Source organism: Lichenostomus cassidix, chromosome 5 (genome assembly GCF_008360975.1).
Source record: "Lichenostomus cassidix isolate B80296 chromosome 5, HeHo_3.0, whole genome shotgun sequence".
NCBI lineage: Eukaryota > Metazoa > Chordata > Aves > Passeriformes > Meliphagidae > Lichenostomus > Lichenostomus cassidix.
The window spans coordinates 59745574-59815005 of record NC_139486.1 but is presented as its reverse complement, the minus strand read 5'-3'; the positions used below and the strand labels follow the sequence as shown (position 1 = coordinate 59815005).

The window sequence follows — 69432 nt, the reverse complement described above, 5'->3', positions numbered from 1 at the left end:
TCCTCATTGTGCTCTTCACACTCCTCCTCACCCTCTGGAACTTCCTGCAGCAGCTCGGCTACATTGTTGTGTCCTCCCAGGTTTTTTTCCTGCTCAACTCCATCAACAGCACCAGCAAACCCTTCATCTACTTCCTGGTGGGGAGGTGTTGGAGGAACTTCTCCGTGGGGTCCCTAAGGGAATCTCTCCAGAGGGTTTTTGAGGAGCAGGAAGACAACTCTGCCCGCAAAAAAGACACCACCACAGACACAGCAGTCTGAGCCTGTTGATCCCTTCAACTGCACTGCTGAAAGACCCCAACACAGTGGCTGAGGGTTTCCTTGAGACACCTGATTAATAAATATCCACAGGATCTCCCTCCCACTCTGTATTCCTGCAGGAGAAGCAAGCAGGGGCAGGTGGGAGGGATGCTCTGCAGGGAGCACATTGGAGCATGGCTTTCCTCCTCCCTCCCAGGTCCTAGAACACTATTCCCCCAAAGGGATATTTCCCAACACAGCTGTGATCCCAGAAATCCCCCTGGCACCATGTTCCTGCATCCCACTGCAGTCTGATATCAATAAACAGCATCCTGAACCCTGAGCTGCCTTCACCCCATCTGCCAGCGCTTGCTGCCTTCCTCTGGCTCCTGCTGCCAGCCGGGAATGGGGGTGGAGGGAGGGAGGGAGGGAGGGAGGGGACACAGGCATGGCTTGTGCTCCCTGCAGCAAACATGATCCCGAGTGCCCAGAGCTGGGATGGCAGCGGCACAGCCGGCATGGGCAGGATGGCCCAGGGGCTCAGCATTCCCTTCCCAGCTGCTCTCTGAGTGGCACAGCAAAGATCTCCCTGGTCCCGGCTGGAGCAGGGCAGGAGTGGGGCTGTCAGGGGGGAAGGTGGCCCTGGGGGGAGTCTGGGTGTGTCGGAGGGGTCAGGAGGGGTCAGGAAGGGTGTGGATGCTGCCGATCCCAAATGTCCTCACTGGGGAGCAGCAGAGCTACAGGTTGTGCTCAGAGCCAGGGAGAGGCCAGGAAAGCTGCTGGATGGGATGGAATGGGATGGGATGGGATGGGATGGGATGGGATGGGTGGGACGGGAGTAGGGTGGAAATAGGAATGGGGAGCGATACCAAAAGGGGCTGGAATAAACTTTCTAACACCATGGGAAGCATTACGAAGCAGGAATTCTTTACCTGCACAGGACACACAGAAGGATCTCTCATGGTTCTGTGTCTGAGGTGAGACTTTACAGCAGGGGTTTTATCCATTATAACCATATATAGTCATTAAAACTTATCTAATACCTAAACATCACTTTCCTCAGACTAATTTCTGTGCATCCACATCCTCCTGAGTGTCTGCCGTGGTTTCAGCCTCAGCCAACACCAGGCACCTATGGCAGCTGCTTGCTTGTTCTCTCCCCTGCCACATCCGGGAAGAGGGGAGGAAAAAAGAAATTAGTTAAGCGTTCATGAGTCGAGATAAGGACAGTGAGAAAACACTTCAAGGGAAAAACAGGCTCCACTTAAAGTTGCAAAGTGAATTTATTACTAACAGAGTCAAAGGAGGATAATGAGAAGTAAAAGAAACCCTTAAAGACACTGTTTTTCCTCTCACCCCCTCCCTCCTTCCCACCAACAGTGCAGGGAGGGCAGGGTGTGGGGCTTTGGGTCAGCTCATCCCCAGGATCTTCCACTGCTCAGGGAGAGAGGTCCTTCCCTGCATTGCCATGGTTTCCCTTCCACAGGAGACAGTTCTCTGGGAACTCCTCCAGTGCAGCTCCAAACTCAGGAGCAGCAGCAGCACAGACAATCCTGCTGCAATGTGAGCTCCTCCCACGGGCAGTCAGTCCTCCCAAACTGCTGTGCTTGGCTCCCTCATCCACGGGCTGCACTCCTCCAAGCACAGGCTGCTCCAGCCTGGAATCAAGGGCTCTCTATCTCCACTGGGACTTCCACTGGATCACAGCCTCCTCCAGGCACCCACCCACTTTGGCATGGGGCACTTCCTCCATGGGCTGTGGGTGGATTTCTGCATCCCTGTTGGACCCCATGGGCTGCAGGGGCACAGCTGCTTCACCATGGTCTTCACCACAGCCTACAGAGGAAACTTGCCTCTGGTGCCTGGAGCACCTCCTCCCTCACCTTCTGCACTGCCCTTGGTGTCTCCATGTTGTTTCCCTCACATGTTGTCACCTCCTCTTCCTCCTTCCCTGGCTAGAAACAACTGCATGCACATTTGCTTTGATTTCTTCTCCAATATGTTATCACAGAGGAGTACCCACCATCTCTAACTGGCACAGGCTTGGCCAGCAGCATATATGTCATCTTCAGAGCATTAGAGATTGGCTCTGCTGGGCAGAGTGAAAGCTTCCAGAAGCTTCTCACAGGAGCCATCTTTGTGGCACCCCTACTAACAAAAACTGGGCCAAGCAAAACCAACACAGAGGGTCATTGCATGGGGAGTACAGCCAGAGAACAGGGCTGAGCCAGGCTGCTCTGGCTCAGAGCCATGTGGCCTCATGTCCCCATACTTCTGGCTGTCTCTGACACATCTCCAGGTGCCACATGTCCAGCAGTGCCTCACAGAGCTGTCACCTCCACCACAGCAGTGTCCCCAGGGCTGTGGCTCCCCTGCTCACTCCTGCTTTTCCCCTCAAACACTGTCTGCAGAGCGACTTTGATGGAGCACAGAAGGTGCTGCTGGCAGCTCCCCACCAGCACATAAATCACAGGGTTGAGGGTGCTGTTCAGCAATGCCAGCAGCAAGGAGGAGTTTTCTGGGAATAACTGGACAGAATCAGAAAGGTTGAGGAGAACCTCCAAGCAGAAAGGGATGCTGAAGGCAAAGAAGAGCAGGACGTTGAGCAGGATGGTGACACAGGGCTTCCCTGGCTGCCACCTCTGGGAGCCAAGGGCTACACCTGCAAGGACTGTCTCTGAGTCTCCAGTAAAGGTGAGGTAGAGGGAGGACACCAAAACCCCAGTGAGAACCCAGAGGGACCCACTGATGACACCCGAGAGGTGCTGGGGGCGGTGGCTTTGTACCAGATGGGGCAGAGGATGGAGACACAGCGCTCCAGGCTGAGAGCTGTCAGCAGCCCCAGGCTGCTCAGGTCAAACAGGTGGCACAGAAGTTCCACTGCAAATACAAAATCTGTGTAGAGAGGAGCAAGATAAATCAAAGATGTGCCAAATGCTGCTAAGGTCAGAAAAGCCAAGATAAGCAGGGAGAACAGGAGGAGCAGGGAGAAGTCACCTACAGCCAGATTTAGGGTGTAGACAGTGAAAGGGTTCTGCTTCATGTGGAAGCCCAGGAACCACACAACCATCCCATTCCCCACCATCCCACAGAGGGAAATCCCCAGACAGACCCCTGCAAGAGCAATCAGTGTGTAGGGAAAGCTCGAGCATTGATCTGGGAGATATTCCTCCAAGTCCACAGATTCATTCAGGGTGAGGTTTGTTGTGCTGTTCTCCTCCATGGTGAATGATCCTGTTCCCAGTGGTTGTCTTCTCTTTTTCCCACCACTTCCTAGGGAGAGATGGGGAACCAGAGGGAAATAAGGGCCATCAGCATTCCCAGCACTTCCCATCTGCTCACACAGCCCCACACCAGCCCCAGGAAGAACCTCCACCCCTGCAGTGCCCAGGCCCAGGGCAGGAAAAATCTGCCACTACTCCATCCCCGGACTCTTACCTCCTGTAGGAACAGTGCTGTCACAGGAGCCCCAGGAGAAAGGATTTGGGGATGGCTGCTGGGACCACTGGCTCTGCTTCAGCCTCATCCCTCGTGCCTGGTGTGCAGCCCTTAGCCCAGAGATCACATCCCATGGTCAGAGCCTCCCCTCACAATCTCACCACATCAGTGACAGCTTCCCCTCACATGTCCCAGGGACAGAGATCTTGTCAGGAGGAGGTGGCTTCATCACCCCCTTCCTCTCCTCCCCCCAGTTCTTCATGAGGAGCTGCTGATCTGCTATGATCCTATTAAGTCAGACACTCAAATTCTATAATTTTAAACATCATTTACTGGGTCTAAAACAATGAAGAAGGAGAGTACGGCACAGATAATATTATGTCCCTTCAGATGCTGTGAACCTTGAGGCAAAATACTCCTCTGGTGAGGGAAGATCCTGTCCATGGAAAGCCTGCTCCACTATGGTCCTTTCAGCTTTTACAGGGTTTTGTGAACCCCTCAGAAATTCCAGCCCTCATTGTGAACCCAATCCCTGCCCCTTGGGTGCCAACAGAGCCCCTGAGCAGCAGCCATGAGGACAAGCACTGGCCTTGTGTCCACTTGCTGTGGGAAATCACCAGTGCCCAGACACAGGAGTGCACGAGGGCTTTGCCCACAGCCTCTCGTCACATCCCATCTAACCACAATCAGCAGCCCAATTACCCCTGCTGAGCATGTGTCTCCTCTGAGATTAGGTTTGTGGGGTACATGGTGCTGCCAGTGTGCTCTTATCTCCAAGTGGTTCCTTGGTTCCACAACCTCAGCCTTTCACAGCACAGGGACTGGGATTTTGGTGCTTGTTTTCTGCACTTCTTTCATGCATTTTCCATCTCCTCTGGAGCTGTATCCTGTGCTTGTCATCCCCCAGACTGATGTGCTCCAAAGATACCCTTGTTAATGCACGAGGTCCATGGTCTCTCCAGGGTGTCCAGCCGGGAGCTGCAGGATTTGGAGCTAGAGGAAGACTTGAAACAAGGAGAGAACACAAGTTCAAGGTCCATCCCTGAGAGGGAGATGGAGAAAGGTGCAACTCCTGGAAGTGTGTCCCAGAAGGAAGTTGGGAGAAGTGTTTGAGCGCCAGATACATGTCACTAGAAGCACCGAGCAACTTGTGCTGTTGCAGGTCTGCACATCAGGGATTTCTCACTCTTGGAGGTCTCTGGCTCATCTCTCTCACCTCTCTGCCATCCTGGGAAGGATTTATGTCCCTTCCTGTGTTGATGGATACCCACCATCCACCACCACACAGGGAAAGCCAGAAGCCCCTCACTTGGTAGGACAACAGCAGAGAATGGCAGGAAGAGAGGAAGGGGGTGACATGGCCACCTCCTCCTGACAAGATCTCTGTCCCTGGGACATGTGAGGGGAAGCTGTCACTGATGTGGTGAGATTGTGAGGGGAGGCTCTGACCATGGGATGTGATCTCTGGGCTAAGGGCTGCACACCAGGCACGAGGGATGAGGCTGAAGCAGAGCCTGTGGTCCCAGCAGCCACCACCAGATCCTTTTCCCCTGGGGCTCCTGTGACAGAGCTGTTCCTACAGGAGGTAGGAGTCCAGGGATGGAGTAGTGGGTGATGCCTCCTTTCTAGGGACAGGACTGGACAGGGTGGGAGTTTGTCCTGGGCACTGCAGGGGTGTGGGGTCTTCCTGGGGCTGGTGTGGGGCTGTGTGAGCAGAGGAGAAGTGCTGGGAATGCTGATGGCCCTTATTTCCCTCTGGTTCCCCATCTCTCCCTAGAAGGTGGTGGAAGAAGGAGAAGGCAGCCACTGGGAACAGGATCATTCACCATGGAGGAGAGCAGCACAACAAACTTCACCTTGAATGATACCACCTCTGGAGCTCTGGACTGGGAGGAATTTGTGACACGTGTATGCTTGGGCATTCCATATACAATGATTGCCTTTTTTGGGGTCTGTCTGGGGATTTCCCTCTGTGGGCTGGTGGGGAATGGGATGGTCGTGTGGTTCCTGGGCTTCCACATGAAACAGAACCCTTTCACAGTCTACACCCTAAATCTGGCTGTAGCTGACTTCTCCCTGCTCCTCCTGTTCTCCCTGATTTTTCTCGCTTTTCTGACCATGGCAATATTTTGCACGTCTTTGTTACATTCTATTGCACACTATTGGTATTTTGTGTATATTCTTGGGTTTGCATGCCACCTGTTTTACCTGAGCAGCCTGGGGCTGCTGACAGCCCTCAGCGTGGAGCGCTGTGTCTCCATCCTCTGCCCCATCTGGTATCGCTGCCACCGCCCCCGGCACCTCTCGGGTATCGTCAGTGGGTCCCTCTGGGTTCTCATCGGGGCTTTTGTGTCCTCCCTCTATGTCACCCACACCTTTACTAAAGACTCTGTGACCATCCTTGCAGGTGTAGCCCTCACCATTTCCGTTGTTTTTTCCCTCATGATGTTGGTTTCCAACCTGCTCCTGTTCCTCAAACTCTGCTGTGGCTCCCAGAGGAGACACCCAGGGAGGCTCTTTGTCGCCATCCTGCTCAATGTCCTGCTCTTCTTCGCCTGTGGCATCCCTTTCTGTGTCGTGGTTTTCCTCAATCTTCCTAATTCTAGCCCTTTATTCCCCGGAAACACCTCCTTGCTGCTGGCATTGCTGAACAGCAGCCTCAACCCTGTGATTTATGTGCTGGTGGGGAGCTGCCGGCAGCGTCGCTTCCAGCGCTCCGTCAAAGTCGCCCTGCGGAGGGTGTTTGAGGAGAAAGCCAGGAGTGAGGAGAGCAGCCATGACCCTGGGGACACTGCTGTGGTGGAGGCGACAGCTCTGTGAGGCACTGCTGGACGTGAGGCACCTGGAGATGTGTCACCTCAAAGACACCCACAAATATGGGACCATGGGGGCACATGGCTCTGAGCTCAGTCCTGTTCCTGTATTCCCTATGAATGACCCTCATTGCCTCAGCCTCAGGGAATAAACTCCATCTCCTTTGGCTCAGCAGATGAGTTTCATGGGGTTTTGGGGGATCTCTTGCCTGGGCAGAGTGTGACGGGTTAATTCCTGGGGACACATCCAGCATGGGATGGGAGTGATTTCCCAAATCTCTGTGGGGCTGGGGCCTCTAGATGGCAGGAGAAAGGTAAGGATCTCACAGAGCATCCTTCCCTTTCTGTCTGACAGAGCCAGCCCTGCACTCCCAGCTGATGGGAAGAGACCAAACTGACCCCAGGTAGGGCTGCAGAGCTGGGGGAGGGACAGCAACATTCCCTTGCCCATTAAGTGGGAATTTGTCACATTCTTTCATTCCAGAATTAAATCATTCTGAGTAAAGTGCAGGGATGATGGTGAATTCCACAGAATTCTGGTGCCTGTGACCAAAAAAGAGCTTGAAATAAGGAAATTCACATCACCAGGTGCTTGGACCATTTTATTGTGCAGAAATCAGGGGGTTTTGCTGCTGTTCTGCAGAATGGGGCCATCCTCTGGTTTCCCAGCATCAATGTCCAAGGAAGCCCTTCAGCATCTCCATCCTGAACCTGGCCATTCTCAGGAGGAGCTGAACAGCAACTCTGCACAGCAGCTTGAGCCAAAATCCAGGTTGTACTGATCTTTTTCCCATTGTTACTACCCCATAATTAGATCTGGCTTTATTCGTTTTGTTTGTTTCCAACATGGTAACTCTGACCCCAAAATGTGTTGAATAAACAACATCCATTTGCTGCAGAGCTCATCCCTGGTGAACAGTGTCCAAAAATTGCTCATTTCCTTAGTTTTTCCCACTCTAAAGCCTCTGTCTTGTGTGAGGAGGGCAGGTACCTGTCTCACACCAGAGCTCTTCCTAAGGCACATTCCTGCAATGCTTGGGATGATGTTGACAGTGCCAAGAGCTCCTCATTCCTCCTGGGAGAGATCTGGGCAGCAGACACATCTTGCTCAGGGGAAGTTGTCCCTCCTTTTCCCACTGCCTTAAATCCAGGGGAAGACAACGTGCCACTGCTTCTGGAAAGGGAAGTGAGAGTGAAAGCCTTGGGTGGTGAGTCATGCTTTGGAGATTGTCAAGGTTTAGCCCTGACTAAACGCCAGGCACCTCGACTCTCTCTTGCTACAAAAAGCAAACTATAAAAAATACACACCAATCTCATGGGTCAAATGAGATAGGACACTGGTTGGCAGGAGGATGCACAGAAAAAGGGCAAGCAGGCTCCAAGCTTAAAGTTGCAAAGAGTGATTTAATTACCTAACAGAGTTGGAGGATAAATGCAAGGCAAAAATAAACTTTTCATACAGTTTTTGTTCACCCCCCCCCAAAGAATCTATAGTATTCACCCCCTTTCCTCTTTTATAACCACCAAACCTGGGTAGGGAGGCAGGGAGTGGGGGGGTATTTTTTTCAGTCCACAGAGCAGGTCCATACATCTATTCATCACCACAATTCTTCTACTACGAATACTCTTTATCTATATTTATCTCTCTTTCTCATCAGGAAGTTTTTCTGCTCTCACCCCCACCCTCTTAAGAAGCAGTCTCTCTGCTCACCTCCCTTTCCCTCTTTCCAAGCCCACAACACAGACAGGGCGCAGGGTGAGAGGGGTTTGTTCTCTGGTCAGTTCAATCAGGGAGAGGGGTTCTCTACTTAGCCAGGGGTCCCTCCCACAAGAGACAGTGCTCTAGGAACTTCTTTGGCGTGGGTCCAATCTCATGAGCAACATCCTGACCGAATTCTGCTGCAACAGGAGTCTTTTTCTCCATAAGGTGCTGTGCAGACTCTGCCGAGCCGAGGCCAGGCTGCTTCCATGCCAGGAGCAAGGCCTTTCTCTTCCTTGAAAAGGCCTCTGTAGCTTTAACTCTTTTGAGACTCCAAACTGGATCACTGCCCTGTCCAGGCATCCACCTGCTCCTCTGGCATGGGCTGTGGGTGGATTTCTGCACTCCTGTGGACTCCATGGGCTGCAGGGGAACCTCCTGCCCCCCCATGGCCTTCAGCACAGCTAGCAGAGAGTTTTCAGCTCCAGCAGCGGGAACACCTCCTCCTCCACCTTCTTCACTGACCTTCACATTTCCATGCTGTTCTCCCTCACATATTTTCACCTCCACCTCCTCCTCCTCCAACTACAAAGAACTGAAAAAAGTGTGTGCCTGCTTTGTTTTGATTTCTTCTTAAATATGTTTTAACAGAGGCATAACCAGCACCCCAATTGGCCCAAACTTGGCCAGCAGCATGTCCATCACCTTCAGAGCCATCAGAGATTGGCTCTGCTGGACTTGATGTAAAAACTTCCAGAACTTGCACTCAGGACACACAGGAGCCATCTTTGTGCCACTCCCCACCCCTCAGACACCTCCCCAGGCCTACCACAACAGCTTCTGAGGGGTCCAAATTTCTCCTAGATGTTAAAAATACTTTACTGATGTTTTGGGCCAATTGAAACCACCACATTGACACACGTGAGGTTAAACATCTAAGAAGCATCGATTAACAGAGTTGTTAGTGATTAATAGAACAGAGCAACTTCCACAGCTGAGAGGGATTTTCTCTTCCTGTCTCCCATTTTCATGTCCATTGGAAAGTAGAAACTTTCTGAGGTAAAACCTCTTGTCCAGGAAAGGACTCCCATCAGCCAGGGAGTTTCTCCCAAGGCAAGTGCAGAAGGATCATGATCCTTCCATGTATTTTTCTAGCTCCAAGCACCTTCCTTGTCTCCAGTGTCACCCAGGCCACTCTCTACCTGAGCTTCTTGTTTTCCATGGAAATATAGAATGGTTTGGGTTGGAAGGGACTTTAAACACCATCCTCTTCTGACCCCCTGCCACAGGAAGGGACTAGAGTACATTGCTATTCCACTAAAGTATGTTGCTCCGAGCTCCATCCAACATGTCCTGGAAAACTTCCAGGGATCGAGGGGCAGCCACAGCTTCCCTCAGATGCACCTCAAGTGGAGCCAAACCTCAAGTCACAGTTGCAACATGAGCGGAGCTAAAACCATCCAGACAGCCCAGAGAAAATGGGAGGATCCAGCAGAGGCAGTTCCAGCTCCAACCCCTTGTGCTGACAGCCCACAAGACAGCCCACAGCCCCAAACTCAGTGTGCATTTTGGGGAAAAGCCTTCCAGAGGCAATCCCAACACCTTTTTGGGCAAAAACCTCAATGTAAATTTTCCACACCTCAGTCTTCCCGTGTGTCAGGACCTGCTGGAGATGGACAGGAGTCACTCAGGAATTGTTCTGCACTGCTGTGTCAAGATTTGTTATCCACCTGCATGCTGGTTTTAAGCAAACACACAAAAAAAATCCTTGTGCAGAATGTCTGATTCTTGGTGACTCAATTTTAATATTCCACATGGTAGGGAAGCTCATTTCTGAGGCCGAGAAAGCTCAGACCTGTTGAATAGGAAAGATTCAAAGCAAAGACTTGAAAACAAAAGCTTTCAAAGGTGTCCCTGTCCATGGAGAAAGGGTCAGAATGTGATGATCTGTAAGGTTCCTTCCGACCCAAACCTTCCCATAATGATTCCTCACATCATCCAGAATCCACCCCAGGCAGGAGTTCCCCTGCTGCACACAGCACCAGCCTGACTGTCCTAGGTTGCAATATTGATGTAGTTAAGTATTCTATTACCACCAGCTGTGGGCCATTAGCTGCTATCACCCACTCCGGATGACAGGCAATGGGCCATCCTTAGCTATTATCACTTGCTAACGACCCACCCCGCATGACAGGCAATGGGCCATCAGGGACCCACCGTGTGACTCATGGACTTATCTCATCCCATTGTGAGATGCTCTGCGGAGGAGGGAGGAGCCAGGTGTTCCCACCTGGATATAACCTGGCCTTGGAACTGCCTGAGCTAGCCCTGTCTACTGGGTTCCCAGAGGACAAGAGCCACCACTGGATCTTCAGCTGGAGACTAGACCTTCACAGGATCACCGCTTCAACTGGACTACTTCAGTTGGACTGCTACTACCACCCTAACAGGGTGTTAGGTTGTATCTGACTTTGTCAGTGTTTTTCCTTGTATTATTTCACTTATTTTTAATTTTAATCTTGACTTGTGATCTCCCACTGGTTTGTTTTCAAACCAACACATATTTTGGCGCCCAACGTGTGGCACGACCTGGGGAAACTCAGAAAATCCTATCACCATCCTATCACGGCTATCACCATGATGCTCAGCCTGTCTATGTGGGTAATGTATCTTACCCTTTATATTTTCCCTCAAATGGGAAACTATCTACCCGTTGTATTGCTCCTGTTGCGACCAGGGAATGGCATGAGAATTGCTGTATTGGTTTATTATGCCTATTGCATGGTAACCTGTGAGGCAATGAATACCATTCGGAATATATACTCGACTTTGTCTGCCTGGCCTAACCTGAGCTGCTTCGTCTGGGACCTCCTCAGCAATCGCACCCACCCTCTGGGGCTAGGAGGAGAGAGTGGTTTCTTCCAGCATTTCAGGCCAGGCACAGCCATTTTTGACAACATTGAGTTCTCTCTGGATGCTAGGGATGGCATAATGTTTTTGTCAGTTCTGTTCTCTTTGACCTGCACTGTGTACCTCATGCTGAAGAACAGAACAATACTTTGTCTTCTTGAGGAGGAGAAACGAAGCAAATCAGCAGGCAAGAGGAAAAGAACCAAAGGAGCAGTCGACGTCTCAACACAGACCATCACCAAATCAGAACAGCCAAAGCCAGTAGCAGTTGCCCCCGTCCAGAAAAAGAAATCCAAGAGCAAATCAGTCCGCATAGCGACTGACGAGGATGCGGCAGGACCATCCCACCAAGCAGAAGAGACAGAGCCGGAGATCATCACTCGCTCTCTATCCCTGGGGGAGCTGTGGGACCTACGGAGGGAATTCACCCGGCAGGCAAATGAGTCCATCTTAACCTGGCTGCTCCGCATCTGGGATGCTGCCGCTAATGACACCATTCTGGACGGAAGTGAGGCCAGGCAACTGGGATCCCTGTCCCAGGATGTGGTTATTGACCAGGGGATTGGGAAAACCCAGGAAACTCTCAGCCTCTGGCGGCGATTGCTGGCAAGTGTACGGGACAGATATCTCTGCAAAGAAGACCTCCAGATGCACCAAAGAAAATGGAACACAATAGAACAAGGTATCCGATGCCTGAGGGAATTGGCCGTGCTAGAGATCATTTTCTCAGACAACGAGAGATTCCCCAAGAGCCCAGATAATGTCCGGTGCACTTCACAAATGTGGCTAAGATTCGCGCGGCTCGGACCAGAGATATACTCTCGCTACCTGGCAACATTGCAGTGGAGGGAAGGCGAAGACCAGGTGGGCGTGTTAACAAACAAACTGAGAATTTACGAGGACACTGTCACCGCTCCACTACGCACCCAGGTCTCATCAGTGGAAACAAACCTGGCCGAGCAAGTCCGGAGCTTGATTGAAGAGAGCCACCAGAAACTAAGGAAAGAGCTCAAAGAAGGATTTTTTCATGCCACACCGAAACCAACCAGAGTCTCTGCCATCAGGAGCAGACGTACTCCAGCCAGGGAAAGAAAACAAACTCCACGACGTGACCTCTGGTTTTTCCTTCAAGAGCATGGGGAAGACATGAGGAAGTGGGATAGGAAACCCACCTCCTCCTTAGCAGCCCGGGTACGTGAATTGAAAACAGAAACATCCACTTCAAGAAGCTCATCTAGGTACAACACTGCCCCAGTCTCTTGTGGACAGAACCCCCAACAGAATGGAAATGATAATATGACTGATCCTCTTGAAGGAACCTCAGGAACACATTTACAGAAGAACATCGTGCACCAAAAACAGGATTAGAGGAGCCCTGCCTCTAGCCAGGTAGAGGAAAGGGATAATCGGATCTATTGGACTGTGTGGATCCGATGGCCTGGCACGTCTGACCCACAAAGATACACAGCTTTGGTTGACACCGGCGCTCAGTGCACCCTGATGCCATCCAGGTATGTGGGGACCGAATCCATTTCTATTTCTGGGGTGACAGGAGGATCCCAGCAGCTGACTGTACTGGAAGCTGAAGTGAGTTTAACTGGGAATGAGTTGCAGAAACACCCCATTGTGACTGGTCCAGACGCCCCATGCATCCTCGGCATAGATTATCTCAGGAGTGGATATTTCAAGGACCCGAAGGGACATCGCTGGGCTTTTGGGATAGCAGCTGTAGAGACAGAAGACATAAGACAACTGAATACCCTGCCCGGTCTCTCAGATAACCCGTCTGCTGTAGGACTACTGAGAATTGAAGAACAGCGGGTACCACTTGCTACAGCAACAGTGCATCGCCGGCAATACCGCACTGACAGAGACTCTGTGGCCCCCATCCATAAGATGATTCGGGAACTGGAGAGCCAAGGGGTGGTCAGCAAGGCTCACTCACCCTTTAACAGCCCTATATGGCCGGTGCGTAAGTCCAGTGAAGAATGGAGGCTGACGGTGGATTACCGTGGCCTGAATGAAGTCACACCACCACTGAGTGCTGCTGTACCGGACATGTTGGAACTTCAGTATGAGCTAGAATCCAAGGCAGCAAAGTGGTATGCGACCATTGATATTGCCAATGCCTTTTTCTCCATTCCTCTGGCAGCAGAGTGCAGGCCTCAGTTTGCTTTCACCTAGAGAGGTGTGCAGTACACATGGAACCGACTGCCCCAGGGGTGGAAGCACAGTCCCACCATCTGCCATGGACTGATCCAGGCTGCTCTGGAAAAGGGTGAGGCTCCAGAACATCTGCAGTATATTGATGACATCATTGTGTGGGGGGACACAGCAATGGAAGTATTTGGGAAAGGAGAGAAAATCATCAGAATTCTCCTGGAAGCCGGTTTGCCATCAAGAAGAGTAAAGTCAAGGGACCTGCCCGAGAGATCCAGTTCCTGGGAGTAAAGTGGCAAGATGGACGGCGTCAGATTCCTTCTGAGGTCATCAATAAGATCATCGCGATGTCTCCACCAACCAACAAGAAGGAGACACAAGCCTTCCTAGGCGCCATAGGCTTTTGGAGAATGCACATCCCTGAGTACAGCCAGATCGTGAGTCCTCTCTACCTCATAACCCGCAAGAAGAACGATTTCCCCTGGGGCCCTGAACAGCAGCAAGCCTTCACCCAGATCAAACAGGAGATCGCTCATGCGGTAGCCCTGGGACCAGTCAGGACAGGACCAGAGGTAAAGAATGTGCTTTACTCTGCAGCCGGGGGCCATGGTCTGTCCTGGAGCCTTTGGCAGAAGGTGCCTGGCGAGACCCGAGGTCGACCACTGGGATTCTGGAGTCGAAGTTACAGAGGGTCTGAAGTCAACTACACTCCCACCGAGAAAGAAATCTTGGCAGCTTACGAAAGAGTCCAAGCCGCCTCAGAGGTGATCGGCACAGAAACACAACTTCTCCTTGCACCCCGACTGCCAGTGCTGGGGTGGATGTTCAAGGGAAGGGTTCCCTCTACTCACCATGCCACTGATGCCACATGGAGCAAATGGATTGCCCTCATCACACAGCGCGCCCGTATTGGAAACCCGAATCGCCCTGGGATTCTGGAAATCATAACAAACTGGCCTGAAGGTGAGACTTTTAAATTATCTTCAGAAGAAGCAGAGGAGCAAGTAGCACGTGCCAAGGAAGCACCCCCATACAACGAGCTGCCGGAGAGTGAAAGACGCTATGCCCTCTTCACTGATGGTTCCTGCCGAATTGTAGGCGCAGATCGGAAATGGAAAGCTGCAGTATGGAGCCCCACACGACAAGCTGTACAGGCTACCGAGGGACAAGGTGGATCGAGTCAGGTCGCAGAGCTTAAAGCCATCCAACTGGCTTTGGATATTGCTGAACGAGAGAAATGGCCGAGGCTCTATCTCTACACCGACTCCTGGATGGTAGCCAATGCACTGTGGGGATGGTTAGATCGCTGGAGAAAGGCTAACTGGCAGCGCAGAGGAAAACCCATCTGGGCCGCTGAGATTTGGCAGGACATCGCCACCCGGGCAGAAAAGCTGACTGTGAAAGTTCGACACGTGGATGCACATGTTCCTAAGAGTCGGGCTAATGAAGAGCATCGTAACAACGAGCAGGTGGACCGTGCTGCCAAGGTGGAAGTGTCACAGGTGGATCTGGACTGGCAGCACAAAGGAGAATTATTTCTAGCTCGTTGGGCCCATGATGCCTCTGGTCATCAAGGGAGAGATGCGACATACAGGTGGGCTCGTGACCGAGGGGTGGACTTGACCATGGACAACATCTCACAGGTCATCCACAGCTGTGAGACTTGCGCTGCAATCAAACAGGCCATGCGGGTGAAGCCTCTGTGGTATGGTGGACGATGGTCAAAGTACAGGTATGGGGAAGTATGGCAAGTTGACTACATCACACTTCCCCAAACCCGCCAAGGAAAGCGCTACGTGTTGACCATGGGGGAAGCAACCACGGGATGGTTAGAGACCTACCCTGTGCCTCATGCTACTGCCCGGAACACCATCTTGGGTCTGGAAAAGCAAGTCCTGTGGAGACATGGTACCCCTGTGAGAATCGAGTCTGACAATGGAACCCATTTCAAGAATGGCCTCATAAGCACCTGGGCTAGAGAACACGGAATTGAATGGATATACCACATCCCCTATCATGCACCAGCTGCCGGGAAAGTTGAACGGTGCAACGGACTACTTAAGACAACTTTGAAGGCACTTGGCGGGGGAACCTTCCAAAATTGGGAACTGAACTTAGCAAAGGCCACCTGGATGGTTAACACAAGGGGTTCTATCAATCGAGCCGGTCCTGCCGAGTCCGCACCTTTGCACACAGTGGATGGAGATAAAGTCCCTGTGGTACACGTAAGAGGTTTTTTAGGAAAGACTGTTTGGATTAGTCCCACCTCAGGCAAAGGCAAACCCATCCATGGAGTGGTTTTTGCCCAAGGACCTGGTTATACTTGGTGGGTGATGAAGGCAGATGGGGAAACCCATTGTGTACCACAAGGAGACCTTATCTTAAGTGAGAACTCTGTAGATGGTAATAGAATAAGGGGTGGATAATGTCCTAGGTTGCAATATAGATGTAGTTAAGTATTCTATTACCACCAGCTGTGGGCCGTTAGCTGCCATCACCTGCTAATGACCCACTCCGGATGACAGACAATGGGCCATCCGTTAGCTGTTATCAGCCACTAATGACCCACCCCGCATGACAGGCAATGGACCATCAGGGACCCACCGTGTGACTCATGGACTTATCTCATCCCATTGTGAGATGCTCTGCCGAGGAGGGAGGAGCCAGGTGTTCCCACCTGGATATAACCTGGCCCTGGAACTGCCTGAGCTAGCCCCTGTCTACTGGGTTCCCAGAGGACCAGAGCTACTACTGGATCTTCAGCTGGAGACTAGACCTTCACAGGATCACTGCTTCAACTGGACTACTTCAGTCGGACTGCTACTACCACCCTAACAGGGTGTTAGGTTGTATCTGACTTTGTCAGTGTTTTTCCTTGTATTATTTCACTTATTTTTAATTTCAATCTTGACTTGTGATCTCCCACTGGTTTGTTTTCAAACCAAGACAGCAACACCCAAAGCTCAGCAACCTCCTCCTGAAAATAGTATTTTGGGAAAAATATTTCAAAAATCACCTTTTGGATGTGCCTTATATCAGCAATGGTAAGATCCACAAGGGTTCCTTACAGGAAATATTCCAGTCCTCATCCAGGAGCCCTTTGTGGTCAGTGAGGAGAAGTTTCCAGAGCAAGCATTCCAACAGGGTGTCCTCCCCACCCACCTGCTGTGCATCACCTGCATTTGGTGCTAAACCCGGAGTATGATGAGGAACTGGAGCCCAGGAGCCTCCAGGTAGGACATGAGATGAAAACTGAAGGTGTTTCTTCTTGGCAAGAGAAAACAAGAGGAGATGGGTGGCTCAGCATGCGCTGTCCTGGCTCATGGTTCTCCAGGATGATCTTCTCCTACATCTCTGCACTCTCTGCTTTCCTCCTGATGCTCTTGGAGGTGAATGTTAGGTGCACCTGCCTGGAACTTCGGAAAGGAGTCTGAAAATATATCCTTTGTCAGCAAACACCTTTGTTATTCCATGCAATTTGGGGATTTGGGGACTCTTGGAGCCCCAGGAGAGTAACAAAGCCCAAAGTGGGTTGTTATCTCTTCTCTGAGATTCTGAATTTCGAGGCAATTGCCCAGAGGAGATGATCTCACCTTGAGGTAGCCACAGGGCTTTGGGGTTTCCCCACAGCAACCACAGAGCAACACTGCACCTGTTGTGTCCAATTTTTGTGCACTTTTGGAGATTTTTCAGCTCCACAAATGCCATGTTTGGCCTTGTAACACTAGGGAGCTGGGGGGGACTTCACTGGTGGGGCACAATCCCATGGGAGCTGGTAGCCATCAGCAGTTCCAGGCACCAGCAGTGATGAACCACCTTCCTACCCATTCTAAATTCCTTATGCCCAAACCACAGCTCACCTGTCCCATCTCTGGAAGTGTTCAAGGCCAGGCTGGAGCAACTTGATCTAGTGGGAGGTGTCCCTGCCCATGGCAGGGCTGTGGAACAAGATGAGCTTTCAGGTCTCTTCCAAACCAAACCATTCCAGGATTCTATGAAGACTGGCTGCAAGAATCCAGGAGAATCACAGAATATGCTGAGTTGGAAGGGATTCACAAGGATCACAGAGTCCATCTCTCAGCCCCACACAGCACCATCCCCAAGAGTCACACCATGTGCCCAAGAGCATTGTTCAAATCACTCCTTTGAGCTCTGCCAGGCTTGGTGCAGTGCCCACTGCCCTGGGGATCCTGTTCCAGTGCCCAACCACCCTCTGGGGGAAAAACCTTTTTCTAATATCCACCCTAAGCCTCCCCCGACTCAACTTCAGGCCATTCCTCTTCTAAGCATGCTTCCCTGTAAAAATAGCCAATTTCATCCCTTCCTCCTTTATTCCTTGTATACAATCTCACAAAGCACACTACTGACCTTTGGGTCGTGGCCAATCATTTTCTGTAGGATATTCAGTGTCACATCCCTGAGCAGCCCAAGCAGACATATCAGGGTTGTGAACAGTATTTCACAACCCTTGTCGCAGCCAAGCACTGGAGAGCCCCTGCCAGAACTGGGAATTCCTGCAGGTTAATCCACCCACAGGCAAAGAGGCTTCTGACTGTGCTGGGACAGAGCCCAGCTTGGGCAGTGTGCAATAAACCAGATCACACAACTTCCAGTGTGGGAACATCAGGCTTTAGCCTCCTTCTGGGTTTCTCCCAAAGCCTGGCCAGGGCTCAGGAAGCATCCCCGGGAGTTGCCTTAGACCATGGACCTCCCAGCAAGGCCCCAGGGTTGATTTCAGGGCCTTGTGGAGCTTCTCAGTACAGAAAGGTCAATACAACTTTTTTTAATGAGAAGATACCGAGATCCTTGCAGTAATGATCCTGTACATTTCATTAATGAGAGAACACACATACACCACCTAGTTTGAAGGTTCACCCAGAGCTCAACTTCAGCTCAAGGCTGTTGCTCAGGCCTCAGTATTTCAGTAAGTCACTAGCTGTTTGAACCTCTGCAGAAAGCTTGCTCACATCTGCTGTGGAACCACACTTCAGGCAGCATTTCCTCTGCCCATTCCAGAGGATAATTAGCTGCCATTACAGAGTAATGACTGATCCTGGAATTACAGAAAGCAGGGAGACAAAGGATGCTTGTACTTCCACCCAGAAAGTCAAAGGATAGAAAAAAACCATTCGGTGTACACCTGAGAAATTTCCTAAGCAGAACCAGGACATAAGATCCAAGGGACATGAATCCAGGCTTCTGCTGCTTCTTCAAGGAGCTACCAAACAGCACTATTCTGGCTGAATACAGCAGCAAAACCAGCACGCCCTTCCTTGGGCAAAACTCAAGCTGCTGTAAAGCTAGGAACACAAGACAACCTTCCCTTTCCACTGAAGGATATTGATCCAGCTCTACTGACATGTGGACATTTGAGACAGCAACCTGTAACACCTTGTGAAATCAAATCACATGTCCAGATGTTTTCCAGCTTGTGTCATTCAGCTCCTCACTTACCCTTCATAGTCTTCTGACAAGTGTATGCAGATGCTTTGCTTCTATCAAAAGTATTAACATCAGCATATTTCTAGGCTTCAGCAAATCTCTCATCAAATCATTTTGTTTCTTGACACAAAAACCTCATGTGCAAAATGTTACCATGTTTTCCTATTCAGACTTATTTGGAAGTTTTTAAGAAAACCATGATCTCACAGGAACTCAGAGAAACTCTCCCAACTCCATTTGCTGCTTCTCCTTCTGCCTGGGCCCAAAGATATTCTGGGTCTACCTTTGCCAGAAACCTCAGGACAAAAAAGGGCAGTTATTGCCATGAATTATTGCCACAGGCTTTGGGTTCACTGCTGGGTTACATTTCTATTATATTCTGTACATATAAGGACAGAACTGTCACCCTGCTGGAGCTGATTTGTCCATTCTCTGCTCTGCTCTCACAAACCTGTCGCTTTTTTGAGACACACATAATGAGACACACACTTGTAATCCAGAGCCATAAGAAGTAAAGGTTTTTTATTATTCTCTGCTGCTGCTCTTATACCTCTTCACAGTTACCATGCTTATTAAGATTGGCTGCTAGCAAACAATGACAAGGCAGTCAAACAAACAATGACCATCCAGGCAACAATACATTTAGCCATACAAGCAAAAATATAGTTGGCTACGTATTATATGCAAGTTCCTTGTACACACTTCATGTTCCATAAAAAGAACATCTTCTCCTTGTGTCCAGAATATTTTCTTTCATTGATTATCATCTTGGCTTTCACTGTGGGTTTCATTGCAGATGCAAAATCTCACAGGCAAATTCTGACTGGTGTGAGGCAGGGCTGCGATTTCACAGGGCTCTGCTGGCCCACGGCACTGTGAGGTCACAAAGCCGTGCCTCAGCTATATAAGAGGGGCCAGCAGGCGCAGCTGCCAGTGCAGTCGCGATGCTACGCCCTGGAGCCATGAGCGCCGTCGGTGTCGTCATGTCTGCACTTTTCCTGCTGCTGGCTGCTGTGGCTATCTGGTGGGCTGTTGGCCACTGGATGCCACGGAGGCAGCATGGAAGTATCATAAAGAATCGTAAGCATGCTGGGGTTCTGCCCAGAGGCTCATGGAGGAGCCGAGGAGCCCTTGTGGCTCCCAGGTGCTCCAGGCCTCGGGCGACCCCTGGCAAGCGGCCACGTGCTCCCACCAGCCCCCTGGACAGCCCCTGCAGCTGTGGCCCCTGCCTGGCTGTGGCCCAGGAGCTGCAGGAAATGATGCTGTTGCTATGGGCATGCCATGGGACACGTGAGCCACTTTATTCTGGGATGTGGAAGGTGTTGTGGGCACAACTGGAGAAGCTGGTGAAGCAAGGCCACCTGCCCTGCTGTGGCTCGTGCAGCTCCTCCAGAAGCCTCCGTCGCTTCAAGAGGCTGCTCACACCTAGGATCTGCATCCCTGGGAGAGCTCCCACCCTTTCAAGGATTTCCACCCATCGGAGATCCTTCACCCACAAGAGAACATCAGGCTGTCAGAGATCTGCCATCCTGCCGGGAGCCTCCACTGCCTCTGACAGCCTCCAGCCATGCGAGAAGCTCCAGCCCTCCGAGAACCTCCCTCCTTCCAAGGGGTTCTCTCCTGCTGAGAGCCTCGCTGTCTCAGAGAACAAGCATTGCTCTGAAGGAATTGACCTTCCAAGAGCTTCCGTTCTCTGGGACAGCATTCAGCAATCTGAGAGCCTCCCTCCTTCCAAGGGGCTCTCTCCCCCTGAGAGGCTGCCTATCGCAGAGAACATGTGTTGCTCTGAAGGAATTGACCTTCCAAGAGCTTCCGTTCTCTGGGACAGCATCCAGCAATCTGGCAGCCTACCTCCTTCCAAGGGGCTCTCTCCCCCTGAGAGGCTGCCTATCTCAGAGAACGTGTGTTGCTCTGAAGGAACTGACCTTCCAAGAGCTTCCATTCTCTGTGAAAGCTTCCAGCCTGCCAAGAGCCTCCCTCCTGCCTACAGCCTGCCTTCCTCTGAGAGCCTCCCCATCTCCGAGAACCTTGTTCCCTCTGAGAACCTCCCTGTCATCAAGAACCTTCTTCCTTCTGAGAACCTCCCTGTGATCGAGAACCTTATTCCCCCTGAGAGCCTCCCCGTCTCCGAGAACCTTCTTCCCGCTGAGAACCTCCCTGTCTGCGACAACCTGCATCCCTTCGAGAGCCTCTCCGATTCCAAGAACCTTCTTCCCTCTGAAAGTGTCCCTGATTCTGAGAGCCTTCTTCCCACTGAGAGCCTCCCCGTCTGTGAGAGCCTGCAACCTTCTGAGAGCCTCGACCTTTCAAGACCTTCCACACCCTCCGACAGCTTCCAGCCCTCTGAGGTCCTCCCTCTGTCTGAAAGCTTCCCCGTTTATGAAAACCTTCAGCCCTTGGAAAATCAGCACCTTCCAGGAGCCTCCGTTCCCTCAGAGAGCCTCAGTCATCAAAGCCTCCCTCCCTCCCAGAGGCTCAGTGAGACCTGCTGGTCTGAGTACAGCAGTTACTCCATGGACAGCTCTGCCAGCTCCCTTGGAGCCAAGGACATCAACCACCCCGGCGCATTCCTCAGCACTGACGTGGCCAGGGAAAGCCCCGAAGGAGAAATGGCAGCGCAGCCTGATCCTGTGAAGCATTCTCAGGAGGAGCAAGTGGTGCAGCAGCAAGTATCCTGGAGCCCCCAGCTGTCACCCCACGGCTCCCAGGATGCTGTGCCAGCTGTGCCAACTGGGAACACTCCTTGCTTGGTGGCAGAGACGAGCCCCAAGAGACCCAGGAGGTTTCTCCATCTCCGGGAAGCTGCCCCAAGACGGCCACCAAACATGAGGAATGTGTATGTGGTGGCAGGCCAGATCTGAGGAGCAGGAGGTGTTAAATAAACTATGATTTCTCCCAAGAGCTGTGTGAGTGTTTGCAGTGGTCTGGATTTGACTGGGATAGGGTTCCTTTCTACTCAGTAAGTGGCACAGAGCTGGGTTTGGATTCAGGATGGGAATGTGGTGGATAGCACGGGGATATGTGGTGGATAGCACATTGTTGCTGAGCAGGGCTTGCACTGTTCTGGGCTCCAAAGTGTCCAATGGGTTAATCCATGTTTTTCACTGGGAAGGCTGGAGTGAGTGTTGAAGACAGAGGCAAAGAATGCATGAAACACCTGTACTGTGTCTCTGTCCCTGTTTGTGAGGTGACTCTCCACACCCTAGAAGGTGCTGATGTTATTTCCACAATGTTTTTGCCATTAATATATTTAAGAATACTCTTTTATCGTGCCCCACATTTGTAGCCACCTTAATCTCCAGCTGAGCTTTCACCACATTACATTGCTCCCTACACTTGCAATCAGCATCTCTGTATTCTTCTTCTGACCTGCATTCCACTGGGTACACAGCTTCGTTTTCCATCTTCTTTCCTAGAGAAGATGTTTGCTCAGGCAAGCCAGCCTTCTGCCTGGCCTGGATGTCTTCTGACATTTGGGAATTGCCTGCTCAATGACCTTAGGAGGTGACGTTTCAAAAGTGACCAGCACTGTTGGACCCCAGCAGGTGCAAAAACATTTTCCTGGGGACCTTGCTTCCCATTTCCCTGAGCAGCCTGCAGTGTGCTCTCCCCATTCCCAGAGCTGAGGTTTTGCTCACACTTTTCCTCTTGTCAGAGCTTTGAAACTCCATTTATTTGTAGTCACTGTGACCAAAACAGCTGCCCATCCCCCTTGGCTAAGGGCACCTGGGACTCACATGGAGGCTCGAGGGGCTGTGCTGGAGAGTTCTGGGCTGTGGGGTCCAACCCCTCACCCAGGAGGAGGCTCTCTGTGGAAGAAGGAGGGTCTGGCATGAGCCACGAGGCCCCTGGCCAAGGGATGGTAGCAGGGGATCTATCTGTAGCAGATGCTGTCTGGGGGGAGCTGTGGGAAGGAGGGGATGTGGGGCTGGGGACGTCACAGAGCTCAGAGAGGGTGTTCCCCCAGCCCAGCAGCCAGAAAGCCCCTGGCACACAGCAGGAGCCAAGTTTCAGGTCACCAGGAACAGCCCCCTCCCTCACCAGTACTCCCAGTGATTCTCCCCAATCGAGCCCAGAAACACTTCAGAGACTGTCAGAGAAGTGGGTATTTGCTTTATTCAATGCACCAGGTGTGGGGGAATTTTCTCCACCAAACACACACACACCAGTACCTCCAAAGGCACAGTGTTATAGGTAAAATTAATGAATATTCATCGCATTCCCCAGGATAGGAGTGGTTATACAAATTCCTTCCTGTAAGTCATTAATATTATTAGCGATCTCTTGTGCTCAATGGCAAAAGGATTCCTTTTGCCCCCTTTATCTTGATAAGATTAAGGGAATCCACAAGGCCAGAACTGTTATCAGCCTTCAGCCCAGACAGGGCCATGTTGGTGGAAGGGGCAAAAGCTCAAAGAAACAAGGATGGTTGAAGTGCAAATAGATTTGGGTTTTCTATTTGACCACTCCTTTCTCACCTGTACCAGCTCACATACCTTGTTTAGTTCATCCAAATAGCAGACACTGTAGCTGGGTTGAGTATAAGTGTACAACCTGTGAACAAAATTGGTATTGTATAGCCCATAAATGACAACCCTGGTGCCTGCCATGCCGCCGTAATTCCAACTACCTGAGTGGATCCCGTGATCGCTGGCGCCGAACTGAGATTGTAACCCTGATTTGTGGGTGGGAATTAGCCATACCCACTGGGTGGTAAACAGCAAAAACAGAGTGGGAAAACACAATATCCTGGGTAAAAAAAGGAAAAAAACACTGGCCTAACAGCTGGCTAGATACTTGGCACTATTAGCATAAGAATAATGTAACCTCTCAAGAGGCAGCAGGAGATCATTATCAACCAAACAACACAAAATATGTGGCTTCCTTGTCTAAAACACCCCCATCTAAATCATCAAGCATGGGTGCTATGCAAATGTATTGAATGTTCGAGTAAATGGTATTGCTCTTCAATTAGGAAACATCCCCTCTGTCTGAACTGCAAAAATAATAAAGAACAAAGAGACCAAGAAAATACGGCAGTAGAACAAATTCTGTGTGGGTGGGAGTTACTCGTATCTGAAATTAGGGAAATTCCTGAGGAAAAATGGGACCAAACATTACGCTTGTGTGCAGTACAATTTGCATGGAAATGAAACAAGCGGTGTAAAGAGGGCAAGCCCAGCTTAGCCTCTGCACCTGCCTCAGGTATGGTCCAGCCACGAACAGCAACCTCAGGGGGCATGAGACAAGGGGGTGTATGCCATATCAGATCTCCAATTACAACTTTGGCAATTATAATTATCGCATGTATCCTCGCATGGGTAATCCCAAGCAACACAAATCCAACAAACCCCTGCACCAAGTGTAACTCCCTTATGTGATGGGGCAGTCATGTTTCTTATCTAACCTGACACACAATAGTAAATAACATGTGCTATTATGAAGCATCCCTGGAAACTTGTAATTATTGAAAACACTCACTATGGGTAGTCAAATTAAAATCCTCAGGGGGACATCAGCTTAGGCTGCTGTGTCTGAAAAGACAGTATGTTTGTTTTGCCAAAGCAGGAATGTGGAGCATTTCAGACCGAGGGGGTGCACAAAACAGAACTAAAAAGGAACTAATAGAGCAGCAAATACAGACTCTTGAAAACATCCCAAGACAGACCCAGACACCCTTAACTTCCTCAGACTCCCTCTATAAAAAAGTTAAAGAACAGCTTAAAGAAACACTTCCTATTCCACCCTGAGGCGAAAATCTATTTATAGATCAAATGGAACGAATAGCACAAGCTCTAAATGTCAGCAACTGCTGGATATGTGGAGGTGCATTGACAACTGAGCTGTGGCCCTGGAGGGGAATTAGCCTAAGTGTCCCTGAAATTCTGTTGTAGAATAAAACCAGAATATCTAAAGAACACTGCCCTGAAGGGTGGATGCTAAATTCAGGAGTAATGGGCGAGAAATGCATTGGGAGAGAGGGTTGAGCAATATACAAAACCTGGGTAGGAATAACCCCATGTAAATTAACCCTATTCACAAATGTGTCCCACCGTTGGTGGTCACCAGAAACCCCTAAGGGCTATTGGAAACTGAGTACTCAGCCAAGCAAAAGTTGTAGCACCCGAAAAAACCTTATTCTGGTGTAACAGTAGCAATAATGACATTATCAGTCCTTTTGCAGGCATGACAGAATTACATAATTACTGGAACCGTAGCAGTGTTACTATGCTGTGGGATGCCCCAGATGGACTCTTTCAGATTTGTGGAAGAAAAGCTTATACTAGACTGCCCAAAGATTAGAGATGAGTCTGTACAATTGGAACCATTCTGCCAGGATTTTTTTATTGCCGAAGGCAGTAGGAAAAAATCTAGGTTTTCCAGTTTATGAGGACCTGAAAGAATAATAGAATATTATGGCCCACTCACCTGGACTCAAGATGGATCCTGGGGATACAGAACTTTAAAGTTTTAAAAACTTTAAAACAGAAGGCAAACATTGCACATTTATATGCTAAATGGGATAATAAGACTCCAAGCGGTGGTCAAAATTATTAGCAACAAAACAGCCTCAGCTTTAGCATTAGTCATGGAGCAGCTATCCCAAACCAGTGCCATGACTTACCAAAACCGTTTAGCCATTGACTATCTGTTAGCAGAAGAAGGAAGAGTATGTGGGAAATTTAATTCCTCCAATTGTTGCCTGCAAATAACTCGTAACAGTCAAGCTATACTTGATATTGCCACAGACATACAAAAGATTGCTCATGTACCAGTTCAAAAATGGGAAACAGTACTAGAAATTAATTGGTGGGATAAATTCTTAGGAACGGCTTGGTGGAAGAGACTAGGTATTTTCCCTTTGTATGCAATTGCTGGGTTAGTATTCTTTCCTTGTTTAACTCCCTGTTTTATCTGGCTGATCACAAGTGTTGTCCAAGGTATGCAGTTAGTCACCATGCCCACAGACCCAAGACAAGCTACGTCTGGACATGCCCAAAGCATAATGGTCCTGGAGAAACAAAAAAGCATCAGAGACCCTCTTGAAGAAGCCCAGTTAATCTGTAAAAGTTTCGAGTGTAATAATGAAGTTTGAATAAAAATTATGGTTCAAGCCAACATAAATTAAAAAAATAGAAAGAAAAGAAAAGAAAAGCAAGAAAAGCAAGAAAAGCAAAGCAAAGCAAAGCAAAGCGAAGCGAAGCGAAGAGAAGCGAAGCGAAGCGGAAAGGAAAGGGAAGGGAAGGGAAGGGAAGGGAAGGGAAGAGAAGAGAAAAGAAAAGAAAAGAAAAGAAAAGAAAAGAAAAGAAAAGAAAAGAAAAGAAAAGAAAAGAAAAGAAAAGAAAAGAAAGAAAAAGGAGGGATTGTGATAAATGAATGACTAGCGAATGTTGGCTTTTGCATATATGAATTTAACATTTGCAAGGAATAAGGCACTGTGTAAAGTAGCACTAGGATAAAACATAGTTAAGTAGAAACAAAGTTAGAGTGAATTATAACCATGTAATATTTGTAATATGCTAGAAATGTGGTGAGAAATACACGATAATAGATGTCTTTTAGGCTGATAAGCCACAAAGCCAGAGATCAAGACGCCCTGAAGGAATAAAAAGAAACAGACCTCATGCACACCAGGAAGTCTGTTATCTCTATTCACACCTCCCTGAGAAGCTGTCAGCCACAAGTTGAATTAGAGCTACAGAAGACTTCAGCCTTCAGCCCTGAGCCAAACCAGAAGGATGAATATGTAACAGTTACAGACAGTACTTAAGCACACATTAAAATGAATAGGGCGTGGGACTAAGAAAAAGGCAAACCTGCCACTCACACCTGGCCTTAAGTCTTTGTTCTCCTAATAAATGTTCAACATTATATATCTAAAAATGCCGGCTTGTGAATTTGATCATATCAAAAGGATCACCACATACAGAGAAAAGGGAGAGATCCACCTGTCTTTTGTGCTAGTCCATACACCTGGTCCCTCCTTGCAACCCACCTTTGCTCTGCCTTAATTCTTGTGGAGGCATGCCAAACTCCACTTGGCAGGCCATACATGCCAAGAGAGGAGTGTCCGAGGCACGGTCAGCTATGGAGGCAGGTTTTTCACAATAGTGAATAATGGGTGTCAGGGCAACAGGTTTAAAGCCTACCTCACATACCAGCTTTGGCAGCTGTGGCTAGCACAGGTCTTTCCCGTGAGAATTCTTCCGGTGTTTTATAAACAAAGATAAAGTTTGGATGTAGTTAAAAATGGTGTCTTGAGATTTGGACAGTTCAGGCCTGGCCAATCAGGCCTAGGGGGAGGTTTCTGGCTGACCAATCTAAGTGACCTCTTAAGAATCTATATAAGTTGGAATCAAATAATAAAAGTTCTCTTTTTTATGCTACGCTGAGAATCCGGGTCTTTTTTCTCTGCTAGCGGCTCAACAGCGACAGGCAGCACAAGGCCTTTGTTCTGTACGAGCTTTTGGCAGGTGCAAAGAACTCGTTCCATACCATATTTGGGACACACAAAGCATTCTCTGTGTAAGTCCTACACCTGTGGTTTTTGAAGAGAAATGTTGAGACAGAACTCGATTCTTTGATCAACACTTAGAGATGAGCAGTCAGCCCAACTGGACAATAGTTCCCAAGGAAATAAAGTAGTGTTAGAGCATGACTAATAGAGCTCTGCAGCCCTCCAGGAGGAACATTTGGGATCAGCAGCATCCAGACCCCCTCCGACCACCTCCACACCCCTCCTGACCCCTCCAACAAACCCCAGACCCCTCCCATCTCCCCCTGATTCCCTTCAGACCCCCCACCCTCAGGGCCCTCTTCCCCCGGGCAGTGCCCCACAGCCCCGCTCCTGCCCCGCTCCAGCCGGGAGCTCCGGCAGTGTCTCCGCTGCTCCCAGACATTCCTGCTCCTCCACCCCAATAAATGCTGCTGGATCCATCCTGCCGCTGCCTCTTGCTCCTCTCCGGGGGAAGCTGGGGGGCTGGACACTAAGGGGGGAAGCTCTGGAGAGAGGTGTCCCAGAAACATTCCCCAGAGCCTTATGGGGCAGCCTGGGGTGAGCATCCCATGGGGAGGGACTGGAATCTCAGGGCTGGAAATGGGAGAGATGGGAAGGACTGGAGGTGTGTGGGCTGCATGGGGGAGTGTGATGGAAGGTTGGGATGGGGGTGTGGGACATGGTGGGGCTGTTTGGAATGGGGTGGGACATAGTGGGAAGGTGTGGGCTGTGGTGGGGCTGGTGACCTCAGTGAAGCCACAGGGGGAGAGGTGATGCCCCTTGGAAAATGTGGTGATAAACAGAGGTGTCACCTGCTCCTGGAAGGGGGTGGCTGTACTGAGGATCACAGATGCCTACTCCCCTTGCAGATGCAGCATCTGAGTCTGCTGAGGGAGAACCCAAAGAAACGGCAGAGGAAGAATTTCTGAAGGCTAAGAGTCCTTTGCACCTGGCTCACAACACTAGAAAGAAATTATATTCGGGGGGATCTTTGCTGTGCCACTCAGAGAGCAGCTGGGAAGGGAATGCTGAGCCCCTGGGCCATCCTGCCCATGCCGGCTGTGCCGCTGCCATCCCAGCTCTGGGCACTCGGGATCATGTTTGCTGCAGGGAGCACAAGCCATGCCTGTGTCCCCTCCCTCCCTCCCTCCCTCCACCCCCATTCCTGGCTGGCAGCAGGAGCCAGAGGAAGGCAGCAAGTGCTGGCAGATGGGGTGAAGGCAGCTCAGGGTTCAGGATGCTGTTTATTGATATCAGACCGCAGTGGGATGAAGGAACCAAGTGCCAGGGGCATTTTTGGGATCACAGTAGTATGGGGAAGGTTCCTGTTGGGGGAATAGTGTTTAGGACCCTCAAGGGGGAAGAAAAGCCATGCTCCATTGTGCTCCCAGCAGAGCATCCCTCCCACACACTCCTGCTGTCTTCTCCTGCAGGAATACATCACAGGAGGGTGATGCTGTGGATATTTTTTTATCAGGTAACTTAAGGAAACCCTCAGCCACTGTGTTGGGGTCCTTCTGCAGTGCAGTGGAAGGGATCAACAGGCTCAGACCACTGTGTCCATGACAGAATCTTTGCTGCTGGCAGAGTTTTCTTCTGGCTCCTCCAAGACCCTCTGGAGGGAGAGCCTGGGGGACCCCACAGAGCAGTGCCTCCCACAGCTCCCCACGGAGAAGTAGATGAAGGGTTTGATGCTGCAGTGGATGCAGGTGGACAGGAAAACAAAATGGCTGAAGATATAATTACTGAAGAGAGACAGTAAATCACAGAGGCTGGGAGGGAGAGCAGAGAGCATTACGAGGAAAATAACAATGTCGAGCCTCTTGTGCTGCTGCTGCTGGGAGCCATGCTTGTCCTTAATGAAGAGAGTTGTGCTGGACATGACCATGGTTGAAGCCAAGAGGGGAACACCTACAATGTACATGAAGATGAGAATCACAAGGAAATCATCATCTTCAGGCTTCTGGAACAGGGAAGTCAGCGTGGGAATGACAGTGATGGAGATGGCTCCTTGCATGGCACTCACCACCATTGACTGGCGCTGGCTACGGCGGCAGCGGCACCGGAGTGGGCAGAAGGTGGACCTGCACCTGTTGAAGCTGATGGCTGCCAGCAGGTACAGCCCCAGGTTGTAGAAGAACAGAAACATCTGGGAAAGCAACCTCTCGTACTTCATTGGCATGACTTCAGAGCAGGACGCAACCTTCATCAGGTAGAGCAGGGTGGAGATGACGATGAGGAGGAGAAAGGTGAAGTCAATGATTGCCAGGTGGAAGATGTAGACAGTGATGGGCTTCCTGCGGATGGAGGATCCAAGGAGGGAGAGGACAACCCCATTCCCAGCCAGCCCACAGAGGCTGATGAGCAGTGTGACAGTGTCTATGGCCACTAGGGTGTCATGATGGGGACACACATACTGTTCTTCGGTGAGTGAGGCAGGAGGTGAGAACAAGGTTCTCATGTTCGTGGATGGACACTGGGCAGGTGGTGGGATGTGGACCCCTGGCTGTGGTCGGAGTGGATGAGGTGTCAGTGCTTGGAGAATTCAGGGATGGACCATGCAGCTCCTCAGCAGCTCCCTGCAGCAGGAAGGATTCACTGGAGAGAAGTGAGATGTGCAGGGGAGGAGGGCAGTGGAAATGGTGGAAATTATGAGGGAGGTGGGAGGATTGGGATGTTCAGCAGGAGATGTGGAAGAGAAGCTCAGGGCAGAGGAGGGAGGAGCTGGGGAGGACACTGCAGTCACTGGGAGAGGGTGGCAGGAACAGAGCAGCTGCTGGAGGAGAGGCAGGTGGGGTAGGGAGGTAGGAAAACATTGCACTGACCTGTTGAGTGTGGGGCAGCAGCAGGCAGAGGGTGTCTGTCCAGATCAGTGGTGCTTCCTGGCATCTCTTGCTCCTTTTGGATCCATATGGTAAAGTGGATCCTCCCAGGTCAGTAATACAAAGGAAAACATCTATCTCCTGTGCTGGTGTCATTCCCCAAGACTTGGTGGAGTCACAGGAGACTCGGAAATTGCATCTTTGTCTATGTCAGAGCTCCATTTACTTGGGGTTATTTATCTTGGTTTTGTTTTTTTCTCTCCCCACAAAGGAATTGGCTTTTATCAAAAACTCCAAATGAAAAATTTTGCTAATGGCTTTTCCTTTTCTCCTCATTCGAAACACTCCTTCCCTGTAGAATGTCTCATTTTCCATCTGCCTTCCTTATCCCTACAGGTTTCTACCATTTCTCGTTTCTGTTCCCTGAGGGGTCATGGTCCCTCCAGCAGCAGAGGGATGCTGGTGGTGCTGGTATGCTGGCAGTGCTGGCAGTGATGGGGAAGCAGCTGGGTGCTTCTCAGAAACAACTCCCTTTCCGGGAAGAGCTCTGGGATCATTGCTGAAACCTCCCCTGGGCCCAAGAAAGCACAGCTGACTCAAGAATTCCCGTTTTTCCTCTGAAATGTAGACTCTAACAGCCCAAGGGAAGGACAGCAAAGAGTTCCTTGCAGCCAGGTTATCAGCACTTAAAGCCAACATTAATTATTGCTAATGTCCTTAATGACGCAATGGAAGGTATTAGACCCCAGATTTTGGATGTTGTGCTCCCCTTTCCAGCCCTTCACCAGCAGCTCCTCCTCCTCCTCCCAAGTCTGGGGACCTCTTGTGGTTGTTTTTACCACCCCTTTGCCTGCAGCAAGACCTTCCCCTAGACCAGATTGCTCCAAACCTCATCCACCCTGGCCTGGAACACTGCCAGGGATCCTGGGGCAGCCAGAGCATCTCTGGGATCTTGTGCCAGGGCCTCAGCACCCTCACAAGGAAGAATTCCTTCCCAATATTCCATCTCACCCTGTTCTCTGGCAGTGGGAAGCCATTTCCCCTTTTCCCATCACTGCAGGCCCTTGTCCAAAGTACCTCTCCAGTTCCTAGAGCCCCTGTAAACATCCCCAGCTCAGTGACCTCAGTGAAGCCACAGGGAGATGGGTGATGCCCTGTGGAGCCTGTGGTGACAAACAGAGGTGTCACCCTGCTCCTGAAAGGGGGCTGGCTGTGCTGAGGACCACAGACTCTCCCTCCCCTAGCAGCTGCACCATCTGAGCCTGCTGGGGGAGAGGCCAAAGCCAGGGCAGAGGAAGAAATTTCTGAAGGCACAAAACCACCAGCAAGGATATCAGTAAAAACCGGATCTAATATTGAAGAACAGCACAACAAAGAACTATCCATGTGTGTGTGTGACAAAAGGACAGTGAGGGTAACGATAAAAAGGAAAATGGCCTAAAAGCTTAACAGCACACAAACAGAACAGAACTTATACCTTAAACTCAGCAATTCAGCAGAGGAATAACAATTAACAGCATTTAATCTTACACCTTCACTTTCCTAAAATGCCTAATTTACTCACATATCTCAGGTACTTAAACACCTGAGAGAGCAGCATTTCTCCCACATTTCCATAGCAGATGGACACGTGTGTGCACACAGGCAGAAAGAGTCAGTGCAGGGTGAAAATACCCCTGAGAGAAATTCCCCTCAAAGGCAGTGAAGTGCTCAGTCTGGATTCTTTTGCATCTGCAGAATGGATGAATGGTTGAGCCTGGAGCAGTGTGGGGATCAGCCCAGGATCAATAGGTGTTTGGGGATCCCCCAAATGCAGCAAACAAGTGAGTTCCTGGCTCGGGAAGGCCCCACTGAGAGGGAGGCTCTGGTCAGTGCTGCTGGGGCCCAGGAGAGCTCCCAGGGTCTCCTTTTGGACTGCTGTTTATAGGCCCCAAGAGATGGGCTTTAGTCACAACCATGTTTCACCAGGCCATACTTCATGTCAGACACTTTCTTTGGGAGTGTAAGAACAGGGATGTTGCGCCATTCAGACAAGAAAACCAGTTTCCAAGGGTGTTCCTAAAAGCCAGGAGCTTGTTGGAGAGCAGCATTTCCTGGGAGCAGATGGAGTTTGTGATCAGCTCCAGAGCAGCTGAGCCCAGGGGCTGCTCCTCAAGGCCGAGGCCTCAGGAGCATTTCTGAGATGCCAGTGCAGCCTGGAAAGGGGAAGGGGATGCAGCAGCACAGGGAGGGTGATCCTGTGGGTATTTATTAATCAGGTGGCTCAAGAAAACCCTCAGCCACTGTCCTGAGGTCCTTCAGCAGTGCAGGGGAACAACAGGCTCAGACCACTGTGTTCATGGCAGCGCCATTGCTGCAGGCAGTGTTTTCTTCTCGCTCCTCAAAGACCCTCTGGAGGACCTCCCTTAGACACTGCTTGGAGAAGTGCCTCCTGCAACTTTCCATGGAAAAGTGTCTCTTCCAGCTCCCCATCAAGAAGTAGATGAAGGGTTTGATGGTGCTGGTGATGCAGGTGAGCAGTAAAACAACCTGGGAGGACACAACGGTGTAGCCGAGCTGCTCCAGGAAATTCCAGAGGCTGAGGGGCAGATTGAAGACCACAGTGAAGAAGATAGCAACATGGAGTCTCTGGTGTTGCTTCTGCTGGAAGCCATGCTTCAAATGAATGAAGAGGATTGTGCTGGAAAGGACCATGGTTGTAGCAAAGAGGATGAGGTACAGGGTGTACAGAGAGATGAAAGCCACCCGGCAGTGCTCCTGCTCGTGTGACTGGCACAGGGAATTCGCTGTGGGAGTGACAGCCATCATAGTTAAGAAGAAGACCCAGAACAGGACATTCATCACCACCCAAAACAGGTGCTCAGGGACTTTGCAACTGCAGCAAAGTGGGCAGAGGATGGACCTGCATCTCTCAATGATGATGAATGCCAGCCGTAACAGCCCCAAGTCATAGCAGAACAGTGACAGCTGGAGAAGCAAGCTTGAATACTTCAGGGGCACAAGAGCAGAGCAGGACACATCCTCCAGCAGGAAGAGCAGGGTGGAGGGGACCATGAAGACAAGGAAGAGGAAGTCGGTGATGGTCTGGTAGAAGAGGAAGTCGGTGATGGGGTTGAAGTGGAGGAACCAGAGGACAGCCCCATTCCCAGCCAGCCCACAGAGGCTGATGAGCAGCATGACACTGTGTATGCCCACATTGGTGGCATCAATCCCGCATGAATCTTCTTCAGTGGGTAATGGGGGAGGTGGGGACACGGTGCTCACCTCCATGGATGGACGCTGGACAGGTGGTGGGATGAGGCCCCTGGCTGTGGTCAGAGTGGATGGGGAGTCAGTGCTTGGAGAATCCCAGGATGGACCATGCAACTCCTCAGCAGCTCCCTGCAGCAGGAAGGATTCAGTGGAGAGAAGTGAGATGTGCAGGGGAGGAGGGCAGTGGAAATGGTGGGGTGGGAGAGGGAGGTGGGAGGGTTTGGATATTTATCAGGGGATTGGTAAATAACATAGTAAATAAAAATATTCAGCTCCCCTGAAGGTTTTCAAAGACCAAGTGGCCAAAAAGATAAAAGAATGAAAAGGTATGGACACAGGATGATAAACGTGACTGGAACCAGTGGAGAAACAGATAAGGAGGCTTCCAGTGGTTTTGGGGCATGTTCTGTAAGAAGAAGCAACAGCGCATGGCCAAAGGAAAAGTTCAAGCAAGGTCGCCTGTAATATTGCAGCATTCAGTGAATACAACCACCAGAGACCTCTCTTAATGAACCTGCAGGACCATTAAAGGATTTCCAGGAGGAGGTGGATGCATGGAAATTAGTTCTAGGAAACAGATGTTTAGGTATCAGATAAGAGACAAGTTTTAATGCTTCTGTTTGGTTATAATGGATAAAAACCCCGTTGAAAAGTCTCACTGCACACAGAATAAGGAGAAATCCTTCCATGTGTCCTTCAGAGGTAAAGAATTCCTGCTTCCTAGTGTTTCACATTGTGTTAGAATGTTTATTCCTTCCCATTTTGGGATTATTTCTGGTGAAACCAGGTGGGAGAACTGCCTGATCTCATGCTAAACCTGGGTTGTTCCTCCAGAGATTGTGTGTCAGCATGTGGACTTTCCTGGAGAAAACCAGTGATTCACCTGCATTTATCTGGGACACAGTTTTGACATTTTGACAATGAGGCATTCTTTCCGGTGTGGGAAGCCTGCCCATATAAGATGCCTTCCAAAAGTGGTATTTTGGAATTTGATATTTTGATATTGGCTTATTTTGCTCATTTGGAACTTGATATTCTGGTAGTTTGAAACAAAATTATTTTGGTATATTGAAACTAGTCTTTTTTATACTTGGTGGTTTTCAGTTTTTTGTAACTTAGTTTTTTGGTGTTTTGTAAGGGTTTTTTTTGTCTTTGGTAACCTAGGTTTTTGGTATTGTTGTAAGCAGTTGTTTTGGCATTTTGGAACCTGGCTTGGTTTTTGGTTCTGCATTGTTGGTTTGGTTTTTTCATTTTGCTTTTGTTTTTTGGATGTTTTGGTGGGTTTTTTTGTTTTGGTTTTGGTTTTTTTTATGTTGGTTTTTTGTTTTGGGTTTTTTTATGGTTTTTTTATGTTGGAAATTGGTTGTTTTGGAAATTAAATCAGTTATTCAGTCATTATGGTTTCAGGTCAATCTAAAGGCATTAAAAGGGATGGTATTTAAAAAAAAAAACACCACTTGCATGTACATTGAAACATTGAGGGAAGATTGGTGGATTCTCTGGTGGAGCAGCAGTGCCAGCAGTCTTTGTATGAATTAGAGTTGGGGGAAAAGTGGCCACAAAATGGTACCTTAGACAATAATATTTTTTAGAACTGATGTTTTTCTTGTGTTGAGGACATAATGGGATGAATTGATGGATGCTGAAATGTTTTTCCCTTGGAAAAATCACTGTGAATAGCAAAGGGATTGTAGTACCTTTGGATCCTTTTGGTTTGCCTTTAGAGAAAGACAACATGGCGAAAAGGATTAAATGTTGGTGTTTTGTGTGTAGCATGGGACAAGTCTGCTCTAAGCATTTAGATGGTTAAGGAAAAAAAAAGCTTTAAAATTGAGTTGCAAAGTCCTGTGCAGAGGAGTGAGAAGGCTAGCTGCAGGCTTAGATAAGAAAGCAATAAATGTAAGAGGAGGTTTGGGAGGAGAGTAAAAGTCTCCTGGCTCCTCTTTTCCTAGGGCAGCCCTCAGATGATTTTAGAATAAAACTCCAGAAAATCCAGACAACAGAGGGTTTTGAGTGTTTTGATATGAGTAAACTCCTTTTTGTTGCATGGATAGGAGGTATGAATTGAAAATAGAAAAAAACCCAAGCAGGAAATAACTAAACAGAACTAAATAGAAAATGAGAGCAGAAAGAAATCAGCAAAGGACTGTCACCACTGGGTGGCAAGGGAGAGTCTCATGGCAGGAGAAGTGTTTGAGTTCCTCGAGCTTCATTAGGAAAAGTGGGAACAAATCAGTGTGGATATTGTAAACAGGATGAAACTGGGAATGGCCTCATGTAAAACCCAGCGCTTCTGCAAACCCTTTCAGGACAATAGCAGAGGACTTGTGAAGAGGGCCCAGATGTTTCTTCCCTGGCAGAGGAACTGGGGAATGAAAAAAGGGATTTTTGGCAAGCACAGGAGCTGATTATGCAATAATAAATACTCTGCAAGGGGAGTTAAGGAATCACTTTATCATAATTTTCAGTGCCTTCGGGACTCGTGAAATGTGGCCCCTTTTCAGTCCAATTAAATTCACAGTGAAATCACCAAAATCCATAAATATATGGAAGCTTCAATTTTTATGTTACAGGAACTGACTTCCCAATCTGATCCTACTCCAAGGAATATTAAGGATGCAGTAATCCCCATTGTGTGGGCCAGTGAGATTTCTGGGAAATCAAAGAGTGGAACCTCTAAGAATCAAACTAATATCAGGCACAGGGCTGGTAAGACACAAACAATATAGTTTAAATTTGAAATATTGAAAAGGATTTTCAGCAATTAGTAAGATAGAATGGCAGCTAACTCATATACACGCATAATCATGAAAAAAATAAAACAATAATAAAAAAATATTTTAATGTTTCACTGTAATAGATTTAATGGATGCCTTTTTCTGCACACCTCTAAGCCATGACAACCAGGAACTATTCACATTTAAGTGGGAAAATCCACAGACAAGTCTGTATTTCCACAAGGATTTAGAAATAGCCCCACAGTTTTCGAGAACCAACTGGCAAAGGAATTAGAAAAACAGAAGACCTTTAAACTTCAAGAGGCTCTGTTACGACATGTTGATGATATTCTGCTGCCCACCGAAACTAAAGAACTGTGCTGAGATGAGACCCAACTGTTGAATTGTTAAACTTTAGAAGACTAAATGATTACAGGGGATTGGGAGAGAAGGCCCAAGCAATGAAGAAGACTGTGAGCTTCCTGGGTTTTGAAATTCTCAGAGGCCAAAGAAAGCTAAGCATGAGCCATGAGCTGTAAGAGAATTGCGTGTCTTGCTTGGAATGGTCAGGTGGTGGATCAGGAATTTGGGATTACCAGTCCACCCTTTGTATAGACTTTTACAACTGCCTTTAATGATTTTATTGTATGAACTGATGATGCTTGGGCTGTGTTCAAACACTTTTAAAAAGCACTAATGGGAATCTGTCTTCAGGCTTGCCAGATCCCAGATCTGAAGATGCTGCAGAAAAGTTCATCCATGTTTTGGTTCTGCAACAGGTGATCTGCCCACCAGGTATTAAGTCAGAATAAAGTGCAAAAGATTGTCAGTTAATTGAAGCATTGTATTCTAGTTCTCGCCCTGGTGGATGGGCAGTCACCGCTGCTAGGCAATAGCTACTGAGGAAATAAAGCAGTGATAGAGCATGACCTGTGGAGCTCTGCTGCCCTTCAGAGGAATATTTGGGATCAGCAGCATCCAGACCCCTCCGACCACACCCAGACAACTCCTGACCCCTCCAACAAACCCCAGACCCCTCCTGACTGCCTCCAACAACCTTCAGACCCCCACCCTCAGGACCCTCTTCCCCCGGGCAGTGCCCCACAGCCCCACTCCTGCCCTGCTCCAGCCGGGAGCTCCGGCAGTGTCTCCGCTGCTCCCGGCCATTCCTGCTCCTCCACCCCAATAAATGCTGCTGGATCCATCCCACCGCTGCCTCTTGCTCCTTTCCAGAAGAGGCTGGGGGGCTGGACACCGGGGATGAAGCTCTGGAGAGGGGTGTTCCAGAAACAGTCCCCAGAACCTTATGGGGCAGCCTGGGGTGAGCATCCCATGGGGAGGGACTGGAGTCTCAGGGATGGGAATGGGAGAGATGGGAAGGACTGGAGGTGTGTGGGCTGCATGGGGGAGTGGGATGGAAGGTTGGGATGGGGGTGTGGGACATGGTGGGGCTGTTTGGAATGGGGTGGGGCATAGTGGGAAGGTGTGGGCTGTGGTGGGGCTGGTGACCTCAGTGAAGCCACAGGGAGAGGGTGATGCCCCTTGGAAAATGTGGTGATAAACAGAGGTGTCACCTGCTCCTGGAAGGGGGTGGCTGTACTGAGGATCACAGATGCCTACTCCCCTTGCAGATGCAGCATCTGAGTCTGCTGAGGGAGAACCCAAAGAAACGGCAGAGGAAGAATTTCTGAAGGAAAAGAGTTCCTTTGCACCTGGCTCACAACACTAGAAACAAAAGACATTCAGGGAGATCTTTGCTGTGCCACTCAGAGAGCAGCTGGGAAGGGAATGCTGAGCCCCTGGGCCATCCTGCCCATGCCGGCTGTGCCGCTGCCATCCCAGCTCTGGGCACTCAGGATCATGTTTGCTGCAGGGAGCACAAGCCATGCCTGTGTCCCCTCCCTCCCTCCCTCCACCCCCATTCCCGGCTGGCAGCAGGAGCCAGAGGAAGGCAGCAAGCGCTGGCAGATGGGGTGAAGGCAGCTCAGGGTTCAGGATGGTGTTTATTGATATCAGACTGCAGTGAGATGCAGGAACCAGGTGCCAGGGGCATTTTTGGAATTACAGCTGTGTCAGGAAGGATCTCTTTGGGGGAATAATGTTCTAGGACCTGGGAGGGAAGAGGAAAGCCATGCTTTAATGTGCTCCCTGCAAAGCATCCCTCCCACATGCCCCTGCTGTCATTTCCTGCAGGATTACATCGCAGGAGGGTGATCCTTTGGATATTTCTTCATCAGGTGGCTCGAGGAAACCCTCAGCCACTGTGTTGGGGTCCTTCTGCAGTGCAGTGGAAGGGATCAACAGGCTCAGAGTGCTGCATCTACAGCAGAATCATTGCTGCTGGCAGTGTCTTCTTCTGGCTCCCCCAAGACCCTCTGGAGGGAGAGCTGGAGTGACCTCATGGAGCAGGGTCTCCTCCAGCTCCCCACGCAGAGGCAGATAAAGGAGTTGCTGGCGCTGTTGATGCAGGCGAGCAGGAAAGCAACCTGGGAGGACACAATGGTGTAGCTGAACTGCTGCAGGAAATTGCAGAGGCTGAAGGGGAGACTGACGAGCACACTGAGGAAGATAACTATATTGAGCTTCTTGAGTTGCTGCTGCTTGGAGCCACACTTGGCCTTGATGAAGAGGATTGTGCTGGAAATGACCAGGGCTGGGGCAAAGAGGAAGAGGCTGATGGCAAACATGGAGATGAGAGACACCCGACAGTGCTCGTATTGGTGTGTCAGGCACGGGGAAGCCACTGTGGCAATGACAGCGATGGAGAGGACCTCGATCAGGACATTCACCACCTCTGACAGGCACTGGGGGCGGTGGCAGTGGCACCGGAGTGGGCAGAGGGTGGAAATGAATCTCTCGATGCTGATGCCCATCAGCAGGTACATCCCTGTGTTGCAGGAGAACAGGGACAGCAGGAAACATGACATCAGGTACTGCAGGGATGGGGCAGCCGAGCAGACAACATCTGCCTGCAGGGAGAGCACAGTGCAGGGGACCACAAAGAGGAGGAACAGGAAGTTGATGACAGCCAGATGGAAGATGTAGACAGTGATGGGGCTCCTTTGCATGCGGAAGCCAAGGAGCCAGATGACAGCCCCATTCCCAGCCAGCCCACAGAGGCAGATGAGCAGTGTGGCACCATCTATGGCCAAGTTGGTGACATCCATCCCACACAGATCATGTCCATCAGTAAGTGAAGTGGCAGGTTGGGATGTGGTGCTCAGCTCCATGGATGTACGCAGGGCAGGCAGTGGGATATGGATCCCAGCTGTGGTCAGAGTGGATGGGAAGTCAGTGGTCAGTGCTTGGAGAATCCTGGGAATGACCACGCAGCTCCTCAGCAGCTCCCTGCAGCAGGAAGGATTCACTGGAGAGAAGTGAGATGTGCAGGGGAGAAGGGTGGTGGAAATACTGGGGGTGGGAGAGGGAGGTGGGAGGGTTGGGATGTTCAGCAGAGGACGCGGAAGAGAAGCTCAGGGCAGAGGAGGGAGGAGCTGGGGAGGACACTGCAGTCCCAGGCAGAGGGTGGCAGGAACAGAGCAGCTGCTGGAGGAGAGGCAGGTGGGGTAGGGAGGAAGGAAAACATTGCACTGACCTGTTGAGTGTGGGGCAGCAGCAGGCAGAGGGTGTCTGTCCAGATCAGTGGTGCTTCCTGGCATCTCTTGCTCCTTTTGGATCCATATGGTAAAGTGGATCCTCCCAGGTTGATAATATGAAGCAGAATGTCTCCAGATCACCAGGATATTCCCACTGTCCCCACTCCAATCCTGATGGCTCCTCTCCGTGCTCTGTCCCAGTGTTGCTCCCCAGGACTGGGTGGAGAGGGATGAGCAAGTCGGAAATTACATCTTTGGCTGTGTCAGAACTCCACTTACTTGCTCTTACTTGGAATTATTACTCTTTGCTTATTTTTTTTTTTTTTTTTTTGCTACAAAGGAAGTGGCTTTTGCCAGAAGCTCTGCATGCAGGATTTTGTAATTGGCTCCTCCTTTCCTCTTGATTAGAAATGCTCCTTCGCTGCAGAATGTCCCATTCTCTGACTGCCTTCCCTCTCCCTACAGGTTTCTACCATTGCTCATTTCTGTCCCCTGAGGGGTCATGGTCCCTCCAGCAGCAGAGGGATGCTGGTGGTGCTGGTGGCACTGGAATGCTGGCAGTGCTGGGGAAGCAGCTGGGTGCTTCTCAGAAACAGCTTCCTTTCTGGAAAGAGCTCTGGGATCATTGCCAAAACCTTCCCTGGACTCAAGGGAGCACAACTGAGACAAGAATTCCCCTTTGTTGACATTCTTATGCAGGCACACTCTGTTGAAGCCTTTCACTAGCAGCTCCTCCTCCTCCTCCTCCTCTTCCTCTTCCTCAGTCCTGTGAGCACTTGTGGTTGTTTTTACTTGATCCCACCCTTTTGCCAGCAGCGACATTTTCACCAGACAAGGTTACTCCAAACACCATCCAATCTGGCCTGGAACACTTCCAGGGATCCTGGGGCAGCCACAGCTTCTCTGGACAACCTGTGCCAGGGCCTCAGCACCCTCACAGGGAAGGATTTCTCCCTAATATCCAACCTGAACCCACCCTCTGTCAGTGGAAAGCCATTCCCCCTTTTCCTGTCCCTCCAGGCCCTTCTCCAAAATCCCTCTCCAGCTCTCCTGGAGCCCCTTTAGCTCATGGATCAGGAACTGTTTGCACTGGAAAGGATTGGCCCAGTGAGGGGATGTGAGATTCCATAGCTGGGGACACAAACACAGTGTCAGTGAGGAAGAGAGGAGGCAGTTCTGCTCCCAGGGTCTCCACACACACCAGATTCCAGCAGGAGCATCCCAGCTCCCAGACACATGTCAGTCTGGGTGGGAATCATCTCATTTCAGCTTTCCAGGAATTCTGTGGAATTCATTGTAGGTTGCTGTCTGACTCCCAAGGGAGTATAGAAGATGGCTCAGATGAAACCTCTAGCTTTCTAATGGTTAAAGCCAAGACATCAGCATTGATTCACATCTTCTTAGACAAAATTACATTTCTGAAATCCTAAATCATGATGAACCTGCAGGACCATAAAAGGGCTTCCTTTAGGAGGTGGCTGCATGGAAACTAGTTCTAGGAAAGTGGTTTTTTATGTATTAGGTACGAAATATGTTTCAAGGACTATATGTGGTTATAACGGAAAAAAAATTCCTGTTTTAAAGTCTCACCACAGATACAGAACAAGGAGAGATCCTTCCATGTGTCCTGTGGAGGTAAAGAATTCCTGCTTCCTAATGCTTCACATTGTGTTAGAAAGTTTATTCCTGCCCATTTTAGGATTATTTCTGGTGAAACCAGGTGGGAGAACTGCCTGATCTCATGTAAAACCTGGGGGGTCCTTTGTATTTGGTATGCCAGCATGTGGGCTTTCCTGGAGAAAACCACAGATTTCCACTGGATTCATTTGGGACATAGGGAAGATCCCATTTTGACACTAAGGTATTCTTTCCAGTCTGGGAACCCTGCCCATATAAGATGGTTTCCAAAACTGGTATTTTGGAATTTGATAGTTTGAAATTGGCTTATTTTGGTCCTTTGGAACTTGGTATTCTGGTGGTTTGAAATGGAATTGTTTTGGTATATTGAAACTGGTATTTTTTCAGCTTGTTTTTTTTTGTCTTTTGGAACCTGTTTTTTTGTGTTGGGTAACCTAGGTTTTCCATATTGTTGTAACCTGGGGGTTTTTTTGGTATTTTGGAACTTGGCTTGGGTTGAGTTGAGGGTTTTTTTGGTTTTGGCTTTGGTTTGTTTGTTTGTTTTGGTTTGTATGTTTGAACCTGGTTGTTCTGGAAATTAAATAATGTATTGTGTCATTATGGGTACGGATCAATCTAAAGGGATTCACAGGGATGGTATTTTGAGAAAATCACCATTTGGATGTACATTGAAACATTGAAGGAAGATTGGTGGCCCTTCCTCATGGAACAGCTGCCAGGGAGAATTTAATTAAATATTTTATCAGTAGTGGCCTTTGTATGAATTGGAGTCGGGAGAAAAATGGCCACAAAATGGTACCTGGGACTATAACAATTTTTTATAACTGATGTTATTCTTCTTTTGAGGACAAAATGAGATAAATGGCTGGATTAATGTTTTCCCCTTTAAGAAATCTCCCTGAATACCAAAGGGTTTATAGTGCCTTTGGATCCTTTTGGTTTGCCTTTAGAAAAGGACAATATGGAGTAAAGAATTCAATGTTGTTGTTCTGTGTGTAGCACAGGACAAGTCTGCTCTAAGCATTTAGACGGCCAAAGGCAAAAAAGGTTTAAAATTCAGCTGCAAAGTCCTGTGCAGAGAGAAATGAAAAACTGGGTTTTGATTCAGTATTAAATACCCTGCAAGGGGAGTTAAGGAATGACTTTATCATAACTGTTGGTGCCACCAGGACTTGTGAAACGTGGCCCCTTTCCCAATCCAATTAAATTCACATTGGAATCTCTAAAATTCCTAAATATGTGGAAGCGTCAATTTTTATGTTACAGGAACTGACTTCCCAGTCTGAACCTACTGCAAAGAAAATTAAGGATGCAGTAATCCCCATTGGCCAGCGACATTCCTGGGAAAACAAAGAGTGGAACCTGTAAGAATCAAACTAAAATCAGGCACAGGCCTGGTAAGGCATAACCAATATCCTTGAAATTTGAAATATTGAAAAGGATTTTCAGGAATTAATAACATAGAATGGTAGCTAACCCATATACACTCATGATCGTGCAAAAAAATAAAAACAATAATAAAAAAATTGTTTCACTGGAATAGATTCAATGTTTCACTGGAATAGATTTAATGGATGCCTTTTTCTGCACACCTCTAAGCCATGACAACCAGGAACAATTCACATTTAAGTGGGAAAATCCACAGACAAGTCTGTATTTCCACAAGGATTTAGAAATAGCCCCACAGTTTTGGAGAATCAACTGGCAAAGGAATTAGAAGAACAGAAGACCTTTAATCTGCAAGAGGCTCTGTTACAACATGTTGATGATATTCTGCTGGCCACCAAAACTAAAGAACTGTGCTGAGATGAGACCCAGCTGTTGAATTGCTAAACTTTAGAAGACTAAATGATTACAGGGGATTCAGAGAGAAGGCCCAAGCAATGAAGAAGACTGTGAGCTTCCTGGGTTTTGAAATTCTCAGAGGCCAAAGAAAGCTAAGCATGAGCCATGAGCTGTAAGAGAATTGCGTGTCTTGCTTGGAATGGTCAGGTGGTGGATCAGGAATTTGGGATTACCAGTCCACCCTTTGTATGGAGTTTTATAACTGCCCATAAAGATCTTATTGTATGGACGGATGATGCTTGGGCTGTGTTCAAACACCTTTAGAAAGCACTAATGGGAATCTTTCTTTGGGTTTGCCAGATGCCAGGAGATCTTTTGAGTTATTCACTGATTGAGTTATTCAAGGATGGCCTGGCTGTTTGTGAGCAGTCACAGCTAAGGAGCTGTTGATTCAGGAAGCTCCTAAATGGGCTCTGGGACAAACTGCAGAGGGTGGAACTCCTCTCACCCAGGCATTGGAACTGAGCCAAAGGGAAAGTAAACATGTGGAGGGATTCTAAACATGCTTTTGGAGCATTGCCTGCCGTCAGAGCAATGTGGAGACAGAGAGGTTTGTTATCTGCACAGGCTATGTCGATCAAGCATGGGACACAAATATTACCCCTCTTGGAGGCTGAAAAAGCAGCTGAAGTTGCAATTATGCCCCACAGAACACACCAGGCAAATAAAATAGAGCCAAAATATGGAAGTGGCTAAAGAAGCTGTAGAAAAGGTCATCCATGTTTTGGTTCTGCAACAGGTGATCTGTGCACCAGATATTAAGTCAGAATAAAGTGCACAAGATTGTCAGTTAATTGAAGCATTGTATTCTAGTTTTCGCCCTGGTGGATGGGCAGTCACCGCTGCTGGATAATAGTTCCTGAGGAAATAAAGCAGCCATAGAGCATGACCTATGGAGCTCTGCTGCCCTCCAGGGGGAATATTTGGGATCAGCAGCATCCAGACGCCTCCAACCACCTCCACACCCCTCCTGACCCCTCCAACAAACCCCAGACCCCTCCCATCTCCCCCTGATTCCCTTCAGACCCCCCACCCTCAGGGCCCTCTTCCCCCAGGCAGTGCCCCACAGCCCTGCTCCTGCCCCGCTCCAGCTGGGAGCTCCGGCAGTGTCTCCGCTGCTCCCGGCCATTCCTGCTCCTCCACCCCAATAAATGCTGCTGGATCCATCCTGCCGCTGCCTCTTGCTCCTCTCTGGGAGAGGCTGGGGGGCTGGATACTAAGAGGGGAAGCTCTGGAGAGGGGTGTTCCAGAAACATTCCCCAGAGCCTTATGGGGCAGCCTGGGGTGAGCATCCCATGGGGAGGGACTGGAATCTCAGGGATGGGAATGGGAGAGATGGGAAGGACAGGAGGTGTGTGGGCTACATGGGGGAGTGGGATAGGAGGTTGGGATGGGGTGTGGGACATGGTGAGGCTGGTTGGAATGGGGTGGGACATAGTGGGAAGGTGTGGGCTGTGGTGGGGCTGGTGACCTCAGTGAAGCCACAGGGAGAGAGGTGATGCCCCGTGGAGCCCATGGTGACAAACACAGGTGTCACCCTGCTCCTGGAAGGAAATGGCTGTACTGAGGACCATGGACTTCCCTTCCCCTTGCAGCTGCACCATCTCAGTCTGCTGAAAGAGAAGCTGAAACAATGGGAGAGGAAGAAATTTTGAGTCCTTTGCACCTGACTCACAACATTACAAAGAAATTATATTTGGAGAGTTTTTTTGCTGTGCCACTCAGAGAGCAGCTGGGAAGGGAATGCTGAGCCCCTGGGCCATCCTGCCCATGCCGGCTGTGCCGCTGCCATCCCAGCTCTGGGCACTCGGGATCATGTTTGCTGCAGGGAGCACAAGCCATGCCTGTGTCCCCTCCCTCCCTCCCTCCACCCCCATTCCCGGCTGGCAGCAGGAGCCAGAGGAAGGCAGCAAGCGCTGGCAGACGGGGTGAAGGCAGCTCAGGGTTCAGGATGCTGTTTGTCGATATCAGACTGCAGTGGGATGTAAGAACCATGCTGGGGGGATTTTTGGAATTACAGTTGTGTTGGGAAGGATCCCTTTTGGGGGAGTAGTCTTTTAGGTCCTGGGAGGGAGGAGGAAAGCCATTCTCCAATGTACTCCCTGGAGTGCATCCCTCCCACATGTCCCTGCTGTCTTCTCTTGCAGGATTACATCGTGGGAGGGGGGATGTTGGGGATGTTTATTAATCAGGTGGCTTGAAGAAACCCTCAGCCACTGTCCAAGGGTCCTTCAGCAATGCAGTGGAAGGGATCAACAGGCTCAGAGTGCTGTGTCCATGGCTGAATCATTGCTGCTGGCAGTGTCTTCTTCTGGCTCCACCAAGACCCTCTGGAGGGAGAGCTGGAGTGACCTCATGGAGCAGTGCCTCCTCCAGCTCCCCACGCAGAAGCAGATAAAGGGGTTGCTGGAACTGTTGATGCAGGCGAGCAGGAAAGCAACCTGGGAGGACACAATGGTGTAGCTGAGCTGCTGCAGGAAATTGCAGAGGGTGATGGGCTGACTGAAGAGCACAGTGAGGAAGATAATGATGCTGAGCCTCTTGGGTTGTTGCTGCTTGGCATTAATGAAGAGGATTGTGCTGGAAATGACCACAGCTGGGGCCAAGAGGAAGAGGTTGATGGCAAACATGGAGATGAGAGACACCTGGCAGTGCTCGTGTTCCTGTGATTGGCACAGGGAAGTCACTGTGACAACGAAAGTGATGGAGACCATCCAGAGCAGGACATTCACCAACAATGACACACACTGGGGGCGGTGGCAGTGGCACCGGAGTGGGCAGAGGGTGGAAATGCATCTCTCGATGCTGATGGCTGTCAGCAGGTACATCCCTGTGTTGCAGGAGAACAGGGACAGCAGGAAACATGACATCAGGTACAGCAGGGACGGGGCAGCAGAGCAGAACAAATTTGCGTGCAGGAAGAGCACAGTGCAGGGGACCACAAAGAGGAGGAACAGGAAGTTGATGACAGCCAGATGGAAGATGTAGACAGTGATGGGGCTCCTTTGCATGCGGAAGCCAAGGAGCCAGATGACAGCCCCATTCCCAGCCAGCCCACAGAGGCAGATGAGCAGTGTGGCACCATCTATGGCCAAGTCAGTGACATCTATCCCACACAGATCATCTCCATCAGTAGGTGAAGTGGAAGGTTGGGATGTGGTGCTCAGCTCCATGGATGTACACAGGGCAGGCAGTGGGATATGGATCCCAGCTGTGGTCAGAGTGGATGGGAAGTCAGTGGTCAGTGCTTGGAGAATCCTGGGATTGACCACGCAGCTCCTCAGCAGCTCCCTGCAGCAGGAGGGATTCAGTGGAGAGAAGTGAGATGTGCAGGGGAGGAGAGTGGTGGAAATTGTGCGGGTGGGAGAGGGAGGTGGGAGGGTTGGGATGTCCAGCAGGAGATGCGGAAGGGAAGGTCAGGGCAGAGGAGGGAGGAGCTGGGGAGGACACTGCAGTCACTGGGAGAGGGTGGCAGGAGCAGAGCAGCTGCTGGAGGAGAGGCAGGTGGGGTAGGGAGGAAGGAAAGCATTGCACTGACCTGTTCAGTGTGGGGCAGCAGCAGGCAAAGGGTGTCTGTCCAGATCAGTGGCAGTTCCCAGCATCTCTTGCTCCTTTTGGATCCATATCCTAAAGCAGAGCCTCCAAGGACAGTAACACGAAGGAGAAAGTGCCCAGATCCCCAGGAGGTCCCCACTCCTGCCCTGCTGACTTCTCTCTGTGCCCTGTCACGGTCTTGCTTCCTAAGGGTTGGTGGAGTCATGGGGGAGTCAGAAACTGCCGCTCTGGCTACATTTGAGTTTCACTTTTACTTTTTTTTTCTGTAAACGAAGTGGCTTTTTTCAAAAGCTCCACCAGAACTGTGTGAATGGCTTGTCATTTCCTCTTGACTAGAAACACTTCTTCCCTGCAGAATGTCCAATCTTCTGCCTGCCGTCCCACTCCCAACAGTTTTCTACCATTGCTCATTTCTGTTCCTTGAGGGGTCATAGCCCCTCCAGCAGCAGAGGGATGCTGGTGGTGCTGGTGGCACTGGAATGCTGACAGTGCTGGCAGTGCTGGGAAGGCAGCTGGATGCTTGTCAGAAGCAACTCCCTTTCTGGAAAGAGCTCTGGGATCATTGCCAAAACCTTCCCTGGACTCAAGGGAGCACAACTGAGACAAGAATTCCCCTTCGTTGACATTCTTATGCAGGCACACTCTGTCGAAGCCTTTCACTAGCAGCTCCTCCTCCTCCTTCTCCTCTTCCTCCTCCTCAGTCCTGTGAGCACTTGTGGTTGTTTTTACCTGATCCCACCCTTTTGCCAGCAGCGACATTTTCACCAGACAAGGTTACTCCAAACACCATCCAATCTGGCCTGGAACACTTCCTGGCATCCTGGGGTAGCCACAGCTTCTCTGGACAACCTGTGCCAGGGCCTCAGCGCCCTCACAGGGAAGGATTTCTCCCTAATATCCAACCTGAACCCACCCTCTGTCAGTGGGAAGCCATTCCCCCTTGTCCTGTCCCTCCAGACCCTTCTCCAAAGTCCCTCTCCAGCTCTCCTGGAGCCCCTTTAGCTCATGGATCAGGAACTGTTTGCACTGGAAAGGATTGGCCCAGTGAGGGGATGTGAGATTCCATAGCTGGGGACACAAACACAGTGTCAGTGAGGAAGAGAGGAGGCAGTTCTGCTCCCAGGGTCTCCACACACACCAGATTCCAGCAGGAGCATCCCAGCTCCCAGACACATGTCAGTCTGGGTGGGAATCATCTCATTTCAGCTTTCTAGGAATTCTTTGGAATTCACTGTCGGCTGCTGTCTGACTCCCAAGGGAGTGTAGAAGATGAGTCGAATGAAATCTCTAGCTTTCTAATGGTTGTAGCCAAGAGAGCAGCATTGATTCACCTCTTCTTAGACAAAATTACATTTCTGAAATGTTAAATCATCCCTCTGCTGTATGCCTGTGCTCCAGCTCACACACAGCATTCCTTATTGCATGAATCCTCTTAGAAACTGCATGGTGAAAGTCAAATACCATTGAAGTTGTGGTATACAAGTACGAAAACAACATTTGAACCAGGAATCAAATTTTGTAGCGCAGGGTCCTAGGGATTCACCCCAGGAATGAGAGGGGCAAGTTCAGGCGGTTCAGAAGACAAGATTTCAGGATTGGGGTTGCTTTAAAACAAAAGAGGAACCTGACACAGAGACAAACTGCTTTTCCCACAGGTCTCGTTGCTGAGGTTCTGTCCTGTTACTCATTTCCTGGACAAACTCAAGGGCAGATTAGAAGCAGAGCTCTGATCCCAGCAAAGGCTCAGAAATAGCTCCCTGTTTGTGAGAGCCCTGGAGAACATGATCCAGCAGGGACAAAAGGGGGCCTGGGACAGACCCCTCACTGGACACTGTCCAGGCTCACCCAGCAGGCTTCTCTCCCCTTTCCCAAGTGAGCATTCCAGGGAAGCTCTTGAAGATCCTGACCCAGGGACAGCAGCTGGTGTGTGTGAGGCAATGTGAACCCACAGTGTGTCTGCTCCAGTGAAATTCTCCAGGCTGAGAAAGGAAAGGTGAGACTCTTCTCTCTCAACATAATCAGTGTCCCTCTCTTTGAAGTGCGACATGCTGACTGATTTTGGAAGGGGAATATCCGTCTGTAGGGTATTAAAAGCTCAAAATATTGTGGGAAAATGGAGGGGGCAATACTGGATCGAGTGTCCTGCTGAAGGAATCCAGCAGCTCAGTGACATCAAATGACACCTGAGAATCCAGGTCAGATCCACCACAAAGACACTCATTCCGATATCTTCACAGGCAATCCTTTCCTTCTCCAACTGTTTTCTTCATCCAGCTCTGTCCTGTCCAAAGCCAGGAAGGAGGTATCTCCCTGGCTTTTGTGCCAGGCAGTCATACCCATCTCCCACATCCTGCTAGCAATCTGTCCTGTCCCTTGCCTCTCCCTGTGCTGCTCCACATGGAAGCTGGGGGTGGGAAAAGATGGGGAAAGCCACGTGTGGGGGACAGCAGTGTTGGTAAGGTGTGTGTGTTTGTCACCCCTCCAGCTGTGTGAGGGGAAGGAGAAGCAGCAGAGGTGTCACAATGAGCACATTGTCCCCTGCCACAGAGACAGCCAGCCCTGCCTGCTGGAGCCAGCCCGGTGGGAAAGTCTCCAACGGGAGCTGGAATGAGGACAAGCACTCCAAGTGGGCCCAGTGTGACAACAGCCACTCGAGCAGAGTCCCTGTCACGCTGCTCCTGTGCCTGTGTGGAATGGTGGGGAACGGGGCTGTCCTCTGGCTCCTTGGCTTCCACACCCGCAGGAACCCCATCACCATCTGCATCTTCAGCCTGGCCATTGCTGACTTCACCTTCCTGCTCTTCATCACCATCGCCCTGGGGATATTTTATGTCCCAGACAGCTTCTGCCACCAGCTGGGCTCACGGGGTGTGACAGCCGGGCTGAACGTCACCATCCTCTTCTCTTTCACTGCTCGGCTCTACTCTCTGACAGCCCTCAGTGCTGGGACAGCTCTCTTTGTCCTCCCTGTGTCCTGCTGGCCCTGCCACCGCTCCCAGCGCTCCCTGGTGCTCCTGTGTGCCTTGCTCTGGCTCCTCTCCTTCCTGCTCACCATCACCCCCTGTTTCTGCTCTTCAGTGCTGGTGGCCTTGGTGCTGAGCTACCTCTTCTCAGTGCTCACCCTGATCTGTTCTGCTGTAGCCCTGCTGGCCAGGCTCCTGTGCTGCTCATGGAAACAGCCCCCACGGAAGCTCTGTGCCATGGTCCTGCTGCCTGTCACCTTCTTTCCCTTTTTCACTGCTGATTTTGGGTTCTGGCTCTTGCTGAGAGCCTTTGACCCCTCTGTCTTTGCCCTCAGCACCTCTGTCCTGCTCGCCTGTGCCAACAGCAGTGCCCACCCTCTGATTTACTTCCTGGCTGGGAGCTGTGCAAAGGAATTCACCCTCTCTGTTAGAGTTGCCTTCCAGAGGGCTTTTGAGGATGTGCCTGAGCCCCGGAATAGGGACAACACAGTGGAATCATCATAAAGTGGAATTCTTATGAAATAGAATCACCGTGAAATACAATCATAAAATACCCTGAATTTGAATGGACTCACGAGGATCACAGAGTTCAGCTCCTGGCCCTGCACCATCCTGGCCATCTCCTGCACCTGCACCATCCTGGCCATCCCAACAATCCCTCCCTGTGCCTGAGAGTGCTGTCCAAATGCTCCTGGAGCTCTGTCAGGCTGGTGCTGTTTGCAGCAGGGGAACTCCTGCCTGGGGTGGATTCTGGATGATATGAGAAATCATCATGGAAAGATTTGGGTCGGAAGGAACCTTACAGATCATCACATTCTGACCCTTTCTCCATGGGCAGGGACACCCTTGAAAGCTTTTGTTTTCGATTCTTTGCTTAGAATCTTTGCTATTCAACAGTTCTGAGCTTTCTGTGCTTTAGAAATGAGCTTCCCTACTCTGTGGAATATTAAAATTGAGTCACCAAGAATCAGACGTTCTGCAAATGGATTTTCTGGGTGTGTTTGCTTAAAACCAGCATGCAGGTGGATAAGAAATCTTGGCACAGCAGTGCAGAACAATTCCTGAGTGATTCCTGTCCATCTCCAGCAGGTCCTGACACACGGGAAGACTGAGGTGGGGAAAATTCACACTGAGCCCTGTTGCCCAGACAAGTGGGCAGGTGTTTGGGATTGCCTCTGGAAGGCTTTTCCCAAAATGCACACTGAGTTTGGGGCTGTGGGCTGTCTTGTGGGCTGTCAGCACAAGGGGTTGGAGCTGGAACTGCCTCTGCTGGATCCTCCCATTTTCTCTGGGCTGTCTGGATGATTTTAGCTGAACTCATGTTACAACTGTGACTCGAGGTTTGGCTTCACTAGAGGTGCATCTGTTGCTCCTCTGGGGAAAACAAGGGGAACAGGGGTAAAATGAAACTGGCCCTGCCTGGAGACTTGGCAAAGGCTGGATTTTCTGTGTGGAAGAGGGAGAGGGAAGGAAAATGGGGCTTTTCATGGAATAGAGCCTGTTGAGGGGGAGTGACATTTTCCCTGGTTCTCTCCCCTCCCTGTCTGCCAGTCTGTGCTATCAAGGATCTAGGGGATAGGCTGGGAATATGAGGGTGGTGAAACCCTAGCACAGGTTTCCCAGGGAAGCTGTGGCTCCCCCTGGATCCCTGGAAGTTTTCCAGCACAGGTTGGATGGGGCTTGGAGCAACATACTCTAGTGGAAGGTGTCCCTACCTGTGGTATGGGGTTGGAAGAGAATGGTCTTTATAGTCCCTTCCACCCCTAACCATTTTATGATTCCATGGAAAACAAGAAGCTCAGGTAGGGAGTGGCTGGGTGACACAGGAGACAAGGAAGGTGCTTATAGCTAGAAAAATACATGGAAGGATCATGATCCTTCTGCACTTGCCTTGGGAGAAACTCCCTTCATGATGGGAGTCCTTTCCTGGACAAGAGGTTGTACCTCAGAAAGTTTCTACTTTCCAATGGACAGGAAAATGAGAGACAGGAAAAGAACATCCCTCTCAGATGTGGAAGTTGCTCTGTTCTGTTAATCATTAACAACTCTGTTAATAAATGATTTTTAGATGTTTAATCTCATGTGTGCCTCCAAAGCATGACTCACCACCCAAGGCTTTCACTCTCACTTCCCTTTCCAGAAGCAGTGGCACATTGCCTTCCCCTGGATTTAAGGCAGTGGGAAAAGGAGGGACAACTTCCCCTGAGCAAGAGATGTGTCTGCTGCCCAGATCTCTCCCAGGAGGAATGAGGAGCTCTTGGCACTGTCAACATCATCCCAAACAATGCAGAAATGTGCCTTAGGATGAGCTCTGGTATGAGACAGGTACCTGCCCTCCTCAGACAAGACAGAGGCTTTAGAGTGGGAAAAACTAAGGAAACGAGCAATTTTTGGACACTGTTCACCAGGGATGAGCTCTGCAGCAAATGGATGTTGTTCAACACATTTTGGGGTCAGAGTTACCATGTTGGAAACAAACAAAACGAATAAATCCAGATCTAATTATGGGGTGGTAACTATGTGAAAAAGATCAGTACAACCTGGATTTTGGCTCAAGCTGTTTTGCAGAGTTGATGTTCAGCTCCTCCTGAGAATGGCCAGGTTCAGGATGGAGGTGCTGAAGGGCTTCCTTGGACATTGATGCTGGGAAACCAGAGGATGGCCCCATTCTGCAGAACAGCAGCATAACCCCCTGATTTCTGCACAATAAAATGGTCCAAGCACCTGGCTATGTGAATTTCCTTATTCCAAGTTCTTTTTTGGTCACAGGCACCAGAATTCTGTGGAATTCACCATCATCCCTACACTTTATTCAGAATGATTTAATTCTTGAATGAATGAATGTGACAAATTCCCACTTAAAGAGTAAGGGAATGTTGCTGTCCCTCCCCCAGCTCGGCAGCCCTACCTGGGGTCAGTTTGGTCTCTTCCCATGAGCAGGGAATACAGGGCTGGCTCTGTCAGACAGACTGGGAAGGATGCTCCTTGAGATCCTTACCTTTCTCCTGCCATCCAGAGGCCCCAGCCCCACAGAGATTTAGGAAATCGCTGCCATCCCATGCCGGATGTGTCCCCAGGGCTTAACCTGTCACACTCTGTCGATGCAAAAGATCCCCCAAAACCCCATGAAACTCATCTGCTGAGCCAAAGGAGATGGAGTTTATTCCCTGAGGCAATGAGGGTCATTCATAGGGAATACAGGAACAGGACTGAGCTCAGAGCCATGTGCCCACATGGTCCCATATTTGTGGGTGTCTTTGAGGTGACACATCTCCAGGTGCCTCACGTCCAGCAGTGCCTCACAGAGCTGTCTCCTCCACCACAGCAGTGTCCCCAGGGCCATGGCTGCCCTCCTCACTCCTGGCTTTCTCCTCAAACACCCTCCGCAGAGCGACTTTGACGGAGCGCTGGAAGCGACGCCGCCGGCAGCTCCCCACCAGCACATAAATCACAGGGTTGAGGCTGCTGTTCAGCAATGCCAGCAGAAAGTAAGTTTTTTCTGGGAATAAATAGCCAGAATCTGGAAGATTAAGGAAAACCGCGACACAGAAAGGGATGCCACAGGCGAAGAAGAGCAGGACGTTGAGCAGGATGGCGACAAAGAGCCTCCCTGGGTGTCTCCTCTGGGAGCCACAGCAGAGCTTGTGGAACAGGAGCAGGTTGGAAACCAACATCATGAGGGAAAAAGCCACGGCAATGGTGAGGGCTACACCTGCAAGGATAGGCTCAGAGTCTTCAGTAAAGGTGTAGGTGACATAGATGGAGGACACCAAAACCCCCATGAGAACCCAGAGGGACCCACTGATGACACCCGAGAGGTGCCGGGGGCGGTGACAGCGATACCAGATGGGGCAGAGGATGGAGACACAGCGCTCCAGGCTGAGGGCTGTCAGCAGCCCCAGGCCACTCAGGTCAAACAGGTGGCATGGGTACCCAAGGACAATCAAAAAAATTCCAATACTGATCAATAAAATGTAACAAAGACGTGCAAAATATTGCTATGGTCAGAAAAGCCAGAAAATGCAGGGAGAACAGGAGGAGCAGGCAGAAGTCAGCTACAGCCAGATTTAGGATGTAGACAGTGAAAGGGTTCTGCTTCATGTGGAAGCCCAGGAACCACATGACCATCCCATTCCCCACCAGCCCACAGAGGGAAATCCCCAGACAGACCCCGAAAAAGGCAATCTTTGCATATCTAATGCCCAAGCATACACGTGTCATAAATTCCTGCCAGTCCAGATATCCATAAATTGTATCATTAAAAGTGAAGTTTGTTGTGCTGGTCTCCTCCATGGAGGATGATCCTGTTCCCAGTGGCTGCCTCCTCTTTCTTCCACCACCTTCTAGGGAGAGATGGGGAACCAGAGGGAAATAAGGGCCATCAGCATTCCCAGCACTTCCCATCTGCTCACACAGCCCCACACCAGCCCCAGGAAGAACCCCCATCCCTGCAGTGCCCAGGACAAACTCCGACCCTGTCTAGTCCTGTCCCTAGAAAGGAGGCATCACCCACTACTCCATCCCTGGACTCTTACCTCCTGTAGGAACAGCTCTGTCACAGGAGCCCCAGGGGAAAAGGATCTGGTGGTGGCTGCTGGGACCACAGGCTCTGCTTCAGCCTCATCCCTTGTGCCTGGTGTGCAGCCCTTAGCCCAGAGATCACATCCCATGGTCAGAGCCTCCCCTCACAATCTCACCACATCAGTGACAGCTTCCCCTCACATGTCCCAGGGACAGAGATCTTGTCAGGAGGAGGTGGCCATGTCACCCCCTTCCTCTCTTCCTGCCATTCTCTGCTGTTGTCCCACCATGTGAGGGGCTTCTGGCTTTCCCTGTGTGGTGGTGGATGGTGGGTATCCATCAACACAGGAGGGGACATATAACATTCCCAGGATGGCAGAGAGGTGAGAGAGATGAGCCAGAGACCTCCAAGAGTGAGAAATCCCTCATGTGCAGACCTGCAACAGCACAAGTTGCTCAGTGCCTCTAGTGACATGTATCTGGCGCTCAAAGACTTCTCCCAACTTCCTTCTGGGACACACTTCCAGGAGTTGCACCTTTCTCCATCTCCCTCTCAGGGATGGACCTTGAACTTGTGTTCTCTTCTTGTTTCAAGTCTTCCTCTAGCTCCAAATCCTGCAGCTCCAGGCTGGACACCCTGGAGAGACCATGGACCTTGTGCATCAACAAGGGTATCTTTGGAGCACATCAGTCTGGGGGATGACAAGCACAGGATACAACTCCAGAGGAGATGGAAAATGCATGAAAGAAGGGCAGAAAACAAGCAACAAAATGCCAGTCCCTGTGCTGTGAAAGGCTGAGATTGTGTGGCAGGAACCACTTGGAGATAAGAGCACACTGGCAGCACCATGTACCCCACAAACCTAATCTCAGAGGAGACACATGCTCAGCAGGGGAAATTGGGCTGCTGATTGTGGTTAGATGGGATGTGATTAGAGGCTGTGGGCAAAGCCCTCGTGCACTCCTGTGTCTGGGCACTGGTGATTTCCCACAGCAAGTGGACACAAGGCCAGTGCTTGTCCTCATGGCTGCTGCTCAGGGGCTCTGTTGGCACCCAAAGGGCAGGGAGTGGGTTCACAATGAGGTCTGGAATTTCTGAGGGGTTCAGAAAACCCTGTAAAAGCTGAAAGGACCATAGTGGAGCAGGCTTTCCATGGACAGGATCTTCCCTCACCAGAGGAGTATTTTTACCCCGGATTCACAGCATCTGAAGGGACATAATATTATCTGTGCTGTACTCTCCTTCTTCATTGTTTTAGACCCAGTAAATGGTGTTTAAAATTATAGAATTTGAGTGTCTGAATTAATAGGATCATAACAAATTAGCAGCTCCTCATGAAGAACTGGGGGGAGGAGAGGAAGGGGGTGATGAAGCCACCTCCTCCTGACAAGATCTCTGTCCCTGGGACATGTGAGGGGAAGCTGTCACTGACATGGTCAGATTGTGAGGGGAGGCTCTGACCATGGCATGTGATCTCTGGGCTAAGGGCTGCACACCAGGCACAAGGGATGAGGCTGAAGCAGAGCCTGTGATCCCAGCAGCCATCCCCAAATCCTTTCCCCTGGGGCTCCTGTGACAGCACTGTTCCTACTGGAGGTAAGAGTCCAGGGATGGACTGGTGGCAGATGATGCCTGTCCTTGTCCTGGGCACTGCAGGGATGGGGGTTCTTCCTGGGGCTGGTGTGGGGCTGTGTGAGCAGATGGGAAGTGCTGGGAATGCTGATGGCCCTTATTTCCCTCTGGTTCCCCATCTCTCCCTAGGAAGTGGTGGGAAAAAGAGAAGACAACCACTGAGAACAGGATCATTCACCATGGAGGAGACCAGCACAACAAACCTCACCCTGAATGGATCTGTGGACTTGGAGGAATATCTCTCAGATCAATGCTTGAGCTTTCCCTACACACTGATTGCTTTAGAAGGGGTCTGTCTGGGGATTTCCCTCTGTGGGATGGTGGGGAATGGGATGGTTGTGTGGTTCCTGGGCTTCCACATGAAGCAGAACCCTTTCACTGTCTACACCCTAAATCTGGCTGTAGCTGACTTCTCCCTGCTCCTCCTGTTCTCCCTGCTTTTACTGGGTTTTCTGACCTTGGCAGCATTTTGCACATCTTTGTTTCCCCTTGCTCCTCTCTACACAGATTTTGTATTTGCAGTGGAACTCCTGTACCACCTGTTTGACCTGAGCAGCCTGGGGCTGCTGACAGCCCTCAGCATGGAGCGCTGTGTCTCCATCCTCTGCCCCATCTGGTACCAAAGCCACCGCCCCCGGCACCTCTCGGGTGTCATCAGTGGGTCCCTCTGGGTTCTCACTGGGGTTTTGGTGTCCTCCCTCTACCTCACCTTTACTGAAGACTCAGGGACAGTCCTTGCAGGTGTAGCCCTTGTGATTTCCCTGATTCTGTCCATAGTGATGTTGGTTTCCAACCTGTTCCTGTTCCTCAAGCTCTGCTGTGGCTCCCAGAGGTGGCTGCCAGGGAAGCCCTGTGTCACCATCCTGCTCAACTTCCTGCTCTTCTTTGCCTTCAGCATCCCTTTCTGCTTGGAGGTTCTCCTCAACCTTTCTGATTCTGTCCAGTTATTCCCAGAAAACACCTCCTTGCTGCTGGCATTGCTGAACAGCAGCCTCAACCCTGTGATTTATGTGCTGGTGGGGAGCTGCCAGCGGCACTTTCTGTGCTCCATCATAGTCACTCTGCAGAGGGTGTTTGAGGAGAAAAGCAGGAGTGAGGAGGGGAGCCACAGCCCTGGGGACACTGCTGGGGTGGAGGTGACAGCTCTGTGAGGCACTGCTGGACATGTGGCACCTGGAGATGTGTCAGAGACAGCCAGAAGTATGGGGACATGAGGCCACATGGCTCTGAGCCAGAGCAGCCTGGCTCAGCCCTGTTCTCTGGCTGTACTCCCCATGGAATGACTCTCTGTGTTGGTTTTGCTTGGCCCAGTTTTTGTTAGTAGGGGTGCCACAAAGATGGCTCCTGTGAGAAGCTTCTGGAAGCTTTCACCATGTCCAGCAGAGCCAATCTCTAATGGCTCTGAAGATGATATATATGCTGCTGGCCAAGCCTGTGCCAGTTAGAGATGCTGGGTACTCCTCTGTGATAACATATTGGAGGAGAAATCAAAACAAATGTGCATGCAGTTGTTTCTAGCCAGGGAAGGAGGAAGAGGAGGTGACAACATGTGAGGGAAACAACATGGAGACACCAAGGGCAGTGCAGAAGGTGAGGGAGGAGGTGCTCCAGGCACCAGAGGCAAGTTTCCTCTGTAGGCTGTGGTGAAGACCATGGTGAAGCAGCTGTGCCCCTGCAGCCCATGGGGTCCAACAGGGATGCAGAAATCCACCCACAGCCCATGGAGGAAGTGCCCCATGCCAGAGTGGGTGGGTGCCTGGAGGAGGCTGTGATCCAGTGGAAGTCCCAGTGGAGATAGAGAGCCCTTGATTCCAGGCTGGAGCAGCCTGTCCTTGGAGGAGTGCAGCCCGTGGATGAGGGAGCCACAGCACAGCAGTTTGGGAGGACTGACTGCCCGTGGGAGGAGCTCACATTGCAGCAGGATTGTCTGTGCTGCTGCTGTTCCTGAGTTTGGAGCTGCACTGGAGGAGTTCACAGAGATCTCTCTCCTGTGGCAGGAAGCCCATGGCAATGCAGGGAAGGACTTCTCTCCCTGAGCAGTGGAAGATCCTGGGGATGAGCTGACCCAAAGCCCCACACCCTGCCCTCCCTGCACTGTTGGTGGGAAGGAGGGAGGGGGTGAGAGGAAAAACAGTGTCTTTAAGGGTTTCTTTTACTTCTCATTATCCTCCTTTGACTCTGTTAGTAATAAATTCACTTTGCAACTTTAAGTGGAGCCTGTTTTTCCCTTGAAGTGTTTTCTCACTGTCCTTTATTTTGACTCATGAACGCTTAACTAATTTTTTTTTTCTCCCCTCTTCCCGGATGTGGCAGGGCAGAGAACAAGCAAGCAGCTGCCATAGGTGCCTGGTGTTTGCTGAGGCTGAAACCACGGCAGACACTCAGGAGGATGAGGATGCACAGAAATTAGTCTGAGTTAAGTGATATTTAGATATTAGATAAGAAACAAGTTTTAATGACTATGTATGGTTATAATGGATAAAACCCGTGCTGTGAAGTCTCAGCTCAGACACAGAACAAAGAGAGATCCTCTGTGTGTCCTGTGCAGGTAAAGAATTCCTGCTTCCTAATGCTTCCCAGTGCTTCCCATTGTGTCAGAAAGTTTATTCCAGCCCCTTTTGGTATCGCTCCCCATCCCTATTTCCACCCCACTGCCATCCCATCCCATCCCATCCCATCCCATCCCATCCCATCCCATCCAGCAGCTTTCCTGGCCTCTCCCTGGCTCTGAGCACAACCTGTAGCTCTGCTGCTCTCCAGTGAGGACATTTGGGATCGGCAGCATCCACACCCTTCCTGACCCCTCCTGACCCCTCCGACACACCCAGACTCCCCCCAGGGCCACCTTCCCCCCTGACAGCCCCACTCCTGCCCTGCTCCAGCCGGGACCAGGGAGATCTTTGCTGTGCCACTCAGAGAGCAGCTGGGAAGGGAATGCTGAGCCCCTGGGCCATCCTGCCCATGCCGGCTGTGCCGCTGCCATCCCAGCTCTGGGCACTCGGGATCATGTTTGCTGCAGGGAGCACAAGCCATGCCTGTGTCCCCTCCCTCCCTCCCTCCCTCCACCCCCATTCCCGGCTGGCAGCAGGAGCCAGAGGAAGGCAGCAAGCGCTGGCAGACGGGGTGAAGGCAGCTCAGGGTTCAGGATGCTGTTTATTGATATCAGACTGCAGTGGGATGCAGGAACCAGGTGCCAGGGGGATTTTTGGGATCACAGCTGTGTTGGGAAATATCCCTTTGGGGGAATAGTGTTTTAGGACCTGGGAGGGAGGAGGAAAGCCATGCTCCAGTGTGCTCCCTGCAGAGCATCCCTCCCACATGCCCCTGCTCGCTTCTCCTGCAGGAATACAGTGTGGGAGGGAGATCCTGTGGATATTTATCAATCAGGTGACTCAAGGAAACCCTCAGCCTCTGTCCCAGGGTCCCTGAGGAGTGCAGTCAAAGGGATCAACAGGCTCAGACCACTGAGTCTGTGTTGGCGTCTTCTTCGTTGGCAGAGTTGTCTTCCTGCTCATCAAAAACCCTCTGGAGAGATTCCCTTAGGGAACCCATGGAGCAGTTCCTCCAACACCTCCCCACCAGGAAGTAGATGAAGGGTTTGTAGGTGCTGTTGATGCAGGTGAGCAGGAAAAAAACCTGGGAGGACACAACAATGTAGCCAAGCTGCTGCAGGAAGTTCCAGAGGGTGAGGAGGAGAGTGAAGAGCATAACGAGGAAGATAACAATGTCACGATTCTTGAGTTGCTGCTGCTGGGAGCCACATTTGGCCTTAATGAAGTTGATTGATCTGGAAATGATGTCGGGTGCAGCAAAGAGGAGCAGGATGATGGTGAGCACGGAGATGAGAGCCACCTGACATTGCTCCTGCTTGTGTGATGGACACAGGGAAGTCACCGTGGGAATGACAGTGATGAGAGTGAAGAAAGCCCAGAATTGGACAATGTCCACCACCAACAGCAGGCGCCGGGGAAGGTGGCAACAGGGCCGGCACAGCTTGGACAGGCCCATCACCATGCTGATGTCTGTCAGCAGCCACACCACCCAGTAGTAGGAGACTATAAACATCTGGAAAAGGAAGCTCAGGTACACCTGGGACATGATAGTGGAGCAGGACACTTCCTCCACCAGGAAGAGCAGAGCAGAGGGGACTGTGAAGAGGAGGAAGAGGAAGTCGATGACAGCCAGATTAAAGATTCCCAAGTTAAGGTCTTTCAGGCTGAGGAACCAGAGGACAGCCCCATTCCCAGCCAGTCCGCAGAGGCAGATGAGCAGTGTGGCACTGTGTATGGCCATGCTGCTGACATCTATTTCACATGGATCATCCTCTTCAGTGGGTGAGGCAGGAGGGGGGGTGACAGTGCTCACCTCCATGGATGGACGCTGGGCAGGTGGTGGGATGAGGCCCCTGGCTGTGGTCAGAGTGGATGGGGTGTCAGTGCTTGGAGAATCCTGGGATGGACCATGCAGCTCCTCAGCAGCTCCCTGCAGCAGGAAGAATGCAGTGGAGAGAAGTGAGATGTGCAGGGAGGAGAACAGTGGAAATAGTGGGGTGGGAGAGGGAGGTGGGAGGTTTGGGCTGTTTGGCAGAAAAATTATAAAGAACACAGAGAATAAAAATTTCAGCTTCCCTGAAGCTGTTAAACGACCAGCTGGACGAAAAGATAAAAGGATGTAAAGGAGCATGGACAGAGAAGGATAAACGTGGGTGGAACCAGTGGAGAAAGAGATAAGGAGGCCTCCAGTGCTTTTGGGACAAGTTCTGTAACAAGAAGCAACAGCACATGGCCAAAGGAAAAGTTCAAGGAGGGTCACCTTTAATATTGCAGCATTCAGTGAATACTGCAATCCTGTACAGTGAATACAGTGAATACATTCAGTGATGTTTATGTATTAGAAAAGAATCACTTTTTTATGACTTTGAAAGATTATAATGGATAAAACCCCTGTTGTAAAGTCTCTCCACACACAGAAAAAGGAGAGATCCTTCTGTGTGACCTGCACAGATAAAGAATTCCCGCTTCCTAATGTGTTCCATTGTGTCAAAAAGTTTTTTCCATCTGATTTCAATATCAAGATACAGAAGGGAAGCTCAGGGCAGAGGAGGGAGGAGCTGGGGAGGACACTGCAGTCACCAGGAGAGGGTGGCAGGAACAGAGCAGCTGCTGGAGAAGAGGCAGGTGGGGTAGGGAGGAAGGAAAACATTGCACTGACCTGTTGAGTGTGGGGCAGCAGCAGGCAAAGGGTGTCTGTCCAGATCAGCAGCTGTTCCTGGCATCACTTGCTCCTTTGGGGTCCACATCCTAATGCAGATCCTCGTGTAGGATTTGGATCCGCAGGATTAGATGGGTTTGTTTGTCAGTTTTGCATGGTCGGAACAAAATCCGAAGATTCGTTCGATCTTCGAGAGACGAGAGATCTCTGAAGTCAGGTCATAGAGCATGGGGTTAATTGTGAAAGGGCATGGGTGTAGGAGAGCTGCCAGGGGCTGCCAGATGCAGCCCAAAGGAGGTCAGAGGAAAAAGAGAGAGAGAAAGAGAGAGAGATAGAGCAGAAAAGATAGAAAAGAAAAAGATGCGAGGTTGCCATTTACAATACAATAAATCATCTTCTGTGTTGAATATTCTAATTCTTATTAACCAATGTAGAACAAGCTACAAATCCTACAACATTTACATACAACCTATTAGAACCATCGCATTACCATACGGCGTTATATTTTAAACTCTAAAAACTGCTCTTTGGACGCTCTGCCCAGTTGGCAGGGTCTGCTCTGACCCTTGGACCTGCCTACGAGCAGAGGGTATTGCTTCATCAAGAGGGGATTAGCTCCAGTCAGCCATAACATTGTTTTCTAGTTGTTCAGTAAATGGGGTTTGGTAACTCAAAGCTTGTCTTCATTTCAATCTCGCTTATATTTTCCAGATTCTCAGCATCTTTTGCCAGGTAATCATATTTATAAGGCTTTCTTATTTCATCTTCCCCAACATCCTCCCAGGTCAGTAACATGAAGGAGAAAGTGCCCAGATCCCCAGGAGGTCCCCACTCCTGTCCTGCTGACTCCTCTCTGTGCCCTGTCACAGTGTTGCTTCCCAAGACTCGGTGGAGTCACGGGGGAGTCGGAAACTGCAGTTTTGGCTACATCTGAGTTTCACTTCCTTTTTTTTTTTTTTCTTTTGCTGCAAGGGAAGTGGCTTTTTTCAAAAGCTCCACCAGAACTGTGGGAATGGCTCGTCATTTCCTCTTGATTAGAAACACTCCTTCCCTGCAGAATGTCCCATTCTCCAACTGCTGTCCCTTTCCTCTCCCTACAGGTTTCTACCATTGCTCATTTCTGTTCCCTGAGGGGTCATGGTCCCTCCAGCAGCAGAGGGATGCTGGTGGTGCTGGTGGCACTGGAATGCTGGCAGTGCTGGCAGTGCTGGGGAGGCAGCTGGGTGCTTGTGAGGAACAACTCCCTTTCTGGGAAGAGCTCTGGGATCATTGCCAAAACCTTCCCTGGACTCAAGGGAGCACAACTGAGACAAGAATTTCCATTTTTCTCATTCTGCTGTGGGCACACTCTGTCCAAGGGAAGGACAGAAAAGAGTTGCTTGCAGCCAGGTTATCAGCAGTTAGACCCCACATTAATTACTGCCAATCCCCTTAATGATACAATAAAAGTTATAAGAGATCAGATTTAGCAGTGCTGTTATCCCCCTATCAGCACTTCACCAGAGCTCATCCTTCTTCTCCTCCATCCTGTGAGCACTTGTGGCTGTTTTTACTGATCCCACCCCTTCACCAGCCGCAACAGCTTCCAAAAGTCCAGGTTGCTCAAAACCCCATCCACCCTGGCCTGGAACACTTCCTGGGATCCTGAGGCAGCCATTGCTTCTCTGGTCAACCTGTGCCTCAGCACCCTCACAGGGAAGGATTTCTCCCCAATATCACATCTGAACCCACCCTCTGTCAGTGAGAAAGCCATATCCCCTTGTCCTGTCCCTCCAGGCCCTTGTCCAAAGTCCCTCTCCAGCTCTCCTGGAGCCCCTTTAGCTCATGGATCAGGAACTGTTTGCACTGGAAAGGATTGGCCCAGTGAGGGAATGTGAGATTCCATAGCTGGGGACACAAACACAGTGTTAGTGAGGAAGAGAGGAGGCAGTTCTGCTCCCAGGGTCTCCACACACACCAGATTCCAGCAGGAGCATCCCAGCTCCCAGACACATGTCAGTCTGGGTGGGAATCATCTCATTTCAGCTTTCTAGGAATTCTGTTGAATTCATTGTAGGTTGCTGTCAGACTCCCAAGGGAGTGTAGAAGATGACTCAGATGAAACCTCTAGCTTTCTAATGGTTGTAGCCAAGAGAGCAACATTGATTCACCTCTTCTCAGAAAAAATGACATTTCTGCATTATTAAATCATCCCTCTGCTGTATGCCTGTGCTCCAGCTCACACACAGCATTCCATTATTGCATGAATCCTTTTGGAAACTGCATGGTGAAAGTCAAATACCTTTGAAGTTGTGGTATACAAGTAGCAAAACAACATTTGAACCAGGAATCAAATTTTGTAGTGCAGGGTCCTAGGGATTCACCCCAGGAATGAGAGGGGCAAGTTCAGGCAGTTCAGAAGACAAGATTTCAGGATTGGGGTTGCTTTAAAACCAAAGAGGAACCTGACACAGAGACAAACTGCTTTCCCACAGGTCTCGTTGCTGAGGCTCTCTCCTGTTACTCATTTCCTGGACAAAGTCAAGGGCAGATTAGAAGCAGAGCTCTGATACCAGCAAAGGCTCAGAAATAGTTCCCTGTTTGTGAGAGCCCTGGAGAACATGATCCAGCAGGGACAAAAGGGGGCCTGGGACAGACCCCTCACTGGACACTGCCCAGGCTCACCCAGCAGGCTTCTCTCTCCTTTCCCAAGTGAGCATTCCAGGGAAGCTCTTGAAGATCCTGACCCAGGGACAGCAGCTGGTGTGTGTGAGGCAATGTGAACCCACAGTGTGTCTGCTCCAGTGAAATTCTCCAGGCTGCAAAAGGAAAGGTGAGACTCTTCTTTTTCAACACAATCAGTGTCCCCCTCTTTGAGGTGGGACCTGCTGACTGATTTTGGTGGGGGAATTTCAGTCTGTAGGGTATGAAACCTCTAAATATTGTGGGGAAAGGGAGAGGGGGAATACTGAAACGAGTGTCCTGCTGAAGGAATCCAGCAGCTCAGTGGCATCAACTGACACCTGAGAATCCAGGTCAGATCCACCACAAAGCCACTTGCTCTGATATCTCCACAGGCAATCTTTTCCTTCTCCAACTGTTTTCCTCCTCCAGCTCTGTGCTATCCAAAGTCAGGAAGGAGGTATCTCCCTGGCTTTTGTGCCAGGCAGTCATACCCATCTCCCACATCCTACTAGCAATCTGTCCTGTCCCTTGCCTCTCTGTCAGAGACTGAAATAGTTCATGCCTCAAACATTGATATAAAATTTTGCTCATTATAACAAAAACCGTATAAAGAAGCTACAATCAAGGAAACCTCCCTGAAGATACCTGACTGGGACTATGGACTGAATCAAACTGCTGAGATTAGATAAAGGGAAACCCTATTGTTCAATCATCTCAGGCTGAGGGAAAGGTATGCATACACAAAGGCCACAGCCAGCAGCTGTGCTGAGAATCATCCCTGGCTGAGTTTGGGGTGGGGGCAGAGCACAGCTCACAGAAGCCAGGTTTTCACAAACTGGCCCAGCTGTGGAACCCCCAACCTCCCTGGCTACATCCATGGGACTTTCACATGAGAGGAGCTGAGGGGGAGTCACAATCCATCACAGACCCCCCAGAGTGCTAGGCCTGGCACCACAGGAGTGCAGCTGATGCAAGAAGATTCTGCTGTTCGAGGTTGCCCCTCCCCTGGGGGGACATGCCTAGACATTGCCCCTGGTCTGAGTGTGTATTAACCCATGGCATTCTGTGCTTTTGGGGGGACCATCACCACCAAGGAGACCAGCTGGAGAGGATCAACGCAACATCGTTGGGATCCACGGATGGTGATATTTTCTCTTTCCCTCTTTCTGTCCCCCCCACCTCTTTTCCTACTTCTCTTTTTCTCTCTTCTCTTCTCTCTCTCTCTCATAATTTCTCTTAAATAAAACCCATACTATTGACTGGCATATGGTCTCGTTTGTACCTTAATTTGGGCAGAGGTATTTCCAAAGAACCTTAATAATTGGATCATAACATTTCCATACACAAAAAAATATATCCATTTTAGAAATAATAATCTTCAATGTTCAAAACTTTAAAACAGAAACCTGAGGCTGCTTGATTCCAAAAACTATACAGCCAAATGGTTTTGAATAATTGCACTTTCTCAAGAGATTGATGTAGTTGCATCTAAGTGATTTCAACATGCCCTCCCTCTTCTCCACCAAAGGCAGGAACACAAAAATGAGAGAGAACTAAATGATTACGAATATTTTTGCACATACAGATACATAATTCCTCGAGATACCATTCTCAATTTATTATTTTACCAGCAAAACAGCACATTTTAGGACTGAGACTAATAGGCAGCTGAATCCTTTCTCACTATGTACTTTTGGAAAAACACATGAGTCTTCCAGAACCACTCAGAACTTGCTATGTATAACATTCAGCTGCCTGCACAGATAACTCCATATAATTCTCTCTCTCCCATGATGTCCTTTCTAAATTTTACTAAACTTGTGTTTTCAGGAAGTTTTTTTCTTTGTTTGTTGTTTTGGTTCTTTTAAATCAGATGAATGTAGATCGTAGTACAATACTGATACAAATATCACAAAGGTCTGTGAAGTCTGCCAGAGTTTCTATACATTTTTGGTGGTGTAATCATGAAAAAAACATATTTGGGGTTTCTAACAGAGCAAGCAGTAACTTATATACAATGTACTAAATGACATCATACGCACAGCCATCAGAACTGACAGTGAAGTCAGTGTTCAAACATGAAATACAACTGTATTCTGCATCACCAGAGGAGCATCCTTTGCTTACCAAAGTTATTGATACACAGCCATCAGTCTGTTCTACTTATAATGCTCACAGGCTTCAGACTTGTTTTTTATAATATTATAAAAATTATATTTTTATGAAATTGCATATAGATACATCACTCAAGACTTAACTGTTATGAAACCTGAAATTCCTCAGTGACCTCCCCATCCACACCGAGTCACCTTGCATCTTCTAATATACTAGAGACCTGTTTATCAATTTATGCTCATTATTCAAGTAAAAAGGACTTAAGCATAAAATCCCACTTCTGAGAGATGAGATACAAGCATTTCATGGTTGTATTTAGGCTTTGCAAGTATAAGATACACAGGAAGACTGCTCAGACTCATCTGTTTTGCAAGTGTTGACTTCACATCTCAAACAAAGGAGTGCTTTTGCTTTTGCTTTTTCTGTAAGGTCAGCACATTCTTTACATATATATACTTCTATTGCTACTGGACAGCTCAGGAAATAAAATCCACTAGTATAAATCATTAGTGTCTTCTCTCAGAGTTTGTTGAACAACCCCACTCTCCATTGAAAGTCAACAGCCCATTAAATGAAGGAAGAGCACAGAGGAGAAATTATGCCTCTGGGAAAAGTTAGATTTCTATATTCAGTTTAGTTGCCATTTATCCCAGCCATGTAAGGATAGAAGTCATGACCCCCAGGGGAAGAGGTGAGTGCCTCAGTCTGGCAGGTCTCTCTGCTAACTCTGCATTATTCTTTAGATACAGGCTCATTTTGTGTATTATTAATGACATTTTAATTCTGAGGGTAGTGCCAAAGAGAGATAGATCTTCCAGTTGTAGCTCATGGTACATCTTCAGGCTGAGTAGCAAAAAGACTGACTCTTGCCAGCACTGAAGACCAAGGTATATATATGGTATATTTATATATATGCTATATAAATTTGAGTCCCAGTCTCCATCCTTGTATGAATTAATATTTTATTTCTCCCTTTCTCTTCACCTGCAAGCACCACAGGAGATGCCCTGAAATACTCATCAGTGAAAGAACCACATAAAAGGCAAAAACAAGTGGGTTTTTCTTCTAGCCTTGTACCATTCTACCAAAAGCCACAGAGTCAAACCCATGTGATTTTGTGCATGTCTCATTTCTGAACAATTCAGGTGCTGTACCCTGACTCAACCAATAATGATTTTAGGTGGAATGTTTTCAGTCTCTTCCTGACTGACAAGAGATGAAGTAGAACAGCCAGTATCAGGGATAATAATAATGTTTGAATCTGCACAAATATTTACATCTGCAATATTCAGATAAGTTTTGCTGGCTGTGAGAAGTCTGAATAGCAAATGCACCAGGTCCTGGAGGAAATTCTACTCTGGGCAGTACAACAGAAAAATGGTTCTGTATTTCTCTATTAGGAACAGCCTGGTTTGCATTGGTGAAAACAAACTGCTGTGGCTGTGACACTTGCATTCATGCTATATATTGTATTAAAAATTCTTTGCAGAGTAAGTGTCTTAAAAATCAAAATAAGCTTGATTTTTTTTTTTTTTAAGATTGCTTGACATCTCTAAAAATCTACCAATCCCACATTTTCTGCTATGTCTAAAGCTATGTCACTGCTCCATTCAAGCTTTCACACAGAGTCCAGCTGATCCAAGTGCCATGAAAGCCAACAATTGTCTCTGATCTGTTCCTGGGGCATTCATCAACCAATCTGGGTTATGCATTTCATCTCTTAAACCAATTCAAACTCACTGTTGTTGTGCAAGTGATAAACCCCTAAAAATTTCAATAAGGCTCTACATGGAAAAAAAAATTCTGTACTCAGACCTTATCAATATTTTTGTTCTTATTCTAGGGTTATTACTCTCCAAGATGTTTTGATGTACGTGCAGATCCCAAAAAAATATGCCTCAAGGTTGGTACTTGCATCAGAATTGAAAATAAAACAAAATAAAAATCTGGTTAATATTTTTCTGTCCCAGCTCCATTTCTTGAACATCAGAGTGTATTTCAGGACCACTTTACTTTGTCAGTGTTCACTTTGTTGTAGGTCGTGTGTTTAAAATTAACAACACATCAGTACTACATGAAAAGCTTTTCTTAAGTGAAATCTCTCTGTATTGAATTCTCTGCTTTATGTACCAAAAGAATTATATGATAAGCACAGCATAATAAATTTTAAACAATAAACCTCTTAAAAGAAACAGTATTTTGAATGGCAAATTGAACAGAAGAACAGGGATATTGTTCTTCTGTTGCTGCTTTTCTGTAGGTTAACACTGAGTACTTAATGTTTTCATAGCTGACATACCTTTTCCTACCATTTGTTGGTGACACGAACAATTTTAGATGAGTCTTTTAAATGCTTAAAAAAACAAAAAAACAACAGTTGAAAATCTGAAGTTCATTGAGACAAAATAGAAGATTCCCAAGGCTGCAGCTTTGGAGGTGGAAGCCCATGGGGCAGAGAAGAAAACATTAGCAAACCTCAGGGCAGCACCCCAATGTGGGATGTTGATTTCACTGGAGGTTTTCATATTACCATTTGAAAACAAACAAATGGACAAACTAAAACAACCCATACCTAAATTCTGAGAGGAAAACTTCTGTTAATTACCATAGCTTAAAGTTTTCTTCTGCCTGCCAAGCAGCATTGTTGGGAAATAGTCTACTCAAGCCATCATGGTAGTAAAACCAAGAGTGTGATTGAGTTGATTTTTATCAAAAGCCATGGCTGAGCAAGTAGAAGTTCCTTTTAGGGAAAGACATGTGGAAGCCAAACAAAACTTGTTTATATTCTCCATTCAGGCTTCAGCCAACACAGTACAACACTGGAAACTACAAAGGGCTTGCTTAAAGACTGGCAAAAAAAATATATCAAGGAAAGTTTTAGAAGGCAAATGATGAGATGGCATTTGCTTTAAATGATCATTCATAAACCCCCCAAAACATTAAGACAATGTGTCAGTGTTTATTTGATTCTGCTCCTGATGCAAAAATACAAACCAAGAAAATCTCCAAACTCTGACACAACATTTTTCAGAGATGCTTGTTAGCACTGTTTCTGCTTCAGGAATATTAAATAGTGTTTGCAACAAATACTAGCAAGACAAAATTCTTTTTAAAAGAATGTAATAATTTTTTCTGAATGGAAGAATCCAACATGGAAGTGTTGTTTTTCATTACCTCCTTTGTGCAGAATTCTGAGCGGTTTAGTTCCACAAACAGAATGTTTCCAGCTTATGCTAGAAGTTCATTTCATTCTTTATCAACAAGATAGGCTAAAAATGTTAGTTTGACATTTAAGGAACATAGCACAGCAAATCACTTAGCACATGCATAAGTTCTTTAATGACACTTTTATGGGGTATTTTTAAATTTATGTTACAGGATCCCAAGGGAACAGACAGACGCCTGATTCCAGACCTTACAAACCCCACTGACATAAAAGATAAAATTTCCAAAGTGCATCAACTGTGAAAATTCTGTTTCACAAAAGTTACTGAAGGCTTTACAGAAAGAGAAATTAGGAAATTTCTATTAGTGAATGCACAAGCCATCTGCTTTTCTTGCAAAAGGAACATCCCAACCATACAACCATTTTAATGTGTAAGACCTGAATTTGTATGTACAAAATGTTCCAAACATTTGTTGCAGAGTTAAAAACATTACCATTTGATTCATATATTCATCTACTTCAGCCAATCTGAAAGG

The 69432-nt window shown here is 49.2% G+C and overlaps 8 protein-coding genes across 8 annotated transcripts in view; 3 read left to right on the top strand and 5 right to left on the bottom strand.

The window, feature by feature from the left end:
• The window catches only part of LOC146436870 (uncharacterized), a 2157-nt gene extending 1726 nt beyond the window's left edge, over positions 1-431 (top strand). Inside the window, exon 2 of the mRNA XM_085063288.1 lies at positions 1-431. This exon is cut by the window's left edge and continues 766 nt beyond it. Within this exon, the coding sequence (XP_084919414.1) occupies positions 1-260 (260 nt within the window). The 3' untranslated portion in view covers positions 261-431.
• Positions 432-5504: 5073 nt separating this feature from the next.
• LOC146436869 (mas-related G-protein coupled receptor member D-like) lies at positions 5505-6497 on the top strand. The gene has a single exon (XM_085063947.1). It carries the CDS (start codon positions 5505-5507, stop codon positions 6495-6497), a length of 993 nt encoding a protein of 330 aa, XP_084920073.1.
• Positions 6498-28744: 22247 nt separating this feature from the next.
• LOC146436868 (mas-related G-protein coupled receptor member H-like) lies at positions 28745-29659 on the bottom strand. Its single transcript, XM_085063847.1, has one exon. The coding sequence runs from the start codon at positions 29657-29659 to the stop codon at positions 28745-28747; it is 915 nt and encodes a 304-aa protein (XP_084919973.1).
• Positions 29660-31869: 2210 nt separating this feature from the next.
• On the bottom strand, positions 31870-34576 carry LOC146436867 (mas-related G-protein coupled receptor member X2-like). The gene has a single exon (XM_085063286.1). The coding sequence runs from the start codon at positions 33288-33290 to the stop codon at positions 32343-32345; it is 948 nt and encodes a 315-aa protein (XP_084919412.1). The 5' UTR covers positions 33291-34576; the 3' UTR covers positions 31870-32342.
• Positions 34577-37965: 3389 nt separating this feature from the next.
• LOC146436866 (mas-related G-protein coupled receptor member H-like) lies at positions 37966-40129 on the bottom strand. Its single transcript, XM_085063285.1, has 2 exons — positions 39585-40129; positions 37966-39337 (listed from the first exon to the last, which is right to left on the bottom strand). The coding sequence occupies exon 2, from the start codon at positions 39217-39219 to the stop codon at positions 38296-38298; it is 924 nt and encodes a 307-aa protein (XP_084919411.1). The 5' UTR covers positions 39220-39337; positions 39585-40129; the 3' UTR covers positions 37966-38295.
• Positions 40130-44406: 4277 nt separating this feature from the next.
• LOC146436863 (mas-related G-protein coupled receptor member H-like) lies at positions 44407-62206 on the bottom strand. The gene is made up of 2 exons (XM_085063287.1): positions 60952-62206; positions 44407-46359 (listed from the first exon to the last, which is right to left on the bottom strand). The coding sequence occupies exon 2, from the start codon at positions 46239-46241 to the stop codon at positions 45330-45332; it is 912 nt and encodes a 303-aa protein (XP_084919413.1). The 5' UTR covers positions 46242-46359; positions 60952-62206; the 3' UTR covers positions 44407-45329.
• Positions 49146-50186, top strand: LOC146436865 (mas-related G-protein coupled receptor member X2-like). The gene has a single exon (XM_085063846.1). It carries the CDS (start codon positions 49146-49148, stop codon positions 50088-50090), a length of 945 nt encoding a protein of 314 aa, XP_084919972.1. The 3' UTR covers positions 50091-50186.
• Positions 52886-53879, bottom strand: LOC146436864 (mas-related G-protein coupled receptor member A8-like). Its single transcript, XM_085063946.1, is given in 2 exon segments — positions 52886-53536; positions 53538-53879. Coding segments are annotated over 2 exon segments (993 nt in total).
• Positions 62207-69432: the final 7226 nt, after the last annotated feature.

Excerpts from the sequence above, each read along its gene's own strand:
- LOC146436869 (XM_085063947.1), top strand. The coding sequence starts at position 5,505 with ATGGAGGAGAGCAGCACAACAAACTTCACCTTGAATGATACCACCTCT.
- LOC146436868 (XM_085063847.1), bottom strand. The coding sequence starts at position 29,659 with ATGAGAACCTTGTTCTCACCTCCTGCCTCACTCACCGAAGAACAGTAT.
- LOC146436867 (XM_085063286.1), bottom strand. The coding sequence starts at position 33,290 with ATGGAGGTGAGCACCGTGTCCCCACCTCCCCCATTACCCACTGAAGAA.
- LOC146436866 (XM_085063285.1), bottom strand. The coding sequence starts at position 39,219 with ATGGAGCTGAGCACCACATCCCAACCTGCCACTTCACTTACTGATGGA.
- LOC146436863 (XM_085063287.1), bottom strand. The coding sequence starts at position 46,241 with ATGGAGCTGAGCACCACATCCCAACCTTCCACTTCACCTACTGATGGA.
- LOC146436865 (XM_085063846.1), top strand. The coding sequence starts at position 49,146 with ATGAGCACATTGTCCCCTGCCACAGAGACAGCCAGCCCTGCCTGCTGG.